Here is a 60,948-nt window from a genome sequence, read left to right as displayed (position 1 = left end):
TCAGCTTTGTACTATACGCTCTAAAATGTGGAGTAGTATACCAGTTTGGTTAATACGTGTGAGTCTCACAATTTATATGATTAGAATCACGAACGATAATCACAATCACGAATTCAAATTTCACTCCGGAGGTGAATTCCAGTTAAGTTTCACTCAAATTACGGTATGAATTTTGCGCGTGAAAGGCTTGACCTTAAAATCATCTTTTTGGGGCAAAGCTGACGTGACATATCAAACACTTACATAGATAATTCATGCACTCATCGTAGTTTATATTTAAGATGCAGTGTTTTGATTGACAAGTCACCAATGACACATACCGCCTTCGTTCGAGAATTTGAATTTAAATCAGTTTTTGAGTGAGCGTGTGAAAGGTAACCACCATTGCAATAATGATTCAAGACTCTCGTGTGAAAAGGCCCAAAGTCAAGCCCGGTCCGTTTACCGATGAAAGTATACTGTTATATGTCTGGTACTGATTAGTTGATTTATCTTTTTCTTCCTAAGAATTCATTAAAACCAAGCATTTCTTTTCCAAAGTATCTCAAAACTCTTCCACGCGAAAAGTGTAATTTGTCCCTCGAATGCAGTGTAAAGTTTTGAAGGATGCATTAATTTATATACACTATGAAGGCATATATGACTTTTAAGCTATTTCTATTCAAGATTGTTTTTCAATCATCTTGAGACCGTTTATTGAAGACAAACGGATTTCATGACCAGGAATTGATTTTGATATTCAAAATGAGAAACAAATATATAATGTTTATTTTGTCAAGTCCACGTTGATTATGTTATAAAATCTAGATTACAAATACTTGCCAATTTATGTTTAATTTGTCTCACGTCATCGGACATATTTCAATGTCTTTTAATGTGTGTTCCCTAACAATACTTTTCCATTTTTTTGTGATCTGGTCACAGCCTCTCTAAAAGACATTTCTATATAAATAATGATAACTATTACAAATACCCTTATTAATAAACAAGTCATAAATATGTGGTGATCACGGAATCTGGTATTTTTAGCGCAATTCCTTGCTGGGGAAATGTTGCAGGACCTGAATTACAGGATATGTATCCCACGTCACAGGAATTTAGTATAATATCTAAAGTTGAATCCCCTTGCAGTGATGAATCATATGCTGACTGTTTAGGGTTCAGAGAAGATGAGTTACCAAGTTGACTGGTTTGATGATTGGATGAAATTCTTGGGAGAGATATTGGCATCATCTCCATGTATTCGTGAGAATCCTGGATGGGTTGCTTAGGAACTACATCACTTCGGGAAACAGGGGGATCTCCACCAACACTAGGTTTGGACTACAGTTAGGAAAATGTATGACATAGGAAAATTTACTGATTAATACCTTTAAGAGTTGACCTGGAATTCAAATATACCACAACCAATATGCTCTTGTCAATAATTCAGAAACAATCAAGTTGTTCGCGTGCCTGGGGGTAATCTAATGGGCCTCTTATATCCAATGAGTTTCGATTTACATCAATTTTATCGTTGTACATGTAAATGTATAAAATAATGCCATAAGGTGATACGATTTTAAATATATCTATACTATTTTATATATTCAAAATGTATAATTCGTTACATGTATGTTAGAAAAGATGGCGAAATTGAGCATGATGATGATCAGCATATGTATATATATTTTTTTTATTATGAAATATCAAACGAAGTAGTATTCTCGAACAGGATGTATTGAAATATATATTAAGTCTTACTAAAAAAAATCGGTTTAAAAACTGAACAAGATTGGATTGGTATTGCCAATTATATTTACCATGGTGGAATTCTCATAGAGAGGCTCGTGGTTCAAGTCCTGTTGCATTGCGGTCACTGACACTCCATCTGCCGTGTCTGCGTCCCCTGCTACATGAAAAGCAAATTTGAAAATGAAAGAAATTTAGGGAGAATTAATAAAAAAATATACAACGGATATTGTATACATGTACATAATGTTTTGATTACATGTACATGTATTGTCCTTGAAGAAATGGGTAATCATAAATAATTGGAAAGAAAGGCACTTTGAAATTCTGACATTATATAGATATCGAACACTATAGCGAATTGTTATTAATTATTTTTTTCTTCTTTCTTTTTGTTTTCATAGTTTTAGTAAGTTGTTTTTTAACACTTCTCTGTCAATGTATTTTACTTGGAAATGTTTTTCTTTTAGTATTTTTAATGGTGTATATTACTTTGTATGGTAAATGTAGGACCCCAAGGAAGAACAGCAGTATTTGCAAATACAGCTGAATTGGGTGATCCTCCGTTACTGTATGTATCTCTCTTGTATATTGTATATTTTTTTAAAATCTGATTTCGGAAATAAAACAAACAAACTATTATTATTTTATTTTGGCAATTAAAAGTATACTAAATTGGTGCAACGAAACATAAAACATAATTAATAGAGTATGGATTGAGCACCCACTGGACTGCCTGGGTCAAATAAAGTTAACTGGATAGTGAAATAATTAACAATGGTGAAATGATAAGTATAGACAACGGATATGCTGAGAATCACCAACAGATCGCCAACAAAGAAAAAAAAATGAATGGCAAAGGCAAATTACTAATTGCTTATTTCAAAGTCATCTGGGGCATATTCTACAAATAAAACCAGTTTTGTTCCCTTCTAATCTCTCATTGTAAATTTCGTTAAAAGTGCACATGATGTGCATGCATGTTGAGCTTATCATGCTTATCATGAATTTGAGTCCAAAACAAGTCAAATGAAATTTCTTGTAAATACATTAATGAAACAGTTGCGATGAATAATACAAATATCTTGGTAACGGTTATAGCTATATAATAGCCTAGTAATCACCATATTCATATACAATTCACATAGACATGATAGACTACAGCAAATATCACCATCTTCTGGTCCTTAAAAAAGACCAGTTTATATATATTTTCATAGTAATTTTTCTGTGTCATTTATAATCAAACGACTTAACTGAATTTGACATAATATTGATATTTTTATTAAGTTATTGTACAGAAAAAAATCACCTCTACCTGTGTTATGTTGTAAGCACTTGTGAGAAACCGTTACTGCAATTACGCTCAGAATCATTGCACCTAATGACCCTCCCAAGATGTAGATAACTGTACGAAGCAGAGCACAGTTGTCTAGAGTCAAAACACAAAATTACATGTTATTACGTCTGACAATAATGAATATTAAGTCTTCCCTAAATTGCAAGCGAGCAAAGCCAAATATATATGTCTTACCATTTGAACTCTTTGAATAATGATATAGTTCAAACGATGTGAAAATACGACCAGAATTATATTTAGTGTCAATTTAGATGTTGACTGTATTAGGATATTAGCACTGAAATTCAAATTAACAAACAGCTTTGACCCATTGGCCAATAACAAACATGACGGGAAAATTTGTTGTTATTCTTTATATGGGATGACAAGTACAATGTCAAACAACGTATCAATAATCATTAAATTCATATAAATAATAATAATAATAATAATAATGCGAACTGCAGCCAATGACTAACCTCCATCTACACATGCGCAATCTGTGATTACGAAATGGCGCATTTAGTCATATTTGGCAAAGGTCATGCAAGAAAAACGATATCTACCTTGTACTTCTTCATCACTTGTCAGACTTGGATTACTTTCCTCAGAAATTGTCACAAGATGTCTGATTAGGGGAGTTGTTCCTACATAAATTTGGGTAGTTGTTCCTCCATAACTTTGGGGAGTTTTTCCTACATATATTTGGAAATAAAAAAGTGCATAATATTAACATTCAAACTAGTTTCATCTGTATTAAGAAATACCTTGATTGCATTCGTCATGTTACGTCATTACTTGTGTCCAGGATCCCTTAACAATCAGGGGGGGGGGACTTTTTATTGCTCTATTGAAAATCGAATAAAATGTATAATACAAAAAATGTACAATAACATGATATCCTGATCTAAGATCGGAAAGGATTTGTTACTATTTGAATTTCATTGACATGACACAAATCTCACTCCACAAAGTGACCATGGTGACTAGAGCACATTACTTTCCATACATATTGAGCTGAGTTTAAACAATTTAAGAACTTTATGTTGAAATTTATTGTCATGAAACATATTTTCTCTCTAGACAAATATTTCGAGAACGAAGCACGAGCGGAGTGTTTTTCATGCATTTAAACCTGAAAATGAGGCATCAGCCATTATACTCGCGCGTATGAACTAAATGCCATAAACGCAAGCGTAGATGTTGTATAAACTGAAATTTTAGCGATTGTTTGTAAGAATTCATATAAATACTATTCATACACTCGTAAAACAAATAATACTGGTTCAATAAACGTTAATTCCTTTATCAATCCCTATCGATTGTGTACATGTTTATAAAAAGGAGAAAAAACTAGGAATTGTTCGAGGAAATAATGGACAGGAAACAAGAGAAAGAAAAATAAAGAAGATATTTTCATATCAGCAAAAAGGATAAAATAGAAAAAACTTACTTCTCTTCTCTGAAATAATATATAGAAGGGAAATCACTTTAAATACGTATGGCTTTCATTTGATCACGGATAAAGAACTGGGAGAAATCAAATGAACAAAATATTCACTTGTGGCAAATGGCAGTACAAAAATATTGCAGTAGAGTTTCGATATTTGTATCAAATTAAAAGTGGAAAAAATAATGTTTTTAATCTTTAATGAATTTCACAATGATTATGTAAAATGAAATAAATACACGTAATCTCTTTAATACACGGTACGATCTCATGTTCATGCCATGGCTGAAAACAAATCTATACACTTTGCTTTGAAAAAAAAATAACTAATTAAACTCACTGAATGATTACCTTCCTTTGTTATGATGACTGATGTTGTTATGTTACGATACGATTCGTTCGCCACCCTACAGACTACCTCAAGCTCATCAGTACCGTTGTATAATGGTGTGAAAACGATAGTTCGTGTAGGCACTGTCAGTCGTCCATCATGGGCAACATTTTTATTTTCTTGTAAATCGTCATAAATGATAATTCCGACTGAAACATCCCATTCCAAATTCACTGGTGGTTTCACTGATCCACTGGTTTTGCAGACAAGTGTCGTGTTTTGCCCTTCTGCAACCGTGAGTAGACTTTGATTATGTAGAACGGCTTGGTCAACTTTGTCGATTACAAGAAGTCCTTTAAGTGGAACTGAAATCATTTAAAGATATGCCCCTCAAATGTAATTATTGTGGTGTTATTACTTTTTTATGTGCAACTGATTTAGAAATTTTCTCATCATGCATGTCATGATATTAAGCCAGTTTACTGTTAGCTAATGACTTTTCTTAAGTGACCTTTGTGATTTTTCAGTAGGATGAGCACTAACATTTTCAAATGTAGATGTTGCGTAAGTTTTCCCGGCAAAGCATTCGAATTCTAAGAATGTACATGATGAAAGGCATTGTATAGAGCAGGTGACTAGAATAGTACATCAGGGGTAAAGTTTTTTTGAAATCTGCTTCTGGCACATTTTGACTATAGTTCGGGCTACTGTTAAATACCAGTTATTATGAAGACTTTGTTAACTCTTCAGCTTGGATGTGATGAAAATAATATTTTAAAAGGAATACGTGAATAATCATCAACTCACAAATGCCTATGTCAGTGAATTTGAAAACCGCCTTCATGGTTCATCTCAAATGACCTTTTACTGCTTGTGCGCAGTTTACAACCGTGAGCAGGAATATACTGATAGGGAAAGGTTTATATAACTTCATTTTATGATATATTTTATTGTATTCCAGCATGTGCATGTCAGCATTTAATGTATGGCCTATGATGTTCTTTCCGCACGTAGAATTTAGAACATAATCATGACTATACAAACGATGATTGTAATAAAAATTAAAAAAAAATGATACAATTATGACAATGAAAAGAATATACTTTTTAAAGTTAATGGGTGTAATAAAATAACAGGCATTCAAAATATCCATAAACTTGATTTTAAAAAAATGAGTTAGTGAAATAGATACCATTCACTGTCAGGCTGATGCAACATGTCTTTCTTGCAGGAGCTGTCGCAGTAACAGAATATATATCCTCATCAGCAAAGGAAGTGTTTCTTATTGTCAAGTTACTGACAAGCCCTTGGTTCGTTCCAAGCGTATGTACCGTTGTGTTCTTTTGGCATTTTGTTTTGGCATCCTGGGAGCAAAAAAATATTGCCACTCCATCACTCCCTTTCCAAGAAATAAAGTCTATTGAGTCTATATCACCTTCAAAATCACATAACAGGTGAACACTCTCTCCAACATTTACCTTGAAATACCTGAGTTGATTACCTCAAAGAGCAAAAGAAAAAAATATACATTAGATATTCTGGGTATAATGTGCGAACTAGTTTTAGTAAGATAAAAGAACTAACTGCATAAAATGCCTTGTTCAATGGTCGTGCTGGGAATCGAACCTTAAGGCCTGGTCACACCACCCGAGCGCTGTTGTTTATGTTTTAATGGTAGTCGGGCACTTTGGACCTCTCAGACCCGGCACCTCTTTCCTATTAGAAGATGATGAAGTGATTTTTTTCTTTCATGACATTGTATTGAATTTGTATGGACCTTCTGTTTCTGTTTGTGGTAACTCCCGTAGGAACTCGGCAGGACAGCATTTTTTTGCTGTAAACGCCAAGCTGGTATATATTACCTTGGAAACATTTTACGTCTATGTTAATCAGTCATAGTGGCTGACGTAATAGACGACAGATATCACTCTTGGGCCTTTTTATCAAAGTGGAGACAATGGCAGAGTTGGGATTCGAACTCACAACCTTGCGATTATGAGTCCAATGCTCTAACAACTGGACCACACGACATTTAAGCTTTATCAGGCCTAGACCAGAACGACAAATATATGTCAAGCGGAAACTGTTGAAGGATACATGTAGCAAGGCAATACGCATTAATAGAAATGCATATGTTATTCCATAGAACTTGTTGAATGAATCGTAAATATAATAAAACTAAGATAAAAAAAGGAATTGTGGGTATAATTGTATTACATTACATTTTGTAGAAACGGTATTCAGAGGGATAACATATTTATAGGTGCAAGGCAGTGGAATAACACACACGAATCAACGTAGGCCTAATCTAGAATTAAAGTGAGATACAAAGCAATGTAGATAAAATAATTATTCACCGCAACCAAAGCCATATTCACTTTTACAGCAAACTCCCATTCCAATAATGAAAATGAAGAAAAATGAATGACGCATGATCAAAGCTGAAGATCGCACATTATCAAGGAAGAAAGACGACACATATTTTACCAAATAAATTGGAATGACGACGTACTCTACAAAAAAAAGAAATATTCTCCCATAACAGTGAAAACATGAATGGACACTAAAGAGCCAATGTTGGCGCTATTTATGACTGTCATCAGGTGATCACACGCGTAAAACATTTCCATAAACATGATAAACATGATAAAGGCTACTGCACCCCTTACGACTGTTCGCGATCTCATTTTGGAACAAATCGCACTTTCCTCATTTTCAGAAAATGTGAATGGAACATATTATTTCATTTGAGGTTAAAATTACTGGAAAGAATACTAATGTAACCATTTTGAAAGATCACATGCCTTTATTTTGGAGTAAAGGCCAAATTCGTTTAAAATCGTAGCAAATCGTGCGAATGCTATGACGTCATAACGACTAGATGTCAAATTCGCTTTTATTCTAAGAAGGATGATAGCATAGTCACATTATTTGAACACAGGCATTCGTGCGAGGAGTTCCTACATTACGCAGTAAGATATTCCAAGTGCCAATATTAGCATCAAATTCTACTACGTTTTATTCCAAACTTTGGATCGCAAAACATTCGTAATAAGGGCGATCGCCATAACCCTTAATATACTGGGCTATTTCGCCTAAGAAGACTGGGGAAAGGGGGGGGGCTCCTCTTATGATCTCAGCCGTCGATTGCGCGATCGCGACGAAACTTGGCACGCGCGTTACCCATGGCATAATCTCCATAACTACAAGATCGAATTCTGCGAAAAAACTTATTGCTAATTTATTATGCTAATTTATGCGTAAAATGAAAATTTTGCTTTAACTAAATAATGCCCCTAAAATGCTAATTTTTGATACACAGAAACTTTATATGAATATTTCAAAATCACATTTATTTTCTTATGTATTTCATTGGTTTTCGACCTTCTGTTCTTTATTTTTTTCAATGGAAAATGTCGGGGACTTTATTTGGACCATGAATAAGACGGAATTAATTGATTTAAATCAGTAAAAAAAAATAATGATACACTTATGATTTTTGGCTAAAAGTCTATTTGCATTGGATCTGTACACAAATTCACGTTTTTGTGCAATTTTTGGTCTGCATGCACTTACGAAATGTTGGGTAATTTCGGAACCGCGTACGGGGGGATCGCAAATTTGGTCTCGAAAGTTGCGCAAGACCTGAATGTAAAAATTCAGTGACTGACGCGATCAGAAAATTTCGCGCGGCGGATTCATTACGAAAAATGTCCAGGGGGGCTGAATCAGCCCCCTCCCACCAGGCTTCTTAGGGTTAAGACTCGTGCGTTAAAGTTGGACTGATAAACAAATCAATACAAAAGTAAAGTTGAAATCAGACGGTCTAACGTTTACTACCAGTGGATATGATAGATACCTGAAATTTTATTTCTGACCAGAAAAGGGTACCTTGATGCCGGGGGGGGGGGGGGAGCACTCGACCAAAAAAATTGGTGGCGGTGTGTCGCGTGCGAGACAAAAACGGGTGCCTTGGAGCGGGCTTATTGTAAAAAAGAAGGTCCTCGGAACGGGCTTCGGAACTACGAATGTTTGTGAAAAACATGGGTCCTTGGAACGGATCACCAGCGTGTGAGTGTGTATATGTATCCCTATGTAACGGGTATGCGTGTATGATGGTGCTTGCCCGGCTGCACGGTGCCGGGTGTGCTCACGCCGAGGCGATGGTCGGACATGCTCTGCGGCCGCTTTTCACCAAAATTGCAGCTCATTGTAGCGGATCAATTCAACCGGAAGGGCGTAACGAAATATATGCGGAGCTTGGGAGCGGATTTCTTTCCTCTTGTTTCTCGATAAGAAAAAAATGCAACGCTTTGGATCGGAAATTTGAGTGTGAAAATGGGGGTCACCTCCGCGGCATATACACACTATGCAATGTATACTGAGTGCCCCCCCCCCCCCCGGGCCTTGAATAGCTCATTTTAAAATAAATCACCATTTCTGAAGATAATCCCTGAAGGGATCAAGTTCATCACCTGAAGCAGTAAATGACCCCTAATTTTCCCGCCATAGTCAAAAGTAGTTCCAAAGACATTGACATTTCTTTGCATTTGTTTTTCATTTAATATGATATCATTTATTGTATTTCAACATGTCGGAATTTTTTTTTTTTTGGCAAATAATGATTTTCCGTAGGTTTTTTTCAGACATTTAAATTGACAATATAATCATGACAATACAAATGGCAATTTCAATATGAATGTTTATACAAATATGGCAATGATAACATGTTATATTTGAAAGTTATTAAGTAAAACTACCTCATTTGAATTTTGAATTCTTTATTTTTGTTTTGTGTTGTCTGTCCATCTCTTGCTAACCCTCTGAAAATCTGTGCAAGTGTAATGTGATAGAATCATACCTACATTAGTTTTTATCTTTCATTTTCTCACTTCCGTTTAATTTTAGCATTTACAATTCATTGACAATGTTGTTTGGTACAATAATTTCGTATTAAATTCAAATAGTGCTGTATATAGTCAAACTACAGTGCGTATCAAAAAAAGTTTACACTTAGAAAAACTCATGTAAAATTGTATATTTGTTATATCCTGAACATTTTCCTACATTTTAACATTGGTACAGATCCATTTAAGCAAATGACGATATAACTGTCGAAAAATATTTCCACTTGAGTAAGCACCACTTACTTTTGAAAAGTTAGTGAAAAATGATTTGCGCAGAACTTTGAAATAGTTATGCGAATAAAAGTAGACCTTGATCATGAAGAACACATTAAATTTAGCTAGTAAAATTGATTTAAAGATATCATTTATCTTTTTAAAACTTGTTTCCTTGCCCAAAACACTTCGAAGAGTGCATTGCTCCCCACCCCACTCCCCCACACACTGAGGCCATCGTGACGATATTTGCTTTACATTGAGCTGTGATTTACATGAAATGGCTTAGACTTGACTTTCATTTTGTTAATCATTGTCAAGCTTGGGGAAAGTGTGGAGACACAAGTATAAATGAAAAAAGAAATATAAACCCACTTTAAATGATAAAAAATAGTGGAAAAATGCTTGAAATGTCTGATATAAACTTTTGTTCAGATTCAGTTATGTCTTCAGATCCAGCTGGCACAAAAAGAGTAATGGTTTGTGCTTACTAAGTGTTGAAATTTCAGTTTGGGTGGCAAAATCGTTACAAAATGCTTTAATAAATGTGATCCGTTTTACTTCAATTGACAAAAAGTGCAAGGGAAAGTTATGAGAAATGTTTCGCAGGGTAAGTTAGACTTCGCCCTTTCCCCTTGACACAGTGAAAAGGAGTATTTCTGCGCAAACAGATTTCTGCGAGTTTTACAAAAATGGACAATGCTCCCTTAAGTTTAACATTTTATCAAAACCTTTACTATCATTGGATAGATGAGACCCAAAGCCTAGATTATATGTAAAAAAATAACCCACATGATGTATATGTTTTAATTTCCAGAGCTTTTTCAAAGTGTAAACTTTTTTTGATATGCACTGTATATGAATGTACCACTACTTTCTCTTTTGCATATAAAAATCAATATTACATCCTTTTATGGTCAACATAGAGTCCTCGATAATTTCCATTAGAAAATACGGTCAAAAGCAAAAGAAGTACATAAGTAATTTGAAAAACAATAAAACAAATGAGAAAATAAGTATGATGTTGATTTTTTTTAGTACATGGGGTCGGATTTCTATAAAGAGTGTGTGAATTGATCCGACTGATTGATTGAATTTATTATTCTTCAATTCAAACAAATTATTAAAGTAAGTAAGAATAAATCGACACATGGATAACATAAATTAAAAAAAGGAACTCACTCGAAAGCATCATTTGTTTAAGTGAGTCACCTGAAATATATAGCTGAGTAAAATTTATCAAATTCAACTACAAATTTTCAATGTTCGATAGAATAATTGAAAAATACTAATGGGGTCAAGCTTTCTATGTGTATGCACTATACAGAAATTAATACAATCATGATAATTTAGTCATACCCCTGTTATACCCCTAAAAATATACAAAACAACGATTCAGATAGTGTATATAAAATAAATTAGACAAGACAAAACGGAATACTAACAGAAGAACAGCTAGTATACAAAGGAAGACAAGACAGTGCAGAGAAACACAAATCACACACACACACAAAAACACAGAAAACAATCCAAAATACCAGAACATCTCATAGTATTGTAAATTATGCCATGGGTAACGCGCGTGTAAATTTTCGTAGAGATCGTGGGATCTACGGCGGCTTATTATAATCACTCGCTTCGCGTTCGAAATCATTCGGGTTTTCAATTTTGGGCGATATATTTTTTTCGCGGGATCAACGGCGGCCTATTAAAATCACTCGCGTCGCGTTCGAAATCCTTCGGGTTTTCGATTTTGGGCGATATTTTTTTTCGGTGCTTCTTCTTCTTCTCCTTAGATTGGTTTGAGTGGCGATTAGTCATATTTGACTATTGTCGCCATTTACTCTATTAATAAAAAATCTCACTTCTCACATAATAAAATTATTACCAATACATATGTGAAAAAATATTTTTCATGTGCATCCTTCTAATATGAAAAAGGGATAATTATGGTATAGTTTGCCGTAACTGGCGTAACTCTATTAATGGCATATAAACAAATCTTCACCAAAAACAAACCGCTAGCTTCAGCTCAGTTCCAACTAGTTGCGCTTGCCCTGTCCTTTCAAGATGCAATAATACCGGTCATCACGGTACATTGTGCCGATTTTTCGGACGTAAATGCCTAGGTCACCCATGCATAGACGAGGGGGCGCTAGTGTACCTGTGCTTACAGATGGTTAAACATTAAAATAATTTGTTTCTTTTTAAAAAAAAAAAACAACAACATCAACAAGGCGAAAACACTTGTGGGCTTTGTTAGTTATATGTGCAGAAAATATTGTATATATTATATCATACATTATTATGTATATATATATATTTTTTCTTTTCACTTTAGACTTGTACAATCATATCCTTTCATATTTCTTAATAAACAATACAATATAAAAAATAGTACATCACTCCTTAAGGCGGTTTTCCACTAGGGCGCGGACAAGACCAGGAAGGGTTGCGGAAGCTACTTTTGTCATTTCGGCATGCTGTCCGCAACCAAATTCCGTAAAGTATTATGCAAATGATCTTGTCCTAGGACACAACCAGGACTGTCTGCGTATTGTCGTAGGTCACTCCTGGGACTGTCCTAGGACAAGATTATCTAAACAAATTTGTCGGCGTTCGGTGCGGACAGCAGGCAGATCGTATTAGGACAGAACCGGAGACATTTAGGACAACGTCACGAGTGGTAAATTCAAGGACTAGGACAATCGGACAACTTGCGAATACTCCATGAAAATTATCATCCATACATTTTTTTAAAATGAATTTAGGGGTGTTATTTTGGTTTTCTTCGACTACAAAGACTATATAGGATTTTCTTTTATTTCAAATCAAATTGCATACATTGGTGGACATCCCAGGGGGACAGGGGCGACGCGTCCCCTCACTTTTTGGAAGGGGGGGCATTTGATATCAAATCCCCCTCCCCAATATTTGGAACGAGAAAAAAACATAAAAAATGGAAAGAGAGGGAAAAGAACCAGAAGGGAAAAGAGAAGAGAAAACGAAGAGGAAAAACAAGAGGAGAAAGACGAGTGAATTATATAAGATTGGGGGGGGGGATTTCATGTCACTATGTTAATTTTTTGCTCACGCTTTGTGCCCGCATTGCCTAATCTATGAGATGTATAACTTGCTCAATAGACTTATATTGAGCTTAAAAGATCAAGTTTTGAAGTAAATATACAATACATTTCTCGGAAATTAAGTTTTCAATTTGTTTGATTTACAAATAGATTTTATAGTTTTCTATAAGATGACTATATTTTATGGTCTAGATATGAACATTTTCCGCTCGCGCTGCGCGCTAGCATTATTTGATTTGTCAAAAAACTATTCTCTTCGTGTATTCCATATTTTTTTAAATATCCCTTTTTAGGATGGTCTGATTGTGAAAAGTATCAGCTAAAGCTGCTCGCTTGCATTTTGATTGGGGAGTTATGTATACCTGTATCAATTGTAACAAATTATTTTAAATTCCTCTTTTATGACAGTTTATTAAAATCTTCGGCTAACAGTTTGCGCTCGCATTATTTTTGTTAAAAATATATCAACCCATGTATCCTATTCATGATTTCAAAATGTCCAGTTATCTGACCTTAATATCAATTTCGAGCCCTCATTTGATTAATAAGTCATGTAACAATATTTTCATGATTTCCTAATAATCATTGTCCGGTTTTTTTTTCAGAATGGAATATCGACAAGTTTCATATCTCGCTTAGGAAGATAGTCATCATAGTCATTTGAAGACAAAAAATGACCTTAAAATGTCCCGGTTGCTACTCAAAATATATGCAATGATAAAAATATAAACTTGAGCTTCGCACTCGCATCATTTATTAAGCGAGATCAATATCCAATTCGTAACTGCGCTTAAATTCTTTTTTTTTAGATCTGAAAATCAAATATATTTAGCTCGATCATCGCGCTCTTATTATTGATATTATAATAAAGAATGTAATTGGAAGTTCCCGATTCTAGGTCCGGATCTAAACACACGCACGCATGTTTATTTAGATACGAATCTTGTGCCAGTTTCAGATCAGATTACCAAATATTATTATTAATGTAGGAATATTATCCATCTATCCAATTATCCATCCTTTTTCTGATTTACAAAACGTGATATGTCGAATTTCGTTTCGGCTTGCGCTTCGCGCTCACATCAAGTGTATAGTCATACTCCTTTCCTGTTCATGCTTTTAAAAGGTGCTTAGAATGCCCAGTATTTAGGTAAGAATGTAAAAAATGTTCAGCTCGCGCTTCGCGCTCGCATTATTTGATTGAAATGTGGACGATAAAGGAAAGTGTGTTAGCGGTGTAATGTAGTATTCACTTTTTGAAAGCAGATTTTGTGCATTTTTATACATAACAATAAATTATCTCGGATCTTGATTTTTTTCAACTAAGGTAACTTTAAAAAGACTGCATATATTCATAGCAAAGTCGGGGCTCTCTTTATAACATTACTTTCTTATAATTTTTTTTACAATTTAATACATAATCATATATTACAACAGAGGAAGAAAACAGGAAGTTAGGATGCAAATTGCATTCGACAGGCACATGCGGATCAAGGGGTGAGGTGGTCTTGCTCCCCCTTAAAAAAAATACAAACAGAAGAAAAATAAGTGAAATGGAAAGGGAAACTTAAAAAAAATGATATGGTGGAAAAGAAAAAATGGGGTGCCGTGCTGATGCAGCCCTCCTCTCCCTGCTGCTAGCTTACCCCTCCCAGTATTAAATAGATATACAAACAGCACAAAAGAAATAGGAATAAACGAAGGAGAAGAATGAAATAAGGTGAAATAGAATCGAGGAAAAAAAAATCGCGATAATGAACAGAAAATAATTGGTCGAGATTATGAAAGTCTAAGATTAGAAATATCAGTTTTAATTTATAGACGAAAATGTGAATCCAGTGTCTAATCGCCTTTGCCTCCTCTTGTACCAATTGAAATAGACTAAGAAAATGTAAATGGGCAATTCCAGGAGGCCGAATGCGAACGCTACGCACTATTGACTGCGTAAAAATAGGAAAAATGGAGTAACCAAAGAAGAGGGGGAAAAAAGGAAGAAGAGTGAAGAAATTGACAGACCTGCAGACGGGGAGAATATTTGCGTTTCAGCTAGTTCAATTTTTAGAAAATAATGGTCCATTTCACGCTTCATACTTTCAATAGTTTAATCATAAGAAGATTGTGCACGCTGTTCATTTTTTACGAAAAATACTTAGGTCTTTTCTTTTTCGTCCTTGATGTTTGAAAGAAGTGAGTTCGCGCTTCGCGCTCATATTTTATGTTTATGAGAAACATGCTCTGTGCACGACTTTTTTTCAGGAAGGCCTATATTTTTGTAAAGAGTCGTGGTGTAGTGGTTCTGACTCCCGCCTTGTAAACGGAGAGTCGTGTGTTCGATTCTCACCGCGGTCTAAACCGTCCTTTGGCAAGACGTATTGCATACCTTGCCACCCTCCACCCAGGTGCTAAATGGGTACCCGATTGGAAGCGAAAGTTGTTGTATGCTTGAATTTGCCAGCTCAATTTTTAGACCGGGATAAATGCAAGGAATGCTTCCCAGGGTGTGGAAATCGTGCACTTTTCATGCGGGATTGAAATGAATCCTGGGGTAAATCGTTTTGCCCCTGCTGTAAATCGTTTTGAGCCGTTCTGATAAAAGCGATGTTTATAAACTTGCTACCATTTATTGTTATTTCTTATTAATGACACCTCATTCATGATCAAACAAAGTGCTTAAAATGTAATAGGAATATACACACTGTGAAAAAAAAGAGTAAATTTACGTTGGTCATTTTTTTGTTGGGTAATATATACGTTGGTCATTTTTTGTTGGGTAATATATACGTTGGTTATTGTTTTGTTGGGCATTATGTGCCCAATACTTAGGCAAATTTTTACTCTGCCGCTGCCAAAATACAGATGTCCAATTGTTGGGCTAGTAATTGCCCTGCTGAGTGGTAAATGTTGCGAAACTTTACGATCACGAGTTGCGCTTGCAGCATGCTACACACGGTCGATAAGATATGGAGGAGCTGGGGCTGGGGAGCCTCGCTGAATCTTTCATAGATGAGTTGCTTAAACGTTTTTTTAATTTTTTTATTTTGGACTTTACGTTAAGCATAATTTGTAAGGAATTTGTCAGAATATGCCTACATACATGACATATATCTGACGCTGTTTTGTTTTTGCTTCACTCACTTGAGATATGCACTTGCACTTGTATGCAGCGTTATTGTGCATGCAAAGCACTTTCGGATAAGGTCTCCGGATCGACACGGACCAGGTACACGAAGTGAGTGTAGGCCTTGCCCAGATGTTGGGTTAATAACTTTATTAAAAAGTTGGGCAAATTAATGTCCCCCAAAATGTAGTTCAAAATATTACCCAACAGTTGGGCACATTAATGCCCCAACAACGTTGGGTAAAATATTGCCCAGTAGTTGGTAGGGTTGACTATCGGCCCAACGTTGGGCAAAATATTGGGTAAAATATTGCCCAATTTTTTTCACAGTGCACTTGAATTTCAGTTTGGAATGTACACCTGTATTATTAATTTTGTTATGATATTTGTCCTATTTGTAAAGTCAAGCGCTGCCTATTAGGTCCTTATTTCAGTCGAGTACATTAAAATAATCTAGTTCATAATCAAACGTTGCATGAAACATCTTTTTATGATCAGTACAGAATAAAATAATCTGCTCACATCATTTGCCAGTTTAACTATTGCAAGAAATATTTTAAAAGTCCACACTTCAGATCAGTAGAAAATGCTTGAAATATTCCTTCTTCAAGTCTGTAACCCCCCCCAAAAAAAAAAAAAATTCAACTCGTGCTTTGCGCTCGCGTAATTATGTTTAAAACACTGCTTGAAATACTAGGTTCTCAGGTTTGCTTAGTATATACTAATTAGGCCCATTGACCCCGTATTTCTTTACTTTTTGTAATTTTCTTGTCTTGTATTATCCCGTTGCTCCATCTAGTGCTTTTGCAAATGGTTTTTGCTACTTGTGTACTCGTTCCATACATATTAGCATTGGATCCACACATTCCTGAATCACTCCGCTTGCCTTCCTATTCCAGTCCGAACGTTCCTGAAACAGTCCGCTTGCCTTCTTATTCCTGTCCGCACGTTCCTGAAACTGTCCGCTTGCCTTTCTATTCCAATCCGCATGTTCCTGATAAAATCCGCATGGCTTCTTCTATCCTTCTTGAAGCTGACCTGATTGCGGATGGTTTCCGGAAGACGCGGAAGGGTTTAGGAAGGGCAGGACTTCATCAGGACATCGTCAGGACAGGGTCCCGAAGGTGTCAGGAATTCATTATCCGCGTCCAAATTTTGGTCTCGACCAAAATTTGGATGCGGACAAATTTTGATTTCCCGAACACCAGGAAGGGTTTAGGACAGCGTGCGGACACTCCTAGGAATGTCCGGACAGGTTGCGGAAGGGTCGCGGATTGTAATTATTACATTCCGCGCCTTGTCCTGACGCTGTCCTGGCCCTAGTGGAAAAGGGGTTTTACTGAAACGTTTCGTTCTTGAAACGAAACGTAAAAGTGCTTTCTGTATCCCTGGATCATCTTTTTTTAAATACTCCATTATTTGTCCTGGCTGTGATTCATTCAAATCTACAAGGAGCATTGATCTTTCAATTATATATTTTGGACAATGTAAAAGATAATGTCGGACAGTTTCTACCTCACGACATGCATCACAAAACCCTGTTTGATGGATCCCTAATCTATGTAGATCTTGGTTAAGACCAGCGACTCCAAAACGGAGACGATGGAGCACAGTTTCCTGTCTCCATAGATTACATTTATATGTGGGTAACACTGATGGTTGCAACTCTTTCAGTGCTGAGTTAGTTTTATTCCATCTTTCTTGCCAAACTATCTTTTTGAAATAAGTTGCATAATCTCTGATAATGTTATTTGATTATGAATTTCTATTTTGTTTGATAAAGCTTTTTTTTTCGCAGGAGTCTGCTATTTCATTTCCTTTTATTCCACAGTGAGCAGGGATCCACTCTAGGTATATATCTAAACCTTTATATTTTAGTCTTGTAGTAATAGTCAGAATTTCTGTGATAATAGGATCGTCTTTCCGATTCTAAAGATAAAAGTGCACTTAATGAATCACTGAAAATAACAACACCTGTATATATAACTAAATATTCTATCCATTCCAGTGCAAGAATAATCGCAATCAATTCCGCCCTGTAGGAGGAGGTGAAATTAGATAACCTTTTGCATTGGTGAAAAGAAAAATAAGGTACATAGAAAGCGGCTGAACTAATTCCCTTTTCAGGAGCTTTGGATCCATCAGTGTATATATGGAGTTGGTGTGACCATTTTGTATGTATCAGTTCCAAACTCAGTTGTTGCAATTGTATTGGATGGTCCGATTTCTTAATTTGTGAACTTAATTCAGTAGATATAACTGGTGGACAAAATAACCAAGGGGGAAAGGCTGGAGAAATAATATTTTCAATACTAATTTCTTTTCCTATCTTGGATTGAAGCCTATAACCAAACGGTTTACTAACGTTCTTACCTTTAAGATAATCGAACTGCCAACATGGTTTGATACGTGTTATTAATGGGTGATTACTATGTCTTTCTATATTTTGTCTGTACTTGCTTGATAACATTTGCCTTCTTAAATCTAAAGGAGGTTCTCCCATTTCCACCTGCAGTGAAACTAGCGATGTCAACGGCAGCCCGCCAGCACATATTCTGAGTGCTTGATATTGCACCGAGTCTAACAATTTTTTTGTAGTTACTGGAGCACTATCATAAGCTTGACAACCATAATCAAAAATTGATCTAATAATTGCCCTGTAAACCATGAGTAAGGACTTAGATGAACTTCCCCATTTAGTTCCTGTTAAACTTCGCAATATATTTAGTTTCCTTTTACTTCTTGAAACTACGTTCTCTATATGAGGAAGCCAAGACAATTTGGTATCAAATATCATTCCTAGGAAACGGTGATTATTTTTATAAGTGAGTATACTCCCTTCAAACTTGTCTGTTGGAGGTGTAACGTTTATAAGCTTAGTGAAAAATACCGGAACAGTCTTCTCAATAGAAAAATTGAATCCCCAGTCTTTAAACCAGGTACATAATATATCTAGATAAGTTTGTATCCTTAATCTAATATTCTCTACATTTTTTCCAGAAAACCATATTGCACAATCATCAGCATATATGGATATTGTCACTTCAGGATCAATTGGAATATCTCTCATCATGACATTATATAATAGGGGGTTTAGAACACTCCCCTGGGGGAGTCCGTTGTGGATTTGGAATGTTCTGGATTCAGTATTTGTAACTCTTACCTGAAAGGTACGTTCTGTTAGATAATTTTCTAAAAAATATAACATATTTCCTCCTATACCACATTGAGCTGGTTTGTACAGTAATCCATCAATCCAAAGACTGTCATAAGCCTTTTCGACATCCAAAAATACTGCAAGAGTGTGCTCACTGCAATTGATAGATTTTTGAATGTCATTTTCTAATAAAACAATATTGTCAGTTGTACTACGACCTTTTCTAAAACCGCTGATGAAATTAGGCAATAAGTTATTTTTATCTATGTACCACTGCAATCTATTTTTTATCATACGCTCTATAACTTTGACAAAACAAGATGTAAGTGATATGGGTCTGTAAGAGATAACGTTTTTTGAGTCCTTACCAGATTTCAAGATTGGCACTAAAAAAATGAAAATTGAGTGTTTTAGAGAACTCGGGATATCCCCAGATTCCCTTATTCTATTAATAATGTTCAACATAATTTCTTTTGTGTTTTTTTGGCATATTTTCGTATACAATGTATGGAATATTATCTTTTCCTGGAGCAGCAAATTTAGTAGATTTAACTGCTTTCTCAAATTCATTCATCGAGAAAGGTTCATTAATGACATGTTCATTTTGGTAGAAAGAGTTTTGTACTTCCTTTGTTAATGTTTTATTGATATCTTGTTTTTTGTGTCCTAAGGCATGTAAGGATTGGAAAAAAAGTTCCAAAAATCTCTACTCTCTCTGGTAAGGACGTAATGGCTTTACCTTTCTCAATCAAAATAATAATAATAATCCGCTTTTATATAGCGCTTAATCCATCGGAACGACGTTTCTAAGCGCTTTACAGATATATTATTACCCCGGTCATCGGATTCAATCAGTCATTCCCGCACACAATGTGTGCACATCCTCCACTCCCTGGGGAGTATTCCAGTCAGTCGCCTGTGAGGCGCACACAATACTGGACAAGCTACAATGACTTTCACATCCTACCGGGTACCCATTTAGCACCTAGGTCGAGAGTGGCAAAGTGTGGATTAACGCCTTGCCAAAGGACGCCAGACCGCGGTGGGATTCGAACACACGACCCTCTGTTTACAAGGCGAGAGTCAGAACCACTACACCACGGCTCCTCCTCAAAATAGGCATATTTTGTGATTTTTTGACAGGTACGCCATTTAAACGTTTTATACATGACCATATCTTTGTCTCTGGCATGAATCTGACTAGTCTTCTGCAAAAAGCTTGCCAATATTCTCTTTCCGCTTTCCGGAGAACTCGTTGGGCTTCTGCCTTCTTTTTTTGCATTCGTTAATTCTATCAAGTGTAATTTTTCTTGCTAGATGGTTTCTTATTCTATTTCTTTCTTTAATCTTTTCAGTACATTCCTTGTTCCACCAAGGGACAGGATTTTTTCCTGTTCTTTCTTTTTTTGGAATTGCTTCATGAATACATTCTTTCAAGCGTTCCATAAATGTATGAAAAATGTTCTGAATATCATCTTCAGAATTAATTATTTCATTTTTTATAAAAAAATAAAAATTTGTATGCAAATATGGGCCAGTTAACATTCTTAAAAGAGATATGTTCATGAGACATGTTATCTTTGGCCTGATTACTTAGATTTACATGATTTTTTCCTTTCTTTCCAAGTGTTATTTGAATAATAATTGGAAAATGATCACTCCCAAAAGAATCTTCCATAACCTTCCATATCGCCTTACCGGCCAGTGATGGGGAGGAAATACTCAGATCTAAGCAAGTTTTCCAGTACAAGGATCAAGTCTAGTTCCTGTTTTATCATTCAATACTATGAAGTCATTCTCATATACAAATTGCTCAATGGCTTGTCCATTTCTGTCGATTTTGTCACTGCCCCAGAGGGTACTATGGGCGTTGTAATCACCTAAGATTATTAGGTTATCTGTTTCATTAACATTCTTCAACAATGTGTTTAGAATTGATTCGTTTAATCTTTTGCATGGATTATAAAAGTTGATAATAGATATTATCTTATTGGTGACATATATGTTAACTTGTTGTAATTCTAGACTTGGATCATTGATTGGATCGTCGTACTTAATCCTATCGTGGATATATATTGCACAACCCCCTCTTCGCTGACCTTCCCTATTTCTTGGAAGGCATGTATAATTTGGAATACAAAGTGAACTATTATCATAAAACCACGTTTCTTGAACACAAATTAAATCATATTCTTTATTTGTTTTTAAATGATTAAGTAGCTCTTGTCCGTGCCCTAATAAGCCCTGAGAATTCCATTGAAGGATGGAAAGTAGGGCAAAGAAAGCGTTAGTTCCTGCGTTGTTGAGTTATGATTTCCTTTTTTTGTTGCCGCAATCTTCTTGCAGCAGTTAAAATTAAAGCATTTATTTCTTCTTCTTCTCTCCCTTCAGTTAATGACATAATTAATTGACATATAAAAACAACAATTTGCTCATCACTGGCTAGACTTATGAAATTAGGTGTGGTATTCTTTGCCGATGTACCGGCTGACCTGGTAGCCTGATCTTTAATTTCAGACAGTGGTGTATCCCTTTGTTGGGTGTTGACAGGAAAGTTAGTCTCCATAGGTAGTTCGCTTGGAACCGTTGCTACCTGTGGATTTATAACTTTACTCTGGTTATCTGTTACATAGGTTTTTACTCTTACCTTAGGTACTGATTGGGAAAATTCCTTAGCATCATCAGTGACCGTCTGTGTCACTTTGTGTTTTCCAGACCTGGGATGCTTCAGCATATGTTAGCTTTCTTATTATCTTTATTTCTTGAACTTCTTTTGCTTTTTTGGCCTGCTGGCATCCTTTGAATGCAGCGGAGTGTTCACCTCCACAATTGGCACATATTGGTGTCAATTTCTTCTGGCATTGATCAAAATTATGATGATCTCCACATCTAACACACCTAACATGCCTAATCTGAGATCTGCATATATCAGCAGTGTGACCATACCTTTGACACTTAAAACATCTGGATACAGGAGGGATATATGGTTTTACTGTAAACATCTGGTAGCCTAGATTAACATTATGAGGGAGATCTGCCAGACTGAAAGTAAGAATCACACTCCTCATAGGAATAAAAATAGGCTGATTATTATCAGCACCTTCTCTTTCTTTGTCATTTTTGTTTCTTTGGTCTTTCTTTACTATTCTTTTTACTGCTGTCACTTTCTGGTCTCTCAATTCTTCAAGAATATCCTCTTCTGATGTTTCAGTTGGGACACCATATATCACTCCTTTAGTTCCCAACCTACTTTCCTTGACTTTTACTGGTATATTGCTTACATGGGTGTCGATCGGTATTCTTGGTTGGGGGGGATGATTGACACAAATGTTCTTGTGGATGGGGATATTTCAACATTACCCCCCACTATATAAAATCACAAGTTAGGACATTTGGGAGTGGTTAATATGCATGGTGTTCTTGGAAATTCCTTCATTGTTGTATTGTACTATACTTGTATAATTTTTTTGAAAATTCAATTTGTGTTACAAGTATAAGCCTATTCTAAACTCATACCGAGAAAAAATGACAAAAATTGACTGGACCATGTACATAGTGATCTGTTTATTGAGCATGATGTATACACAGGGGCGTCGATCCATTTTTCAGATGGGGGCAAACCAACGTAGGGGGGGGGCAAAATTATGAATCAACGTTCCAAAGGCGCTCGATCACAATATATATATATATATATATATATATGTATATATATATAACTCATGAGAAAGAGACACATATCTCACCTTCACCAACAATGCGAGCGCGAAGCGCGAGCTAAATTTTTTTAGTATGTCATGAAAACAGGAAAAATGTACCTGTTTACGTTTGTTTGTAGTAACTCATGAAGAGGGTCGATCATGTATCTCACTAGAGAGCGAGCTGATATTTCTCTATATTCTGACCTGAAAGCTTGATATTCTAAGCATTTTTGGTACCAATGATTAAGATGGGTATCTAGAAGAACAATAGGCCTAGATGCGAGCGCGAGCTGAAAATTTTGATATTTTGATCTGGAAAAAAGGACATTTTAATGGAAGATATATATCCAACAAAAGATTATTGCAAAATCAAAGTTCTTTTGAGGTTTAGAATTGAAAACGGGACATTATATTCACCTATATAATCATGAAAAGTATGGGGGTTTTGGTACATGATGCGAGCACGAAGCGCGAGCTGAAAATTTTTATATTCCAATCTGAAAAGCAGACATTTTGAGCATGATTTTAAATCAAGATCGAGTTGGTATCTCAATCTCGCTTGCTGATTTCAGTGTAGCATTACAATCTTATTTTATTTTTTAGTTGCACATGCGGAATTATTGGGAGGGGGCAAAACGATATGTTTGCCCCCCAATATTTTCATTGGTGGGGCGATCGCCCCCTGTCCCCCCACTCAGGATCGACGCCTCTGTGTATACAACTTCTCTCTTAAATCTAACCTGACTGGCAATATCTTTTTTCTTCTTAATGCATGATGATAAAATGCAGATTCGGACCAATTAAGACTAGCACAAATTACAACCTGTGTGGCTTCTCGTGCGCCATCGGGCTTACCGTCATTCCTTTATTTATCTTGCCACCCTTTTACTCCCGTTTATTTTTCCACCCTTTTGAGTTAATGATATCTAAATTAATTTATTCACCACTGGTGGGATGGAACACCTAATCAACAAAAGTTGATTTTCGTTGGGGTCCTTTTATGTCATGTGTTAAAAAATATCAGATACATGAACATTTCATTCTTTTTCATCTTGAACCTCCACCCATCTGTTTAATAGCCCTGAAAAAGAATGTTTTTATTTAATAACAATATACACAAATTGCGAGGGAAACAAATTGATTGATGGCATACTATAATCATCATGATCAAACTTTTCATTTTTTCATCATCATTATTATATTTTTTACCCTAAATTATTGGGGGGGGGGGATGATAATACAGGCCACCCCCCACTTGAAATATTGGGGGGGATATATCCCCCCATCCCCCCGTGATCGACACCCATGCTTGTCGTTGTTCAAAACCCACCTTCACCCGACAAATGTAATTAGCCATTAACCCGTCTCTGTGGTCTACTGGTTAAGGCACCGGCGTTCAAAGCTGGGAGCCCGGATTTGATTCCCGGCAGAGACATTTTTTTTCGGCATCACCACTTGGTCTAATAGCCACTTGGTCTAATGACAACTTGGTCTAATACCCAATTGGTCTAATGACCACTTAGTCTAATAACCACATGGTCTAATGCCAAGTTGGACTCATCGTCATTTGGTCTAATTGCCATTTCGTCAATGTTTTTGTTGTCACTTGGTCTAATTCAGCAAATACTCTCAATGTTGCCAAAGTTCATTGACCTCACATGACCTTTGACCTTGATCATGTGACCTGCAACTTGCACAGGATATTCAATGATACTTGATTACTCTTATGTCAAAGTTTCAAAAAGTCAGATCAATAAACTTGCGAAGTTATGATGGTAATTCAACAGATACCCCCATTATGGCCAAATTTCATTGACCTTTGACTTTGATCATGTGACGTGAAACTCATGCAGGATGTTTGGTGATACTTGATTAACCTTATGTCAAAGTTTAATGAACTAGGTCCATATATTTTTGAAGTTATGATGACATTTCAAAAACTTAACCTCAGGTTAAGATTTTTATGTTGATTCCCCCCAACATGGTCTAAGTTCATTGATCCTAAATGACCTTTGACCTTGGTAATGTGACATGAAACTCTAATAGGATGTTCAGTAATACTTGATTGACCTTATGGCCAAGTTTCATGAACTAGGTTCATATACGTTCTAAGTTATGATGTCATTTCAAAAACTTGACCTCAGGTTAAGATTTGATGTTGACGCCGCCGTCGCCATCGCCGCCGCCGTCGGAAAAGTGGCGCCTATAGTCTCACTCTGCTATGCTGGTGAGACAAAAAAAAACCATAACATGCAATTCAATGGATGCTGTTTTAATGTACAAGAAAATATAACAGAGTCTGAATGACTCTAGTGCTTTTGACTTTTGGGCCGATCAAAATTCCCTGATCTTGCCCAATTCAGGCATTTTCCCCGGATTTGAGGCAATCCCTGACCGGAGAAACGTTTCTAAAAATATCTGACTTCCCTGATGGGGTGGGAACCTTGCCAATCCATTATAAGGAGGAGGCAAAGAAGTAGAACAAAAAACAGAATGAGAAGATATATAAGATAAATGACTACTGTGGGGATAAGTAATAAAGGTCTGCAAGCGTAGACTATACTGTGTATTAGTACCATAGAGTTACGGTGACAGGTGCCCTAAACAAAATCAAAATTTTTAATTTTTTGTCTCCTTTGCTAGTTTCATGCGTGTACTTCATCATGCAACTTGTTTTATCTCAATATTCTACCATTTTTTTTAATAAGAGGGGGATTAAAACATATGTTCATAAAATTCTCAAACCAGGAGTAGTATTTTACAGACCAGAAGTGATTAAATCAGTCCCCAAAACCTTTGATACTGCCTTAAAAAATCAGAAAATCCCCAATTTTGGGGGGCTGAAGCCCCAGATATTCCATGTAGCAAAGGGGACTACCACCCTCTGTTTGCCAAATAGGGAGCTCTTATATTGTGTCTTACCATCAAAGGATTCATAGCTGTATACATGTACGCTAGGAGTGTCACTATGTGACAGACATGGCGTGTTACAGATGTCCGTTGTTATTAGTATTACAGCAATTTCTTTATAGTGATATTATACAAAATTGATTTAATGAAAAATGTAATAACTTGAGTTCTAATCATTGGATTTGCATGAAATTTTTGTAGAATTGTGTATCTTTAAGAGTACAACAACATAATGATCGTTCTTGTGCATGGTACCCCCATAGGTGGAGTTGTGTATAAAAGTCCTTTCTGAATTTCTCATTATCTGACTGCTTGTTTAATCCATAATTTTTACAATTCTACTCTGAATATTTGTTAAAGCCATCATAAATTCGTCACAAAGAAGTCAAAGAATTAAATTAATCCATCCAAACTTAAATTACAATCTATGTTGTGAAGTTATAACCATAAAAAGTTTATATAGAGAAAAAAAATCATGATTTTCAAAGTCATGACTTTCAATAACCATATTTTGCTTATGCATAAAGCTAATATGCCACAGTGCAAATGTTTGTGTAGATCAGCTCATAAGCTTTCCAAAAATATATAGTTTGTTGGGGTACAGGTACTTAATAAGAGTCCTATGCTTGATTATATACCCGTACTCGTTTCCGCACGGTAATAATGCACCTGTTACCTTAAATACGTGTTTAGGTTCATATACCTCTATAGTCTACCTCAGAATGATGTGCCATGGCTGCTACCAAGTTGGTCGCAGTGATGTTGTTGCAGCTAACCCCGATAGACCTGTATAGTGTTGTCAAACTATATCTAACTGGTCTGTTATTACCCTCCAAACAAACTACTGAATCAAAAAAATATTCATTACAAAATTACATGATCTAATTCTAATGGCTTTGTAGTTTTGGAATTCCTCAAACTGCATAAATCAAGTTATAGTATCGTCCGTAATGTAATGGTGCATCACAATGATTTAAAAACATGTTTACCAAAGATGTATCCACACCATCAATTACATTATATTTTCGTTCCTTTCTCCATAATAATTTTTATTCTGATGAAACCCCGCCATTCGACCATTATAAGCTACAAGGTTCCAAAATTATTGTTCTGTAAATGTGCATGCTGTGATGTAATGATTAAGAGTATGATTAAATTTCATTAAATCATCATCTTATAATCGATATAGAGGCCTAATAAAAAAAATCATAAGAATTATTTGATGAGCGACTACCACATCATCGTAGTCCTTCAAGGTGAGGAATTGCGCCCCAGCTCGGCTCTACCACTCCGGATCCTGGCGATATGTATATATTAACTAATGCATGGTATTTTTTACCATTACGTACCATATTTGATAAATCTAGATAAAATAAATAATGATAAGTGATACTATATTACAATGAATGGACTTCAGGCCAAGTGACGATTAGCCTAACTGGTCATTAGACCGATTGGCGATTAGACCAAGTGGTCACTAGACTATTTGGCTATTAGACCGAGTGGTCATTAAACCAATTACATAGTAGACCAAGTGGAAATTAGACTAAATGGAAATTAGACCAAGTGGAAATTAGACCGAACGGTCATTAGACCATGTGGCAATAAGACAAATGATAATTGGACCAAGTGGAAATTAGACTAAGTTGTGTTAGAGCAACTGGAAATTAGACTAAATGATTTTACCCCCAACTGCTCGTTAGACGAATTGGATATTAGACCAAGTGGAAATTAGCCCCCCCCCCCAACTGGTTATCAGGCCAAATGGAAATTAGACGAATTGGATATTAGCCCAAGTGGTAATTAGACGAATTGGATATAGACCAAGTGGAAATTAGCCCAAATGGAAATTAGACGAATTCGATATTAGACCAAGTGGGAATTAGACGAATTGGATATTAGGCGAACTGATAAGTAGACCATGTGGTATTAGACCTTCCGATAATTCACCATCTTACCTGCAACAAGTTTGCTTTTCCTGGCCTCCCTTTATCATGCTTTATGGCAGTGAAATTGCAAGAAAGTCTAACTCGTTGATGTACATATGAGAAAAACTATTCCACGCCAAAATTGTAAGTTGTCCATCGAATGCAGTGTAAAGTCGTGGAAAATGCAATAATTTATATGCATTATTAAACACCTTTACTATTTTTAAAGCTTTTTTATCATTTTTTATAGACTGAGACAGTTTTAAGTAGACAAATGGACTTCATGATCAGGGGTCAATCTTAATATCTATTTAAAAAAAATATATAATTTATACTTATTTTGTCAAGTCAACGTTGATTATGTAATAAATCTAGATCACAAATAGATTACCAATTTCTATACAATTCGTCTTATGTCATCAGATATTTTTCTATTTCTTTAAATGTTTGTTGTGAAACAATTCTAATTCGCTCATTTGGTGATATATATAACTACGGTCTATTCTAACTATTTAAACCGAAAACCATTATTTTTTAGCTATGGAATAAGACAACTTTTCAATTCAATCATTGGAAAATAACTCATAGATATGTAGTGATCACCGAATCAGGACTTTCTAATGCAATTCCTCTTCTGGGAAATGTTGTAGGACCTGAACAGGATATGTATCCCCCGTCACAGGAATTCAACTTTTGTTGAAGTATGGCATCTAAAGTTGCACCCCCTTGCAGTGATGAAGCACATGCTGACTTTGTTGGATTCAGAGAAGAAAAGTTACCAGGTAGACCGGTTTGATGATTGGGTTGAATACCTAGGTGAGCTATTGGCTTCATCTCCATGTATTCGTGGGCATCCTGGATGGGTTGATGAGGATCCACTTCACTTCGGGAAACAGCGGGATCTCCACCAACACCTGGATTGGACTACAGTTAAGGAAAATGTATGTAAATGTATAAGATTTAAACATTTACTGAGCAACACCTTTAATACATGTAGTTGACCTGGAATTCAAAATATAAAAATATTCTTATACCAAAACCACTATGCTCTTGCGAATAATAATCCTATTAAAAACATCATATTGTTCAAATGGCTGTAGAAAATATAGATAGACATCTAATGGCCCACTTAGCTCAAATGAGTTTCGATTTACACCAATTTAATAGATGCATAATGTACATGATGTATATACAATGTCATTAGGTGATATGATTTTGAACGTATCTATATAATCTGTATTCCGTTGTATTGAAATAATGGCGTAGAAATGTGAGCATATATATCATAATTGTGTTTTTTTCCTTCAACAATGTCACACGGAATGGTATAGCCATTTTCATTTACCATTGTACAATCTGCATATAATTAAATGTTACGAACCTTACAAGATTATACGACCTGGTATCGGTGATATTCTAGACTGGATTCTATTCAAGCATAAATTCTGTTTTATTTAAAATCTCGGTGAAGAAATAATAGCTTGATCGTTATGATTTTATCAACAATATTGCACAGAGTGGTATTACCAATTATATTTACCATGGCAAAATCAGCATGAGCGGGTTCTTGGTTCGAGTCCTTCTGGTGTTTGGTGGTCATTGAAACTCCGTCTGCATTCCCTGCAATTTAAAGAACAATTGGAAAGTAATATAAGTAATTATTCGTGAGAGTCGTTAATAGACAGTAATGAGAACTCATATTTAAGGTAAAAAGATTGTGTATATTCAAGTTAACTCCGTGTATATATTTTTTTCAAATAAATGAGTAATCAAAATGAGCGGATGATTGCAAAGGGGATGTACAATTATGGCACCATCATGGTAAAAATCTAACACAAAGCGCGTCGTGAAATATGAAAATGTAGACCACAGATACGAAAAAAAATCTCAAGAAGATTGCAAAACAAAAAAGAAAATCAAAGGTGGGCTGAGGCATCATGGCAGTTAAAAATCATTCGTTTGATTGGAAGTATAAAACGGTAATTACTGAACAATTACTTATTTCAAATTAAGTAATCTGGCACATATTAACAAATATGTATATATATATATATATAATATAAAATAAAATATAAGATATAAAATATATTCTGTTCCCTGCAATACAAAGAACAAACTAAATGTTGCTCCCTTCTAATCTATCATTGCATTTTGCCCTAAAGTGCACTGATGTGCTTGTGAACTTGTTATTTTTATCAACATTGGATACGAATCAAATCGGCTGGGGAAATTCGCCCTGAACAAAAATGTGTTGTAAAATTATAGTAGAACACAATTGGGATGGCTTAAGATTAAATATTAAGAAAGGTATTAGGATTCTAAATTTTGGATTTGTGACGTCATAAACGAGCAGCAGCTCCATATGGTGTCCAATATGAAATATGAAATGTTGTCCAATATGAAATGCATAAGTTTTGTTGTATGGATCACGATGATTTATTTTTTTTTTGGTTAGTATACCTTCAAATGTAGAATGTTTACCAAAGCCTAATATGGCTGCACCCTACAAGGTCCGAATCTAAAGCATGTAAGCTTTTGATTTGACAAACAAGAACTATCTTGTGTCAAATGTGACACTTATATTCAGCTGGCATCTTAAAAAAACAATGACTTACCAATTCTCTTTCTATAACCGATGATACCGCAAACGCTTATAATGAGAAGCACGAAGCTCAAACATCCAACAACAATAACAGTGTGTACTGGCTTCCAATCTTCAAGTTAATATGAACAAGAAAACAACACCTTAATAAGTCTAGTGGAAATGTGCCTTGTACCAAAATTTATCAATAAACTTTTTTTTTCTTTAAATTAAATCTGAGTAATTCGAGGGTTTAAAGAGAAGGATGATATCAATAAAATGTTTATTTTACGATCGCGTTTCGTTAACACTGAATTTTTCATAAGATTTTCCTGTGACGATTCCTACACCCCATTGTTTGGTAGTCACCTTAATGATTACAAAACTACTATAAGCTTTACAAAGACATCACCTCTCTTCCTTAACATCATACAAGCATGCCAGGGTCCCGTCTTAAAAGAAGAGTTACGACTGATCCAATTCATCGTAACTCTATGGAAATCCATCAGTGTCAAAATTTGTTCTACAGGAAATTTGCACACTGTCCTCTCTATACAAAGAGAAGCACAGCGATTTTTCAAGATAAGTGTATACATGAATTGACATCATACTAAGAAAATATGTTGAACAAAAATGAATAATAGATGATGACGTTGCTGGCCGTCCATAGTTGCGATTGATCGCATCATCGCAACTTTTAGTAAGACGGGGCCGAGGTTTCACAGGTACAGGTATGTTCCGAGTGAAGAAGAGCCATCTCTCTCCCTGCCAGAGACATTTCATGAACATACAAGATGGTTATGGAATTAAACATGACGTTCAACTATGATATAGATAATCTATACATTGAGATTTTAAAAATGAAAAACCTAACATTCAACATTACATGTTTATTATCTACATTTACTTGCTAAACTAAAAGTAAATAGAATTAAAATATATACCTTCCGACTGTCCACATTTAGCAGTGCTTGAATGACTATACAGAAGGCTTGTTACAGGACTGTTTCCGACAGTTGTGGATTCTAAATAGATAACAGAAAACACGTGTTAAAATGAAAATACATTTAACACCAGACGAAAATGAAATGTGTAGATGAGATGAACAAAATGATTGTATTAATGGTTATTGTGATTTGGATATTATATCAATCAGAAAATTCCACGTTGGTGTCAATATTCATATTCATTATAGTGGAGGTGCCGTGGTCGAGTAGTATACGGCGCCTGGCTATATATGGAAGTCCGGGGTTCGATCCCCGGCCGCGGCACCTATGCCCGTGAGCAAGGAATTTAATTTACAATGCTCTTTTATCCTGCTTTCAAATGATGAAAATACTATGTGCATGATTGGTAACTAGGTGTGCACTTGTCAAAAAACAAAAAGAATATTCGTATTCATGAGGATGATGATCTAAGATTTATATATCAATAATGATGATTATAATTTTACTGACTATGAATTTTATATCAATAATGACATCAGACTATGATACATGTAATTTTTATTTTCTTATAATGATCATGAACATTTGAGTTCTTAAAATTTGCAAAACCTAACTAAAGATAAATATTATAGGTTAATCTTTTAACAATTAATTGCTAAATAAAAAATCATATTCAAGAATATTAACCTTTCGACGGTCCATAGTTAGCTGTGTTTGAATGACTATAGTAGAGGCTCGTTATAGGACTGTTTCCGACAGTTGTGGGTTCTAAATTACGTAATACAAAAACACGCGTTGACATGAAAATTCATTCAACACCAGACGAAAATGTAATATGTAAATGGAATATACAAGTCATGTACAAATTAAAAATATGATGATAATGAAAATATAAATGTGTTAAACGGTTATTTCCACTATGATGAATGTGAAGTAGAAAAATGAATGAATAAATTTATAGTTATATATGCACTATTGCGCATTCGTAAATATTTACTGAATAAAAATCCGAAATAGTTTTCTCTTTTGCTCTTTGTAATTTTGAATCATAAACTACAATATTTCGTTCATATTAAGGTTCAGCTGTATCAAATTCTACACGAATTGCAATAAATATTAAAAAGGGGGTTGAATTTGAAACCGAAAAATGACCCAAGTCCGTGTTTCGTCCTTCACAAATGATCTTTGGTTGATTGGATATGCATGTAATGCAAAACAAATCCAATTCTCACTTCCATCTGCATATGCAATGCACACATTCGTTTAAATGATATAGCAATATTTGAGGGTTATTTATTAGGAAATGATTTCAATTTGTTATAATTGTGTCCAAAAAAATACACGAAGTCACCATGCGCACCTTTCTTTTTTATTATGACGGATGCATTGATTTGGCTGGAATTTTTGACGACACAAAGGAGCTCTATTTCACCATCATCGTCATCCATATAAGTTGGTGAGAAGTCTATTGTTAGTGTTGGCAAAGTAAGTCTAGGATCCTTTGAGTCATTAAGAAGCTTTAGAGGTCGAACGATGTACCATACCATGTCCATTTCCTCTGGAATCACCCACTCCAGGTCCACGTGTGGTTTCACTGACGTATTGGTCTTACAGACCAACGTCTTGTTTTCCACGTCTCCAACAACAATTGATCCTCCTTTCGGATTTAGTTTATAATCCTGGTCGTAGGTATGTTCAAACAACGTCAACCCTTTTGCTGGAACTAATAAATAACATTCGGAAGTAAGGATAATACATTTGTTTGTATAAAAAAATAAATAACTTGATATAAAAAGCCTGTATCTATGAAACAGGCCTGTTTCATAGATACAGGCTATGTTACAGTGGAAAACACCCCTAGGGGAGACACGTTTACACACAACGCACTGGCTTCAGTCATCCGCCCGGGGTGGACTCGAACCCATGATCGTTGGTTCGACGGGCAGACGCTTTACCGACTGAGCCAACTTCGCTCTAGGTTACATCTTCTTCTGCATCATACTTGATAGATTAGGATTTTTTTTCGAGCAGAACGTTCAGAGTGGAAGTTTGTCCATTTCCGATTGGACACATACAATGTATCGTGTCACATCCTTATAGGGCATTGTCTGTAGACAGTCAGCATTTGTTCCAGTTTTTCCACAAAACTTGTAAAACCACAAGGAAAACACTGGCAGAACAAAGAGTCGCCAGAGAAAAAAAATATATATAGATACTAGAATCGCATCTTCAGTACTCGGAGCAGGACATTACCCGTACTTGTTCATGACACAGTGGCCATGGTGGTTGCTCCTAGTGAATTACAAGAACTTGCTTGTCGATGCCAGTGTCACCATTCTATATATTGCTTGATACAGTTGCCACGGTTGCTGCCGTCAAATCATACATGTATCATCATTCATACTTAAAATATAAAGCGAAGTAACACAGCTATGGCAGCTAGTGACATGCAGTCGAGAATGTTGAGGAAGGAGAATCCGACGAGCATCTAGTTGCAGAGGAATGTGACAGAGGATAGTATAAAGAGGAACATGGTGTAAGACGTAGGTTACCCCTTCGTAATTCCGAATCACGTATATTGCCTATATACCTCGATGTTCGTTAATCCGAAAATGAAAAAATGGTTTGATTATCCGAAAATGAAATAAGGTTCGTTGTTCCGAAAATGAAATTATCTGTGGCGAAGCCGAGAAAACCGGTAGGGCAAACTGGTGGAGGGGGGGGGGGGGTTAGAAACACGGTTTCATATTTTATTGTTATGAGGGTCGGAGGGCAGGGCGCAGCGAATGCATTTTTCTTGGGGGAGCTAAAAAGGGGCACTTATTATGTCAAAATGATCTCTTTGGTGATAGTTTTACCATGGGATTATCGTCTGTGGGATGTCGTTGTGTTTTTTTGTTGTTTTCAAGTTGAGCAAAGCCTTATTGAAGTGATTTCTGATTATTATTGTACATTGATATAGGCTATTATACGGTTTAGAAAATTTTTCAAATTTTCGAATTTTTGAAAAAAAAACTATTATGGGCGATTTATGTCGTACTGATAAAAATGCATCCCGCGCCAGATGATGCGAGCGCTAATCGGAAGCTCAAACTTTTGGGCATTCCGTTAAGTAATGAAAATGATATATTCCGAGCAGTTCACGTAATCAAGAAAAAGGTGTTTGCATCTACCTAAAGAATTAACGCGAGTGCGAAGCGCCAGCTGAAAATCTATGATATTCCAACCTAGTATTCTAGTATTTTATAACCAGAAAAAAGGTGAGTACCTTACTTACCGCCCTTTCACACGGTAAGAAAGAAAAATCGTAATATGAATGATGTTGTAATTCCGAAAGAGTATTAATATTGACAAAAAATGCATATTTCATTTTGCAAAAAAAAAGCATTTGCCTTATTGAAAAAGTGCATTTTCCTACGGAAATTTATATTTCATCTTTAACCAGTAGATGTTAAAAATGACACTTCCTCCCCTGTAAATCCCTTATCTGGAGGTAAGTTTCGTTGTCGGATTAACGAACAACGAATGTAACCCAAAATGTTTCAATTGTATTGATTATTTGGAATCACATGCATTGCTTAATACTAAAAAAATATATGTTAGACGTTTTGTTTATTTGACCATTTATGAGCGTAAATTGCCACAAGGAGATCTCTTTCCGCTTTCGTCTAACCTTTTACATCAAATATACATTCCATTTTCCATAAGCTTGAATTTGATACCAATTGAATTTGAATTTGAGTGGAGCGTTGTGGCCCAGTGGACTAGTCTTCTCACTTTGAAACAGAGGGTCGTGGGTTCGAATCCCTGCCATGGCGTAATTTCCTTTAGCAAGAAATTTATCAACATTGTGCTGCACTCAACCCACGTGAGGTGAATGGGTACCCAGCAGGATTACTTCCTTGAATGCATGACCGCCGGAAGGCAGCTCGAGCTAAATCCGGGGTAATAATAATGATAACATTGCGCCTCGGAATATAATATTTTTAGATAGATGGCGCTATATAAATGCCCCTTATTGTTATTATTACCAAGAATGACTTGTTTACCGCATACACTAAATAAGTCATAAGTAAGAGGTTGACCTATATGAAAAGTGAGGTTGGGTTGTGACGTCAGAAAATGGCAAAGATGACATTGCCTAACGACGCTAAAATAGCCCCGGTCAGATTATACACATCCTCAACATATATTTCAGCGAAAAATACTTGTATAATGCCTAACTTGTTTGTGTTCCAAACATCATTTATTCTGCATTGTATGGTTGTATTACTATTTTGTGACCCATTTTGACACTTTATGACATTGAATGAACTTTAGTTGCACTCGAAAAGTTTTAAATGCCTTTTGATTATAAATTGTGCATTTGACTTTGGATTTGCTTCAATTTGATATCAAACATGATATGTTTGCTCCACTCAATAGAAAAGTAATACTTTAGAAGAATAAAATAAATTTGTAATCAAAACAAATACAATTTTGGAACTGCTACGTATCACAATTAATTGCGGTCAGGGTAGTAAGACGCAGAGGCAAAAATACTCATATTTGTTTATCAAATTATACTTTCATATTGACTTCTGAAACAAAAAACGAAAAACAAAAAAAATCTCACAACAAAAACTTGTGAGTTCCTCCGTAATTAATGTTTGCTTTGTCATGCTTCCAACTTTCCGACCTTTCAATTCTTAAAAAAATCGTAATTTGAATGATTATTTCAGTGCAGAAATAAGGTTAATAACGAATTTTCAGCAAACTAGAACATGATTAGAATTACGAACGCTAATTACAATAACGAATTCAAATTCTACTCCGGGGGTGAATTACAGTTAAGTTTCACTCAAATTACGGTAAGAATTGTGCGTGTGAAAGGCTTGAACTCCCAAAACATTATACTCTGACCGTTATTAGTTGTGTTACCTTACAATTCCCAAATGCATCAGTAGATTCTTTTACCATTAACAGTCAAGATGGTTTTACATGCCGCAATATTCCGATGATAAATCACACGGAGATCGTATTCAGATTCATCCGCCAACGAAACATTCCGTATTGTTAGATAAGAACCGATCACCGAAGTATCTCCGTCACATTGGGTGCATTTTATGTAATTGAATAATATTTCCGAGTCGTAACTCCGCGTCAATTGTATATACATTGCATAGGTTAGGTTGGTGTGCATACACTGTAGATTGACGTCCTCTCCAGCAGTTACGGTTTTGTATTCAAATTTTACTCCTTGAATAAAAAAAAAAAAAAATTATTCCTATTATAAGTAAATTGCATAAAACTCCAAGTATATAATGATCACTATTATTAGTTACCCATATGGAGTACAAGGAGTATATGTAGCCGCATGATATACTTCATATACATTCCTATAGTACAGCTACTCATATAGGACCGAATAATAAATATACACTGTAAAAATATAGGCCTATTTTAGATAGAAATGGATATATCACATTTAAATGTACTCTACATATAGTCCTAATTTTGGAGCTTTATATAAATGATCGTTCCTAGTGACAGTAGGAATAAGCGGGGAACATTTTAATCATATCTTATTGATATCCACTGCACATGATTACTTTTATTAGTTAATGAATACAATATTTGCCAATATAAATAACAATATGTGACTGTTATGGTGGCAAGCATTCCTGTGTATTTATTTGTTTCATAACGGTTGAATTGACATCTAATTAAAAATCAATCAAAATTAACATTATTAGCATTATTTATAAAAACGTATATTTATCAAGACTCTCCTAAAGCACAAGGGTCTTGATAAGAGATTGACTATGTGGTTAACCTAAAATTGATTGATTAAATACTTTTTAAAACTCAATTCTTTATTCGTTCAAATTTAAAGAGATATAAAACATATGCACAAGGCAAACAATTATTAGAAGTGCAAACAATACTGCAAGATAACATCATATCATGAATAAGCGAAGCACTAACTTGATTAGATATTATCATTGAATTAAAAAGAACTTATAAAAGCAAAGAGGCCTTGTGAAAGAATATTTTGTAAAAGAAATCAAGATACATAGCTCTATCTCTTGCCTCCCAAATGCCTGTGAAAACATATTGACAACCCTCTCGGACTGGCATGTCATGTCACTTCTATTTCTATTTCGTGCGTTCATGAAAATTAATAGGCTAAAATTTCCCTAGAAATAAAATAAACTGTAGAAGCAGTAAAATAGACATTTTCTCTGAAAAAGTTTATTCTGGATAGAAGGGGGAGAGTGATGGATTAATTTTTTAGGGGGTATGGCAAATGGGACATTTTGAGTATATTGGAGTGATATCGGGGTACTTTTTCTCTTAACTTTGGAGGGATGAAGTATCACACACCCCTCTCACTATCTCCGGCAGAGTTTTATGTGTGAAAACTAGTGTGAATTATCTTGTATCTTGATAAGTAAGAATTGTGAAAAAGAAGAAGAAATTGTGCAGATTGCTAAAAAGAAAATTAGCCCTTCTTCCTACAATAATTAGGTTGAATCATCTAAGAACTGTCACATTCTACTGTTTGCGATAGCTATCCATGTAGTCGTGAGAAACATGCAAAAATGCATCATATCAGGTACAATCAGCTACTTACCGACAGAGCAAGATACGAATCCGATTATCAAAGAAATATACAATTTGCACATGATTACTAATTATGTCCACTCTACGAGAATGTAAGTATTCTGTAATAGAAGGCTAGATAAATGTTACCAGTTGCAAGGTTTGAAGTTAAAACTGTTAAAAACTCCGATGGTGTTGGCGCTCTTTAAATGGGACATGTATTCAAAATTGGAAGCGTCCGCCCATTACATTTCTTTAATGCGTTTAAGCTCAGCATAGAACATGTAGTAAGGCGCAATAATAAAGATATTTTACTGTACAAAATATGGAACACCTCTAATTGAAAGATTTTATTTATATTGGTTTGTATATTACTGCATATCATATGACTGATGGACATGTATGTATGTATGTATTTTTTAAACCATATTAGATTTTGTCGTTTACTATTTGTTACATGTTAATGTTATATACAATCTATAGGACCCCATTGGAAAAAAGCCTTTCGGCATTCATGGGCTATCCTGTCAAGGTATTCTTCAATTTTATTGTAATCTCCTGTGATATTCTTGACGAATAAAATCACTCAATATCCTTTTGCGTTGAGGGTCACAGCATTTGTTAAAGAAAAGGAACCATTGTGAAAGAAAATTAACAGAGTCGGGAAGGAGACTAGATAGATTCCAATTAATTTGTCCCTTTAAGAAATAAATCGGATACATTATTTTTTTGCAATTCAATGTTATCTAATTTTCATTGAACATGATGAATATCCGATGGATTTAACCCTTTTTGTCTGCCGATTTTACAGCAAAATCAAGAGGTTGTGTCTTTAAATGTCGGATTTTTAATAGCTTTTCCACGTTTTTCTCCTAAAAACCTTGAGCAGTACTCAATGTCTTTTCCACAAATGTCAGAGGAAACCACTTTAATCTACGGGAACATTGATAGATGTTAAATAAGAACACAACTAATGGATTATTGAAAATCTAATCTGTTAAATTGCATCAATAAATATAATTGAATGAGTACTAGTAGTAACTCAGGTTTAAATCCGGATTAGTCCTCCGGCACTAAATCTTCCATTGTTCCTTCGCTAGCCAGCAGCCACCTCGAACGTAAGAACCAGTCTCAAAACATGATGAAAACAAACAAGGTCAAGTCATCTACGAACAGTGGCGTATCGTGGGTCACAGTAGGGGGGGGGGGAGTAGCAATTCCCGAGTCACTTACATGTACTGATGTAGTTGGCGCGCAAACCCTCTTAATAGCCAGGTATATGGACCTAATAGCGATATTGTAAGTACTACTGAAATAAAGGCAGCGCGAAGCGCGAGCTGACTTTTTTTGTCAGGACTAATTAAGAGACACGTGTCAGCAAATGTGTGTAATCATGATACATACACGTCTCCCCCCAAGAAAACCAATGTGAGCGCGGAGCGCGAGCTAAAACTTTTGTATATATTGGCTTCAAACAGCGACGTTTTTAGGACTAGTTTTCAGGAATCCATGGAGGGTGTACAGTTCTCACTTCTGAATTATAGCGACCACGGAACGCGAGCTGAAAATTCTTTATATTTGGACCTGAAGTTTGTATTGTTTGTATTTCCATAACCAAGTTTTTGTTGGGGTGGATTTGTCCTTTAAGGAACGCCATACTTCAGTGTTGTTGAGTCGGATCTCGCACCGAACTCTTGTTCCTTGAAGTTAGCTGAGGTCACTTTTTTTATTTTATGGTCAGGGTTTGGGAGTTAAATGGTAATTTTTTTGGAATTCTTAGATGACATTGGGGGAGTTTGTAAATCAGTGAAGGTGAATGACTGAAAGGATAACAGGAAGTTAAACACATACTACATAAAATAACATCGGGACAACTTACAATGACAACCAATGGTCTGGTGTGTCCAAAAACCCAAGATAGCTTCCAAAAATGGATTTTAAAATGCCTGTTGATAATTAAAATATGTATAAATGTAGCTCATTTCATATCCACCTGGGAAATATGAATTGGTGTCTAGACCATGGTCTCAATGGTCAAATAATAAGATGGGACAAGTTACAAGGACAGTCAGTGGTCCTGTATGTTAAAAATTCCACATGACTTCCAAAAATGGAGTCTAATGTTGCTGTTGCTACTTTTAAAAATACCGACATACTTTGTTTGATATCCGGGAAACGATTGTTGCGTCTATACCGGGTCAAATAATACATAGGGATACGTTGCAAGGACAATCGGTGGTCAAGTATGTAAAAAAAAGATCAATGGTGGCTTTAAAAAATTTAGTATAAAATAGCCGCTGTAATTTAGAGATATACATAGTTCATAGTTTATATAGTACCCGTAAAGGGCATATGGTTTTAATGTTTAGACCATCATGGATTCAAAAGTTAGAACAATTAGTTACTATGACAGCCAGTGGACCAGTATGTCGAAAAGAAAAACATGTAAGATAGCTTCCCCCAAGACAGAGTCTTAAATGCCTGTTGTTTCTTAAAAATGGACCTAATTCATTTAAAATTCACCGAGGAGATATAATTTCTGTATCCACGCTATGGTTTCAAGGTTAAAATAATAAATTACGACTGGTTGCAATGATATGCAGTTGCCCATTTAACCCCCCCCCCTCCAAAAATGAAAATGGCATGTTAAATGTTAACTAATGGTCACAGTTCATACAATATTAATCTGTGATAAATAATTTTAATGTCGGCAATGTGGTTTAAAGGGTCAAAGTAAAACATTCGGACAAGTAACAAGGATGGTTAGTTTTCAATTCTCCCCCCCAAAAAAAAAAAATAAATAAAAGCCAAGGTCGATTACAAAATTTCATCGAAATGGTTGCTGTCACCAACTCATGAAACAATATTACTTATCCACATGCATTAAAGTGTAGGCACCAAAACTATTTCTCACAGGTGGATATTGTATGAACTTTGTCCAATTTTAAGTAACAACGGTCATTTCGGAACCCATTTCTTGGAAGCCAACTTGGATTTTAAAGCGAAATAGATTACTGCTTGTAGTTTTAACCAGTCTCAAACATCTTTTTGACCATTGTACCCCTGGTGTAGACACCAAATTGATATCCTCAAGGTGTATTTTTAATGTTCTATATCCACTTTTGAGGCAGTCATTTAAGACCCAATTTCTTAACCATACTTGATACCTGACTGTCCTTTAAACTTGACCCAGTGAATTACTTGACCCTTTGAACCCTAGTGCATACACCAAAATTGTATCCCCAAATTGAATTTCTAATAACTATATGTACTTTTAAGTGATAAAAATAAATTTAGACCCCATTTCTGGAAGCCAGCTCGGATTCTTTAACATACAAGACCACAGAATGTTCTTGTAAGTTGCCCTAATGCATTCACCCATTAAACCATGGTTAAGACACCAAACTCATTTCCCCCAGGCAGATATTGAACAAACTATTTCCAGTAAGAAGTAACATCAGACAACTTTCTACTCCATTTTCGGTATCCATCTTGATTTTTGGACATACTAGACCACTGACTGTTCTTTAACTTGTCCAATGTATGATTTGACCTTCAAACCATTTAGGGTTTGACACCAAAATCATATCTCATAGGCGGATAGAAAGGAGCTATGCCACGTTTAAATATCAGAAGCCATGTTAGGATCAATTTTGGGAAACCATGTTTAATTTTTTGACATACCTGACCACTGACTGTCTTATCCTAATTTATCATTTTACTCTTGAAACCAATGGCTTAGACATAGAAATTACATCTTCATGACCGATATCAAATGAGCTATGCCCACTTTAACTATTAGCAGCAATTTCATAATCAAATTTTGGAAGTCATCATGAATTTTTGGATATTCCAGACCACTGACTTTCCTTGTTACTTGCCCCATAAGTGTATTATTTGACCCATTTAATCATGGTATAGACACAAAAATCATATTTCTTAATTTTTTAATAAACTATTATATCGGATTTTTAAAGTCATGAAAGTAGCAACAACAATGTCAGACTCCATTCTTGAAAGCCATATTTGATTGTTTTAACATAATGGACAACTGAGAGTCCTTGTAGCATGTCAAATGTATTTGACCAATGGAACCTTGGTCTAGACACTAAAATCATATTTCACGCAAGCAGATGTGAAATGAACAATGTCCATTTCAAGTATCAACAGTCATTTTAAACTCCACTGATTTTTGGAAGCCATCTTGGGTTTTTGGACACATCAGACCACTGGCTGCCTTGTTGTTCTAATGTTCTGATTCACCCTTAAAACCATTGAATGGAAGCTAAATTAAAGCCACTTAAGTAAGTACTAGATTTTTAGCAAACTGTAGCCATTTGGGCCGCCATCTTGGATTTCTCAGGTACCCCGAAGTGCTTATGTTCACTATAGCCTGTACAAATTATTTTACCCCCTAGACCATGGATAAAACCGAGAAAGAATTCTAGGGTAGATAATGAGTGAGGTATATCAATTTTATGAATGGCGGCCATCTTGGACGCCATATTGACAATAACTCCTTTTCCAGACGCGGATTTTGGTACATTTTTAGTATGTTATTTCTGACGCCAAATAGTAAGAGAAACAATTGGTAAAAAGCATGTGTTGCAATTTGTTTCGGGTAAGTGTATTTTTGGTCGTGTATTGAACTATAGTCTTTGCGCTCATCCACTTCTAGATACCTCGTTGTTCCAAAATTTTCAAAAACTTTATTTTCTTTGGGGGGTTGGGGAGGGGGGGGGATAATTTGCTTTTGTATGCGTGCCATACTTTCTGGAATAGTCCTCCTTTGTGGTGGATACGTTCCAAAAAAGATAATATAATATCGCTTGATGTTATTTTGAAAAGACCATCAGTGGCAGCATCACATGGGCCAAGGAATTATTCAATGTAGTAGCCAATGGATTGTTACTGTTTGTGAAAATAATTAGAAACAAATTCATATAAGCTTTGACTAGTTATAATTAAGTTGAATTGTGTATATGCAAGATAAGCAGTTATTTTAAATAAATGTGTTCATAGCTAAAAGCAAATTGACAAAGTCAAAGAAAGTTGTGATTAATTTAAGAAATACAAGAATTATTCAGACATTATTTCTGTTTATTATTTGAGCAAACGGACGTGAATTACAATCATAATTTTGATAACAATTTGGTTTCATAATAATTATGATTACATTGATTTAAAAGACAGTAGGCAATGATTGTTCATGTATGAGAACAACAGTGAAATAATTACACGTGAAACAAGATGCAGTTTGATAAAGCAATTTTATTTATTGATGTACTGTAAACTGAACCATGAAATCATCTATGTAAATAAATACTTATTATTGTATTATATTTTGTTCAAACAGATCGAATAAATATACGTTCAACGACGTTATATCGATACGGCGGGATGTGACTGTTTTTGTTCCTTCTTTCGACTATCCAACACGGATAAGACTATGATAAGGGAAAAAAGGTTGTTACAGAAAAGAGACCTCTTTAGTATTATCTTAAATCTGGAAAATAATCGAGGGACTTCCCCTTTTTTAATAATGATGGGGCTCAAGGCTTCGAAGTAGCTGCAAAGCTTTGGATATATTTTCAAAAACCGGGTGAAGAGTATTTGTACTGGTTTGCCAGAGAAAGTTTCACAAATTTGGGAAATGCATTTTCTTCTTGATGTTTAGCGAGAAATAAAAAAGAAAGAAAATGAATGAAATTAAACAACTATATATAACTGACGTAAAAATAAAACAGAGCATTGTCACTATCTTTTCTCGTGATCCTTTATTTATCTTGCAAGGATTTGTGCATCCTGACATATTTTGAAGAACTATTTGAGTGACTTTGGGTAAGGAGTGGAAAAGGATTAAACACATCAAATGTAACATTTATACAAATTCAAAAACTTGAAGGCTTTGGGGATTTTTCTTTTTACTGTTGACACTTTTAAGCATCATCTATTTCTCGAAAGTGAAACATGTCACCCCTTCAAGAGGAGATAGAAGAGGTCAACCAAGCACGTCCTTTAAGTGAAGTGCATTACGTTAAGGCGAGAATTGTCACAATGGCACATTTTCTATTAGCTAATAGATCATATTTTGCTTCAGGGTAATAAATCCCTGAAACTTAATGTTCATCTCAAAGTTTAAGTATGACTTCCACCCCCCCCCCCATTTTTCGGGGAAGGGGGGAGGGGGTAATTGGAATGCATGCTCATTCATTTTCTCACTAATTCAGGTGCTATGCATTCTGATGTAACGTTAGAAAACTGAGGTTCATTACCTCAAATCAAGTTAGTGAACTGTTTGTGAAGTATTCATAACAGCGGTGTGCCATATTTTCTTGGAAATGTGCCAAAAATGTGCATGTAAAACATAAACTGAAATTATTAACCCCTTAAATAGAAAAAAATAACAACAACAAACACAAAAACAAAGTAAATTAGCACTTCATACGGAGAAATAAAATTGCTCATCATTAAATACACTTTTAAAAACCCTGATTTTACACAAAAAACAATATTTTGCAGAAAACAATAACAGAATCATTCTGTAATATCATAAAATGGGAATTTTTCTACAATTTAACAGAACAGGTCTGTTTAAAAGGAGGAAAATGGTGTGTTTTTAAGGAAAGTTGTAAGGTTCCATACACCTAATACAAACAAGGTGCACTTTTACATGATAGAATGTAAGGTTACGCAATCTGGTAAGAATACAGGTGTTCTCGAGACTCTGCTGCAGGAACTTATTTCATTTTTTAAGGCTAAATTTTCTAACAGTGCATAATATTAGCTTCGTATTAATGCTCTTAAAAGAGAAGTCCACCCCAACAAAAGCTTGATTTGAAGAGAAAGGGACAAATTTAACTAGCATAACACTGAAAATTTCATCGAAATCGGATGTAAAATAAGAAAGTTATGACATTTTAAAGTTTTTGCTTCATTTCACAAAATGGTTATATGCACATATCGGTCGGTATGCAAATGAGGGAACTAATGGCATCACTCACTCACTATTTATTTTGTATTTTATTATATGAAATATGAAATATTTTGATTTTCTCGTCAATGTAATGTGAAATGAAGTTTCATTCTACCCTGAACATGTGGAATTCCATTATTTTCACATTTTGTGCTTCAGGCAAGGAGGTCCTAATCATCAAATTCGTAAAAAATGAAATAATGTATAATTCAAACAATAAAAAACAAAAGAAATAGTGAGTGGGTGACATCATCATCTCTCTCATTTGGATGTAACTGGCTCGTTCATATTTTTTTAATATTGTCAAAAATAAGCGAAAATTTGAAATGTCATAACTTTCTTATTTTACATCCGATTTTGATGAAATTTTCAGCATTGTGCTTGTCTATTTTTTCTCTATTGAGTCAAATCAACATTTTTCTAAGGTGGACTTGACCTTTAAATGTGGAGTGGTATCAGTTTTGATAATAAGTGTGAGCTTACAATTGTACCAATGCCTAAGTATAAAATTGATATACGTTGTATATTACAATACATGTATGTACATTGACCGTGGATTTGACTATCCCTACATTATAAACATAACATCCCAATATCTTTGTCAGGCATGGCCCGTTCACAGTTGAGAGTATGTTACATCTGGTACTGATCTATAGATTAATCTTTCTTTCTTTCTTAGGACATTTAATAAATCTTGCATTTCTTTTCCGAAATATCCCAGAACTATTCCACGCTTAAAGGTATTGTTTAACTTTTTGAGCATCCGATTTAAAAAAAATTCTCAAACCAAGATGAAAAATGTGTACAAGTGCATGTATTAGAACTAATAAACCCTGAAAACAACCATTATTGAGAATGAAAAGCTAAAACTACAAGGCGAATCCCGATTTTGTATAGTACACGTAAGTGTATGGGATGAAATTAAGATGGTGTTTCCGGTCACTTTATATTTCAATTTTTGAAGCACTAAATAATTATTTTCGAACGCATTTTTTTTCAGGGTTCCATTTTTGTAACATATCACAGACACAGGTGATAAGTGTGACCTTCTAGCTCAGATTTTTAAAAAGTCAAACCAATGCTAACCAACCACTCTAAATTGTAAGTTGTCCCTTTCATGCAGTGTAAAGTCGTGGAAAATGCAATAATCTATATGCATTATTAAACGCATTAACTATATTTAAAGCTTTTTATTCATTGTTTTCAATCATCTAGAGACAGTTTTAAGTAGACAAATGGATTTCATACGAGGAATCAATCCTGATATCTAAAAAAGAAGTGAAAATATAATATATAATATATTTATTTCGTCAAGTCAACGTTGATTATATAATAATTCTGGATTACAAATAGATTACTAATTTCTATACAATTTGTCTTACGTCATCATATATATTTTTATTTCTTTAAATGATTGTTCCGAAACAATATTAATTCGCTCATTTGGCGATATGTTTGTTCTATTCTAACTATTTAAGCCGCAAACAAGTCATTTTTCTAGCTATGGAATATGTCAACTTTTCAATTTAATCATTGGGATATAATCATAAGCATGTGGTGATCACCGAATCAATACTCTCTGTTGCAACTCCTCTCTTGTGAAATGTTAAAGGAACTGAGCAAGATATGTATCCCCGTCACAGGAATTCAAGTTTTGTTGAAGTATGGCATCTGAAGTTGAACCCCCTTTCAGATTTGAAGCACATGCTGGTTGTGTTGGATGCAGAGAAGAAGAGTTACCAGTTGGACTGGTTTGATGATTGGGTGGAATACCGAGGTGAGCTATTGCCTTCATCTCCATGTATTCGTGGGCATCCTGGATGGTTTGCTTAGGAACCACATCACTTCGGGAAACAGCGTGATCTCCACCAACACCAGGTTTGGACTACAGTTAGGAAAAATATATGATAGGAAAATCTACAGAGTAACACCTTTAAAAGTTGACCTGGAATTAAAAACAATTTTTTTAATACTATAACCAATATGCTCTTGCCAATAATTAAATTTAAACAATCAAGTTGTTCGCGTGGCTGGAGATAATCTAATGGGCCTCTTATCTCCAATAAGTTTCGATTTACATCAATTTAATCGTTGTAGATGCACAATGTATAAAATAATGTCATGAAGTGATACGATACAAATATTTCTATTCAAAATGTATAATCCGTTACATGTATATTAGAAAATGGCGTCGAAATTGAGCATGATGATGATCAGCAGATGTATATATATATATTTATTATAAATGTTGCTTTTTCTCGTCAACAATATCAAACGAAATAGTATTCTCTAACGATATCTATTGAAATATATATTCAGTTTGACTTAAAAATTGGCTTAAAAAATGAACAAGTTTGGATTGGTAATGCCAATTATATTTACAATTATGGTGGAATTCGCATAAAGAGGCTCATGGTTCGAGTCCTTCTGGTGCATTGCTGTGGTCACTGGCACTCCATCTGCCATATCTGCGTCCCCTGCTACAAAAGCAAATTTGAAAATGAAAGAAATTTAGGGAGATTTCATTAAAATAATAACATATATTGTAGAGTTTGTTTTGATTACGTGTACATGGATTATAATTGGAAAAGAGACACTTTAATATTCTGACATTATTGTTAGATATCGAACACTTTAGCGAATTGCTATTAATTGTTACTACAGTTATTTTATTTTGGCAATGAAAAGTATACTAAATTGGTGCAATGAAACATAAAACATAATGAAGAGAGTATGGATTGAGCACACTGGACTGCCTGGGTCAAATAAAGTTAACTGATGTATTAAAGAATAGTGAAATAATAAATCTAGACAACGGATACGCTGAGAATCACCAAAAGATTGCCAACAAAGAAAGTTTTGTTCCCTTCCAATCTCTCATTGTAAATTGCGTTAAAAGTGCACATTTGATTTGATTTGATTTGATTTATTTATTTCCGTTTCACAGTAATATAATGACCATAACAATAATATCATAAACATAGCAAAACAAGTTCGAAAATACTACGAAATATAATATGTATATTAAAATAATCATAATTTAAAGAACACAATTGAGTAAATAAATTTATCAGAAATGACATTTGTATTTGAAAGTAAAACGGAGGGACTTGCCGAAAAAAGCAAAGCTTGTACAGGAGGCAAGCCCCTAACTTAGTTTCATTATAAAACTACAACAACTAAATATTGGGTGGTAATAATAAATTTGTTTAAAAATAAATACAATTTTTGTGCACTTGAAAAAACGTAACTGATGGGTCATGTAAAGAAGTATTTACGTTATACAATATTTTAAGAGAGGGGGAGGTGAGGGGGGGGGGGGAACAGAAGGGACAGAGCAGTGCAGTACACTAAGTAGAAAGAAAGATGGCAGGCAGCAGGAGCAGGTAATTGGCTAATTGCAGTTTTAAGAAGAAAAAAGAATGTAAAACAAATAATATACATGACTATATGTATATAATATAAACACATATACATAAAAGTCGAGTATAATTAAATTAGTTATTTTAGTTATTCAGCTTGACCTGTTTGCGACGAGTATTTCAGAATTAACATTTTTTCAGTTTGCGTTTAAAAATATTTACATTAGGGGATTCTTTGAAATCTTGAGGCAGAGAGTTCCAGTAGGCAGGCCCGGAGAAGACAAACGAGTTTTTTGCAAATAAAGTTCTTGTTAAAGGAAGATGATAACATTGACGTTGCCTTGTTGGGTAGCTGTGTACGGAAGCATTTTTACGGAACATATTAGAGAAAATGGCGGGGAGATCGTCCCTGCTTAATTTAAACATAAATTGACTAAGTTCGAAAAGATATATGTCATTTACTTTAAGAATGTTATTTTCAAAAAATAAGATATCAGTATGTGATCTAAAGTGTGTTTGAAAAATTATTCTTAGAGCTTTTTTCTGGAGAAGTAATATTCTATTTATTTGTGTTTGTATTGCACATCCCCACGCAATAATTCCATAATTAATGTATGGTAGAATAAGTGTGTAATATAATGTTAACAAAGTGCGGGAAGGGAGAAAATGTTTAAGTTTATTAATAATTCCAATGTTTCTAGAAATTGTTTTACATATACTATCGATATGAGGCTTCCAGGATAATTTGTCGTCAATAAGGACACCCAAGAATCTAGTAGTGGAAACATTATTAAGAACAAAATTATCAAAGAAAATCCTGTCAGTTAGAGTATTGATTTTATTACTGAAAAGCATGTAGTTTGTCTTCTGGTGATTAAGTGAAAGTTTGTTGGCCTTGATCCAATCTGTAACATTTGTTAGTTCAGAGTTTAAGATTCTAACGAGTTGGTTAATATCATCATGGGAAAAGAAAATATTGGAATCGTCAGCAAAAAGTATAAATGAAAGTAAATTTGATGTATTTTTAATATCATTGATGTAAGTAATAAAAAGAAGTGGGCCTAGTAGGCTACCCTGGGGGACACCGCAAGTAATTGGAAGAGTAGTCGAATTGCAATTATTTACTGATACAAATTGGGTCCTATCAGTGAGGTGCATGTTGAGCTTATCATGCACCATGCTTATTAATGTTGAATATGAGTGACTAGATTTGGGTTGAATGGGCCCAAAAGTCAAATGAAGTTTCTTGTAACTACATTAATGAAGCAGTTGCGATGAATTATACAAATATCTTGGATATGGTTATAGCTATATAATAGCCTTGTAATCACCCTATTCATATACAATTCACATAGATATGAAAGACTACAGCAAATATCATAATCTTCTGGTCCTTAGAAAAAAACAGTTCTTACAATATTTTCATTGATATCAGATTTAGTTTTTCTGTGTCATTAATAATCAAACAACTTTAACGAATTTGATATTATATTGATATTTCTTGATTAAATTATTGAACAGAAAATAATCACCTCTATCTTTGTTATGTTGTATGCACTTGTACGAAACTGTTACTGCAACTAGGCCCATAATCATTGCACCTAATGATCCTCCCAAGATGTATATAACTATATGAAGCAGAGCACAGTTGTCTAGAATCAAAACATAAAATAACACGTTATTTCTTCTTACAATTATGAATATCAAGTCTTCCTCAAATTGCAAGCGAGCCAATCCAAATATATATGTCTTACTTTCAGCTCGTTGAATAATGATGTAGTTCAAATGACGTGACATTACAACTAGAATACTAAAATGTAAAACAACCTGTCAATTTAGATGCTGACTGTAAATAATATTAGCACTGAATTTCAAATTAACACAACAGTTTTGTTAAAATACAGCTTATTAGGTAGCATTCATGTTAATGAAATGCTGTAAATTAAAATCTACCCTGTATGAGCCATTCATATATAAACATATATACATATATATATATATATATATTATATATATATATATCAAGTTCAAGTTCATTTATTTCATTCACCATAAAAACATGAATACATACAAAGGAGAAATATTATAAACAATTAAAGGTAATAAACACAAAAGAAAATACAATTACATAACAAAAGGTTTTATGGGAATTGAGGACGACAAAAAGAGCTAAAAGCCTTATAAACGCCGACCTCTTATACAAAGTTAAAGCAATGCGTTGTATATATACAGAGTAAGAACATCAAGAAATCAACAACAAACAGATGGATGGGGGGGGGGGGGTAAAAACAAGAATTGTATCTATTAAAAAAGGAGTTACTCAATCAAAGTCATGCAAACTCAAAAGATGGGATTTGAAATGTTTTTAAAACTTTTTGAAGAAGGAATATTTTTTATATGCATTGGGATATTATTCCAAACTATTGGACCTTTAAAATAAATTGATTTTTTTGCAACATTTGTTCTTATCTTGGGTAAATGAAATTTTGTGGCGATGCGAGTGTTATATTCATGAAAAGTATTATTGAGAGAAAATTTAGAAAGTGTATATGGTGGTAATAATCCTTTGGAACACATAAACATAAATGAGGCAATATTGAAAACATTTGTGTCATATACGTTCAACATGTTCAACTGAATAAAAAGAGGTGATGAGTGGGCATTGTAAGGGTCATTACAAATTATACGAATGGCCTTTTTTTGAAGTATAAATAATCTAGAAATAAAATAATCATTCCCACTAGCCCATGCAATATTACAGTAATTTATGTGTGATAGAATCATTGAATAATACAACGTAATTAAAATATATCGAGGAAAGTGTTTAAGTCTGTAGAGAACACCCACACATTTTGCAATGCGATTGCACACGACACCAATGTGCTCATGCCAAGTCAGTTTATCGTCAATATACACTCCAAGAAATTTAATCACAGAAACACGGGATATGTTTTGACCATTGAATCGTAAAATTGGATTATTAAGGTTAATTTTTCTTTTTGTGAATATAATGAATTGTGTTTTTTTACATTAACGACTAGTTTATTGTTGATCAACCAGTCATTCACATTGATCAATTCATTATTAAATGTATCTATCAATAAATTTAAATTTGGACTTGACATGAACACACTGGTGTCGTCTGCAAATAAAATGAAGTGCAACAATTGCGAAGAACTAATAATATCATTAATATAAATAAAAAAAAAGTAGTGGGCCAAGTATGGAACCCTGGGGCACTCCGCATCGAATCAACTTATATGAAGATTTATGGTTATCGAAATCAACAAACTGAAAGCGATTAGACAAATAATTTCTAAATAAAGATAACAAATTTCCACGAATACCATACGTTTTATTTTTTTTAATAAAATATTATGATCTAAAGTATCAAACGCTTTACTTAAATCTAAAAATAAACCAATCATGTAATCCTTAGAATCTATAGAATGTGAAACTTTATCAATGAAATCGAGAAGAGCCATCGATGCAGAGTGACCCGAACGAAATCCATATTGATTACCAAATAAAATAATACATGAAGACCAAAACTTATGTAACCGTTTATATAAACATTTTTCTAATATCTTTGAAAATAATGGAAGAACAGAAATAGGTCCATAATTTGTCATGTCACTGGTATTACCGTTTTTGAAAATTGGTATAACTTTTGCTATTTTTAGTTTGTCTGGAAATAAACCGTTTGAAATAGATTAATTGAAAATAAAGCAAAGGGGAGCAGAAATTAAATTGATTATCCTTTTTATAACATGAATATCGATACCATCATATCCTGCACTTGTTCCATTCTTTAAAGCAGACACAATATTAACGATTTCCTTGCAAGTTACAGGGGGAAAAAAGGCAGATTTATCATTTCTAACTATCTGGTGGTGGGATCTAATATTACAATATGTATCATTATCTGTTAGATTAAAGCCAATGTTTACAAAGTAATTATTAAATGATTCGGATATATCAAGTTTATTTGTAACCTCCTGATCATCGACGATTATTTTATCAACTCGTTGCTTTGAACTAGAACCAACTCCTAATGCTTCATTGATTGTTTTCCATGTGTCTCTCATACTGCCTTTATTATTATTAAATCTGTTCTTATAATATTGATATTTAGCTCTTTTAATTTCACAAGTGACTCTATTCCTATACTGTTTAAATACACTCTTTCTGAATTCGGTTGGCTTTCTAATGAATTTTTTTATACAATCGATATTTCTTCTTTACCATTTCTAAAAGGTCATAAGTAATCCAAGGTTTGTTTTTACGATTATTTTTAATATTTATTTCACATAAAGGAAGGCATTCATCATATATACGTAAAAACTTATCCACGAATTGGTTATAACTAACATTGGGGTCATCAGATTTTAAATTCCAACTAACGTTGTGCAACCGCTGAATTAATATATTAATATCATTATCATTAATTTTTCTTTTGTATATACGATTTATTTTTTCAAATATCTTGTAACAGGAAATACTGAAAACCGGGAAGTGGTCACTAACATCTACTACAATAACACCACTAGACTTGTTCATAATGTCATTTGTAAAGATATTATCCAATAATGTTAATGAGTGTTCTGTCATCCTAGTCGGGTGGTGAATAAGCGGGTACATGGAAAACGTTGTAAACAAATTCAAAAAAATCATTAGATTCATGGCAAGAAGTGGCAGTAAGCAAGTTAACATTGAATCACCTATGAAATACAATATCTTATTTTCATTATTAACAACACTAAGAATAGATCGTAATGTATCACAAAATTCGAGCAATGGTTGATCAGGAGGCCTATAAATGACGGCCAGTATTATGTTTTTGCCAGATGTATTTTCTTTTTCAACAAAACAACCTTCAAAAACATCACTGTCCACATTCAAATCATGTCAACGTTTAAAACATAATGAATCTTTTAAGAAAACGCCAACACCACCGCCTCTTCTACCTATCCTATTGTTATATACAAAATCATAACCCTGGATAAGGCATAATCCTGTAGACATATCATCTTTTAGCCAGGTTTCGGTAACCCCTATAATCGAAAAGTGAAAAGATAAGCTATCAAGAATAATGTTATACCATCCATATTTTTCAATATACTACGACAATTGATATGTAACATAGACAGGTTTATAGAATCCAAGGCAAGATGAGCAATTTTATCATTCAATTCATTTGGCAAGTAAAACGATTATTCTATCCCAATACTATCATTATTTATATTAATTGGTGAAAGAGCTTGTGAGATTGCTTCTATATCTAATCTGTTAAGAGCATTATGGTAGAGAGTAGAGAGAGACATCATAAATACATAAACATTTCATAAACGACGTCAAAAATTACAAAAAAATCAATTTCAAATCAAAATACAATACAATATTTACAAGTCCAGAGTAATAGGTGATGAAAGTTCGGAGGCTAAAAGGGTAACCGGAAGCCATAATCAAATAGTAGTCAAGCTTATGTATATATATATACATATATTTATATATATATATACATATATATAAATCTTCTTAGAATTGAACTGTTATATTATGAAACTGTTATTCTGGTAAGTATTATTCTGGTGTCGTATTCATGTACGTATTTCCAACGTGGATGTTCATTAGATGCTTGTTATGGCATTATTTCCTTAATCATTTTTGATCAGTAAAAAATTATTACAAAGTAATTAAGCCATTGTGCATTTTCTTTGTCAAAATCCTTCGAACACCAACTGAAAATGCATTAATAACCATTATGAATTAGTTAGGATTATTTTAAATATCGTGTTTTATAATAGTCAACTGTTTTATTCTATTGATATTCTGTTGAAATTGTGAATTGAATAGCATTGTCTGATCTCATGTCAAATCTCAGCTAAGATCATGATATACACTCATTTATATCAACAGGGGGGGGGGGGTACAAAATGTAATCGCAAAATTAAACTGATGAGGCAATAAAAGAATAAACACGGCTAAATGAACATGGTACCGGCACGTGATGCCAACAATGAAATAATGAGCAATTGAATAATAATAATAATGACAATAATAGTGATAATACCAATTACAATAAGGGATGAATATGAATATGCTAAGAATGAAACCGTGAAATAAAATGCCTTGTGCTCTAAGTCTACAGTTTGAAAACTGATATCATATAGTCCGCTCTGATCCGCTGCCAAATACCAAACATGACGGAAAAAGTATCGTTATTCGATATATGGGATGACAAGTACAATTTAAAACATACAATAATCATGTTCATCTCATAAATGAAAAAATACACTGTGGTCTGCAGCTAATGACCGACCTCCATCTACACATGCCCAATACATGCAATATGTGATTACGAAATGGCGCATTTACTCATATTTTGCAAAGGAAATAAAAGACAGACAATATCAACCTTGTACTTCTTCATCACTTGTCAAACTTGGATTACTTTCCTCAGAAGTTGTCGCAAGATGTTTGGTTTGGGGAGTTGCTCCTACATATTTTGGGATATGAAACGAGTGCATAATATCAACATTCAAACTAGTATCAATTGTATTAAAATAATACCCTTGATTGCATTCGTCATGTTTGTGCCCAGGATCCCTTAATAATCAGGAGGAACTATTTTGCTCTATTGAAAATCGAATAAAATAAATAATACAAAAATTCTAATAAAATCATATCCTGACCTAGGTATTGTTATTGATTATATGGGATGACAAGTACAATTTCAAACAACGTATCAATAATCATGTTAATCTCATAATAATGCGATCTGCAGCCAATGACTGACATCCATTTACTCATGCGCAATCTGTGATTACGAAATGGCACATTCAGTCATATTTGGCAAAGGAAATAAATGAAAAACAATATTAACCTTTTATTTCTCCATCACTAATTGTCAGACTTAGATTACTTTCCTCAGGAGTTGTGGCAAGATGTTTGATTGAGGGAGTTGTTCCTACATATGTTGGGAAATAAAACGAGTGCATAATATTAACATTCAAACTAGTATCAACTATATTAAAAGAATACACTTGATTGCATTCGTCATGTTACGTCATTACTTGTATCCTGGATCCCTTAATAATAAGGGGGGGGGGGACTTTTATTGCTCTATTGAAAATCGAATGAAATAAATAATACAAAAAAAATATAATAACAATGATATCCTGACCTAAGATCGGAACGGATTTGTTACCATTTGAATTTCATTGACATGACACAAATCTCACTCTACAAAGTGACTAGAGCATATTAATTTCCAAATATATTTAGCTGAATAGAAATGATTTAATATTTTTTTTATGTTGGAACTTATTATCATGAAACATTTATCTCTAGACAAATATTTCGAGAACGAAGCACAAGCGGATTTTTTATGCATTTATACCTGAAAATGAGACATCCGCCATTACTAGCGCGTATGAACTAAATGCCATAAATGCAAGCGTATACTTTGTATACACTGACCAGAAAATGAAACTTTAGCAATTGTTTGTAAGAATTCATAAAAATGCTATTCATATACTCCTAAAATAAATAAGGCTGGTCGAATATGGAAAATGTAAACCCCTTTATAGATCCCTGTCGGTTGTTTACAAGGAAATATTAAAAGGAGAAAAGCTGGGAATGGTTCGAGGGGGAAAAACAGGTAAGAAGAGAAGGAAAAAATATCATATTAGCAAAAGGGACAAATTAGAAAATGCAAACAAATTTGCATCTCTTCTTTGAAATAATAGAAGGGAATCACTTTAAATACGTGTGGCTATCATGTGATCACGGATAAAGAACTGGGAGAAACCAAACGAACAAAATATTCACCTGTGGCAAATGGCAGTCCAAAAATACAGCAGTAGAGTTTCGATATTAGCATCATGTTAAAGGTGGAAAAAAATGTTTTTGATCTTTAACGAATTTCACAATGATTATGTAGAATGAAATAAATGCACGTAATGTCTTTAATACAGGGTACGATCTCATTTTCATTCCATGGCTGAAAAAAGTCTATACACTTTGCTAATTAAACTCACTGAATCATTACCTTCACATTTTACGATGACTGATGTTGTTATGTTACGATACGATTCGTTCGCCACCCTACACACTACCTCAAATTCATCAGTACCGTTGTATAATGGTGTGAAGACGATAGTTCGTGTAGGCACAATCAGGCGTCCATCATGGGTAACATTCGCATTCTCTTGTAAATCACCATGTATATTTATTCCATCTGGTACATCCCATTCCAAATTCACTGGTGGTTTCACTGATCCATTGGTTTTGCAGACAAATGTCCTATTTTCCCCTTCTGCAACCGTGAGTAGAAATTGATTATGTAGAACGGCTTGGGCAACTTTGTCGATTACAATAAGTCCTTTTGGTGGAACTGAAATCATTAAAAGACATCCCCCGAAATATAATAAGTGATGCTGTTTTTGTTGTATTTTCGCAACACATTCGATAATTTGCACAACCATGTTAATCGAAATATGCTGCTAGGGAGGGTTTATATTATTTCCATTTTGTCGGGGAAAATGTTTGACCATTGTTGTTTTTTACAGGTTTTGCATACATGAACATTCGCATCACAATCATGGCAATGCAAAAGACACTTGCAACTATACAAGTTAATACAATTATGACAATAATAAAGAGGGTTGATTTTAAAGTTAATGCATAAAATGAAATAAAAAGTAAGTAATCAAATAACAGGCATGCAACCAATCAATAAACCTCATATTACCAGAAAAAAAAACCGGAGTTAGTGAAATAGATACCATTTACTGTCAGGCTGATGTCACATGTTTCTCTGTCCGGACCGGCGCTCACGACAACATGATATAATTCCTCATCAGCAAGAGAAGCGTTTCTGATTGTCAAAATACTGATAATCCCATGATTCGTTCCAAGCGTATGTGCTGTTGTATTCATTCGGCATTTTCTTTTCATGGAACTTTCGGAGCAAGAAAATATTAATGAGTCAATACCCTTTTTCCAAGAAATGAATTGTAAAGAGTCGATGTCATTGTCCACATGACAGAACGGGTGAACGCTCTCCCCAGTGTTTACCTCAAAATTCCTGATTTGATTACCTAAAAGAGCAACAATAATAACAATAATAATAAATTCAATAATCGTATATGCATTTTGAAGAGCTCACTTGCAAAAAGGGTTAGTTCTATGTTTCATCAAATTTTATTTTTGTGTCTTAATGTATACATTTTTAGTAGCTCTATAAGATGATACCAGAGGAAAGTTGAATTCATATTAAAAAGTGAACTAAAATGGCAAAGAAAATCATTTTTTTTTTGGAAAAGAATATCATAAAGAATTTGAAAACAGGTAGATTTCTTTTATGCCCGATTTTATGTTCTCATGGTAGGGCATCATGAAAATTTAGTTTCGCATAAGAATATTGCACTATGGGAGAATAAAAAAATATTTTTTTTGGAGTGGACCTAACCCCTTTTGCAACTAAATTCTCCTGAATAACTAATTTGTGAAAAAGGGTTAGGTCCATTTTTCATAAATTTTATTGTTTTCTGTCTCTAGATCTCTAAATTTTCAGTCACTCTGATGATACCAAAGACAGTTTTAAATTCAAATGAAAAAGTGAATGAATGTGGTAAAGAAAAATCTTTGTTTTTAATCAAAAGACATTGGATTCACTTAAGTTTACTTGCAAAAGGGGTTAGGTCCACAGATGATTTAAAAAATATATATAGAAAAAAAATGAAGACAAGTAGATTTCGTTCATACCCAATTTTATGTTCACATGATAGGGTCTTACATCATGACAATTTACTTTCTTATAAGTATATTGCAATAAGTGAGAATAAAAAAACATGGGTTTTCTCGAAATGGTCGAAAGTGGACTTAACCCCTTTTTCAACTTAACCCTTCATTTTCTTCGCCTTTTTAACTCGTGCAAACTTTTGTATTAATTAGCATGTCATATTTTCGTTTCTTTCATGCAAGATGAAATATCCACAAAATAGATTAAATGAGATGTCTTGTTCAAAGGGCCGTGTTTGGAATCAAACCAAAATCTTTCATGGTGTACATGGTGTAGGTGGGCACTGTAGAACCCTTGAACACGGCTCCTCTCCCCTATTACAAGTTCGTGAAATGAATTATGTTTATCATGACATTGACTTAGATATGTATGGGCCTTTATCAGCTTGATGAAACATATAGAAAAGACCGACAAATATTATGTAAAGCGAACGCTTTTGTAAATGAACAAGGTATATAAATATGAATTAATGCAAATGGATATAGATATTATTCCATTCAACAGGTTGAATACATCGTAAATGCTATAATAAAACGAAACTGAGAAAATGAAAAAAATTAAAAAGCGAGGTAGTTATAATTCTATTACATTGAGTTGTAAAAACTTTAGAGTGTTATCATATTTCCAAGTGCTGGGCAATGAAACCACACAAAATAAACTGAAAGTAGTTTTAAATTTCAGTATTATACAAAGTAATCGAATATAAAGTATTTATTCACCGTTATCAATGCCACGTTCACCTTTACAGCCAACTCCCATTCCAATAAAGAAAATGCAGATAAATAACTGACACATGATTAAAGATAGAAATCACACATTACCGAGAAACAAAGACGACACACAATTTACCCTAAAGAATTCTAATGACGATGTGCTCTACAGACAATGATATTCCCTAAGAGGGAAAGCAAGAATGGCCACTAAACTGGTAAAGTTGGCGCTATTTATAAAAATCATTTTTGTACACGGTCAACACAAACTGCGTTTTCTGTCACAATTCACAAATGATTATTTGTGTGTTCACTGGTTAAAATTACTTCCCAAAATAACAAATCCTAGTTAGAGTTAAGGTGTGTAATTGACTTATTTTAATGAGTCGTAAATATTGTTAATATAATTATCCATGGGGTCGACACTTCTGTCTCTTGGAGCCTGCGTGAAGACCCACCAGGGCGCCAAAGAGACGGAGTCCAAGGGGAATTTTTCAAGTGAACCCCATAGGAAAGGAAAGGTAAATTACTTATACTTCTGTTTTTTGTTTTAATCTCTTTATTGTTCATCCTTTTATTATGCGAATATTTTATCAAAATACAAAAATATGCTGCAACAGAATACCAGATTAATTTCCTATTTCAAAGGGCATTTAACCAATTTTGACCAATTTTTGCTTGGACATTTAACCCTAATCCCATTTTTGGTTTGATCACATGATTCCAAGGGAGGGGGGGGGGACAATGTGCCCTCAATGTTTGGATTGAATGAGTTATGGACCTAATGTTGAGCCCAAATTATGTGTAAAACAATATTGTACATGAAGCACATCATCAGTCCAGTTTTGCCCTTGTTGATGAGGGTGGCCTGACCCACCTCACTGCCACCCTAATTAATCCAGGGGACCGTTTCATAAAGAGTTACAACTGTTGTAACTTTGCCATTATGACAACGACCACGGCGACCTTGATATTGATTGGCTGCTGAGCCATGTTACCATGGTAGTTGCCACAATGGCAAAATTACAACAGTTGCAAGTCCTTTATTGGACTCCAAACGTCAGTTGTTTTTTAGACATTGGTCTCGAGACTTAACCCTAAGTAGACGGGGGGGGGGGGGGGGCTGATTCACCCCGCTCAACATTTTTACGATAAATCTGTCGTGCCGTGTAGTTCACTTATTTTTTTTTTACTTTTTAAGTCTTGCGCAAGTTCTGAGACCAAAATTGCGACCCCCAAGTATGCGGTTAAAAAAAACAAGTGGAATGCCTCTGGCCGTCTCACCTGCATCACGCGGTTCAATATAGCAGCAGTGTTGACTTTGAAAACTACTCTAACTCGCACGAGATGTTCAGTGATACATGGTTACTCTTATTCCCACTTTTTATGAACTAGGCCAATAAACTTACAGAGATATTATGGTTATTCAACAAAAAACCCAACATGGAAAGTTCATTGACCTTACATGACCTTTGACCTTGTTCATGTGACCTGAAACTTATGCAAGATATTCAGTGATACTTGATCACTCTTACATGTATGTTCAAGTTTCATGAATCAGGTCCATAAACTTTCAAAGTTATTTCAAAGTTATGATGATAATTCAAAAAAATACCCCCAATCGGCCAAAGTTCATTGACCTTTGTCATGTAACCTGAAATGTGCACAGGATGTTCAGGGATACTTGATTGCCCTTATGTCCAAGTTTAACGAACTAGACCAATAGACTTTCAAAATTATAATGGTAATTCAACAAATACCCCCCATTCGGCCAAAGTTCATTGACCCTAAATGACCTTTGACCTCAATCATGAGACCTGAAACTTGCACAAAATGTTCAGTGATGCTTGATTACTATGAATTTGTGTACAAATCCAATGCGAAAATTGCTAATAGCCAAAATTCATAGATGTGTCATTATTTTTTTTCATTTTACTGATAGATTCCAATCAGTTTGATCTTGCTAATTATGATGATGATGCACAGCATTTGTATAACATCATATATCTGTCAAAGACATTCAAAAGCCGCATTTTTGGAAGAGCCAGCCAATCTGGGTGCCTTGAAGGGTGCGCACACAGAACTGTGACCCCCAGGTCACTCCTCCCGAT

The 60,948-nt window shown here is 34.5% G+C and overlaps 1 protein-coding gene across 1 annotated transcript; it reads right to left on the bottom strand.

Moving 5' to 3' along the window:
• Nucleotides 1-297: 297 nt before the first annotated feature.
• Nucleotides 298-22,066, bottom strand: LOC121419687. The gene is made up of 7 exons (XM_041614146.1): nt 21,817-22,066; nt 6,044-6,352; nt 4,872-5,216; nt 3,637-3,765; nt 3,050-3,163; nt 1,803-1,891; nt 298-1,323 (listed from the first exon to the last, which is right to left on the bottom strand). The coding sequence occupies exons 1-7, from the start codon at nt 22,064-22,066 to the stop codon at nt 991-993; spliced, it is 1,569 nt and encodes a 522-aa protein (XP_041470080.1). The 3' UTR covers nt 298-990.
• Between the last annotated feature and the right edge of the window lie 38,882 nt (nt 22,067-60,948).

Source organism: Lytechinus variegatus, chromosome 8 (genome assembly GCF_018143015.1).
Source record: "Lytechinus variegatus isolate NC3 chromosome 8, Lvar_3.0, whole genome shotgun sequence".
NCBI classification, from domain to species: Eukaryota; Metazoa; Echinodermata; class Echinoidea; order Temnopleuroida; family Toxopneustidae; genus Lytechinus; species Lytechinus variegatus.
This window is presented reverse-complemented; position numbering and strand designations above follow the sequence as displayed.

Coding starts and splice junctions, on each gene's coding strand:
- LOC121419687 (XM_041614146.1), bottom strand. CDS start 22,066: ATGCTGAAGCATCCCAGGTCTGGAAAACACAAAGTGACACAGACGGTC. Junction 5,217..6,043: donor CATCAGCCTGACAGTGAATG/GTATCTATTTCA, acceptor AAATGATTTCAG/TTCCACTTAAAGGACTTCTT. Junction 1,324..1,802: donor TCTATGAGAATTCCACCATG/GTAAATATAATT, acceptor TCCTAACTGTAG/TCCAAACCTAGTGTTGGTGG.